General features: G+C 50.9%; 2 protein-coding genes across 4 annotated transcripts; both read left to right on the top strand.

The window, feature by feature from the left end:
• Window positions 1-6,510: 6,510 nt before the first annotated feature.
• Window positions 6,511-33,670, top strand: CSF2RA (colony stimulating factor 2 receptor subunit alpha). 3 transcript variants are annotated; one of them, XM_059156986.1, is made up of 13 exons: window positions 6,511-6,617; window positions 11,334-11,435; window positions 12,623-12,765; window positions 14,009-14,132; window positions 17,180-17,309; window positions 17,397-17,569; window positions 19,320-19,453; window positions 20,353-20,382; window positions 21,123-21,258; window positions 22,859-22,955; window positions 24,632-24,713; window positions 24,877-26,000; window positions 27,058-33,670. In XM_059156986.1, exons 1-12 carry the CDS (start codon window positions 6,554-6,556, stop codon window positions 24,979-24,981), a joined length of 1,320 nt encoding a protein of 439 aa, XP_059012969.1. In that variant the 5' UTR covers window positions 6,511-6,553; the 3' UTR covers window positions 24,982-26,000; window positions 27,058-33,670. The 3 variants fall into 3 exon arrangements, with proteins under 3 accessions (XP_059012969.1, XP_059012970.1, XP_059012971.1); XM_059156987.1 differs by lacking the exons at window positions 24,632-24,713; window positions 24,877-26,000; window positions 27,058-33,670 and adding an exon at window positions 21,390-21,767; XM_059156988.1 differs by lacking the exons at window positions 6,511-6,617; window positions 14,009-14,132 and having other exon boundaries at window positions 27,058-27,858.
• Window positions 33,671-42,692: 9,022 nt separating this feature from the next.
• Window positions 42,693-57,653, top strand: LOC131821160 (granulocyte-macrophage colony-stimulating factor receptor subunit alpha-like). The gene is made up of 10 exons (XM_059156985.1): window positions 42,693-42,813; window positions 46,493-46,619; window positions 46,745-46,874; window positions 47,372-47,556; window positions 49,500-49,633; window positions 51,737-51,760; window positions 53,803-53,938; window positions 55,318-55,408; window positions 55,761-55,827; window positions 57,137-57,653. Exons 1-10 carry the CDS (start codon window positions 42,745-42,747, stop codon window positions 57,587-57,589), a joined length of 1,416 nt encoding a protein of 471 aa, XP_059012968.1. The 5' UTR covers window positions 42,693-42,744; the 3' UTR covers window positions 57,590-57,653.
• Window positions 57,654-59,022: the final 1,369 nt, after the last annotated feature.

Genomic DNA, 59,022 nt, shown 5'->3' on the forward strand with positions numbered 1-59,022 from the left:
TATGTTTTTCTTTTGTGGTGTTGGTCTTCAAATCAATTTATATTATCCTTCCGTGGATACATGCGTGGCTACCCTTTTTTGTATGCTAGGAGAGAACATTTTCCTACTAATTGGCTCTTTCTTTTCAATGGTTGACAGTGTCTTTGCTGAAACGAGTATTTTATATTAAAGTGGAGTCAAATATATTCATCCTTACGTTGTGGCTTCTTTTCCCACACGTCGATAAAGAAATAATTCTCTACAACCGTGAGACACGTCCCTGCATTTTTGTTTATAGTGTTCAATGAGAATTTTAGAATCAACTTGCCAAGATTGAAGAAAAACCTTGTTGGGATTTTGAGATTAAATTGAATGTGTGCCTTTATCGGGAAGAAACCATCAACTTCTCATATGATGGGTTCCTGTCCAGTGACGCGGTATAACGTTCGTAGATCTGTGTCCTGATTCATGCTCTTCAATATATTCTTGTGATTTTCCAAATGAAATCTACGCTTTTTTTTTCTTCTTCTTCTTCAGGGTTTTCCTAGAAGATTGATAGCTTTTGGTGCAATTAGAAATAAATGGTTTTCTTTTTAAATTCCTCTTACTTTGTCAGGTTTTAGCTGAGCCAGAGTGTCGCCATTTTTTTTTTTTTTTGAGTCATTATTAATCCTGTAGCAGAGAGGTTGGCCAACGTACCTTACACTTTGAGATTTTTTTTTTAATTTTCTTCTTTTCTTTAATATTTTAAATAGTCTCCCTGCCCAACATGGGCAACCCTGACATCAACAGTCATGGGCTCTACTGAGCCAACCAGGCACCCCTGTCTGTCTGGGATTTTTCTGCATAAACAATCAATCATACCACCTCTCGATTGCAGGCATTTTCTCCCTTGTCTTTGCTATTTATCTTATTTTGCATGTGTGTGAGCTGACCAAGACCTCAGATACAATGTTGAATGGCTCTGATGACAACAGACACCCTTGACGTGTTCCTGACCAATGTCTCAGTGTTCACCCACCAGCCTTCTCTTGTATGTCATCATTTACTATATCACTATATCACTACAGGTTTTCAAAAGGCCTTTTAAAATGCGTCTTTCTCTGCAATATCTCTGTTCTTTATTTCCCCTTTTTAATCTCTTGGCTTTCTAAGGAAAACGAATGCGTTTCACAAAACTATGAAAAAAACCTCAAATATGAAGACTATTTTAATAACGAAGCTGCTGTCCTCCTAAGGAATTAGAATCTCATTATTATGTGGTCAAACAGTGGCTGGGTGGATCATCTCCAATGAGTCGCCCTATAGTTGGCTTGTAAATTGGTTGCTGAAAAAATCAAGTTCCCAGCACCACTTTGCTTATCGCCTCTTGAAAATGAGAGAAAACAACACAACTTACGGAAGCCCAGATTCTCACCATGCATGACCCAGGCACAGCAGAGAACCCCTTGGATTCCTGTAGGGCAGTCTTGGTCCTACAAGATACTCGGTGGCTGCTTGGTGGTGTATGCTGGCTAGAGAACTAGAGCTGGTTTTCCATCTCTGGGTGGCTGAGCATGAGCTTTTGAAGCTGAGGACAAGGACGGGAGCTACTACTCTATAGGACTACAAAGGAAAGAGGGTCAGCAGACAAAGTCATTAAACCCCTGGCTTCAGGACACCCAGTATGCCAATGACCCACCACATTTCCTATAGTCTTTGCTCATTGATCCTAGACCTTGTGGAATAAGAGCATTTAAACGTAATTTTGGGGACAACATTGATAAAACACAGTTCCCTTAGACCACCTGCAAGTTGTGGGAATAGCTTATGGTGCAGAACCCTCTTGTACAGGCAAGACTAGGTCCCAGCTCCCCCCTGCTTTCCCACCTGGACGTTACCTCTTTTTGGTTGACGCAGAGTATCAACATAAGGAGGTTCTCCATGTGCAGAAGAAGACCTTTTGCTTTAGAAAGTATTCTCTCCATTTCATTCCTCACTCTGTTTAAGGAGATGTTGACAATACATCCATTTTTGTTATGACACAGTGATAGAAGTCATTTCTAGACACCCGTCCTAAGTCAGTGCCTGCATTTATCACTGTGTCCCCTTGTTAAGTGGCTGAATGGTTCACTCTATGACCCTGTCTCTCTCTGGGGTCTTGTACATCCCGATGTCACCTGTGGCATCAAATGGGCTTCTCCTCAACATTAGCTGTGACTTTGGGGGTGTCTTTCTCACTTCTGTCACCGAGCTTCTGGCCCCTTCCCACCCACCCTCTGATGCCTACTCCTGCCTCTAAGAAAAGGAACAGAAGGAGACTCAGGAACCACAGCTGCCATCAGCTCAGAGGAACTATATTTCAGGAGAATGGAAAGCACCCTGCATGCTCATGCCCCACACTGTGAAGGAGGAACCTGGGCTTCCTGGCCTGGAATGGGAGACAAAGGCAGAGAAGACTCACACCACACAGACCATTACTTCTTCCCAACCATGTCTTACGTCAAGAAAATATGTCACCCTCACCATGTCCACAGGCCAGGGCAGATCCCTCTAGGATTGGGAAGCAGATTTGAAGATGCTCGGATTCTGGAGACCAGAGTCTAAGGTCCAGGTAAGGTTGCTGAGATCCAGGTGGGGCAGAGTCTCCAAGGGAGGGGCCTTCTTGCCTCTTCCAGCTTCTGGGGTTCTAGGCATCCCTGTGCCTGGGGCCACGTCCCTCCCATCTCTGCCTTCATTGTCACATGGCTTCTCCTCTGTGTCTGTGTCTCTCTTCCTCTGTCCCTTGTAAGGACACCTGTCACTGGATTTAATACCACCTTAATCAAGAACGACATCATCTTTAACTAATTACAACTGCGAAGACCCTATTTCCAAAGAAGGTCCCACTGCAAGGTTCCCACTGGGTACCATTTTGGGGGAGATACCATTCAACCTTATGCAACATGAAACAATGATTTTGAAGTCATTGGAGTTCATGCAACATAGGACAGTGACCCCCCAGAAATGGGAAGCAGGCAGGCGAGTGCTGTGGCTGCCCTAGCTGAAGACTTGGGAGAATTTCCAGGCATGACTTAGGGACAGGGACCCAAATAGGGACCAGGCAAAGCCCCTGATTTGAGATCATGGGAGAAAGAACTGATGACCTATAAGGAGAAGAGGGTGAGAGACTGAGTCGAGGGAGTGCAGAGTGGGGAGGGGAGAGATAAACAGGAAAGAGAGCCCATAGATCCAAGGAGGGTCCCCTACAGTTTTCAGCAGAAATGACAGGGGGCCAGGAGCCCAGAGGGCCTGAGCATAACAGGGGGAGGCAAGGGTCTGAGGGACAGGAGGAGAATGAGAAGCAAAATGTGTGGGTCTGCCGGAAATGCCCATCGTCTGGAAAACGGAGCTGCCTTTACAAGCAAGCATACACAACACGATGTGTTCAAGTATTTACTTTTAATGTGTATGGTTTATTGGTGCCATCCCAAGTCATAAAATTATCCACACAGTGAAACAGAGTTTCGCCATCTGAACTGAATGGACCCTCACCATGCATTGCAGAAAGGAGGACTAGTCTCCCATTTACCAATGAAGAGACTCAGGGTCAGGGTGGGTCCCTCATTTGTGAAGATCTTCACTGGGGGACTGAGGCTTAATTAACCAAGTGGCCAGAAGCTACATGCTTCATGCTACATGCTCCCACTGTCCTAAACTGTCCTAATCTCTATTCTTTTCATCTTCCCTCCCAGCTGACTTCTCACCACCACCATCATCACCATCTTCACCATGACCATGACCATCATCATCTTCATTTTCACTATCACCATCTTCACCATCACCACCGTCACCACCATCTCCATCCCCACCGCCATCATTATCATTATAGATGGATTCTTTAGCAAGTCTGCTTGATGAACTATCTTATTTTTCTTTTCAGAGAAAGGAGGCCTGGGTCTTCCCCTTAATTTCTTGTCCCACATCCTTCATGCCACAGTTGGAAGAGGAGCCCATGAACAGCAGTAGAGAGTCCAGAAGTGAGTCATTGACTGGCACACTACCAGAGACAAAGACACCTGCCAAGTGTCCACCTACACCTCTAGGCACAAACGAGCTCTTCAGAGTGAATGACAGGCTCTGACTTTCCAGCAATACCACCCTTGGTGACCTGCCACCAGGCCCTTGGGTACATCCCACCGGGGACAACCATCTGGCTGGAGTGACAATGTGGAGGAGGGTTGCAGCTATAGGGAACACTTTAACCTTTTCTTCTCTAGGAGTTCCTAGAAGACCATGGTGTGCAAATCTACTTCCACATTAAATTCTCAGAATGTGACCTACAGCAAAGACTAAACTTAACCTTTAACAAAAGTTAAAACCTGTTGCGTCAGTGAAAAATCCAAGTCCCAAATAAAGAAAGAAGAAGAGAATAGTACATTTTGTTATACTTGCAGAGAGGCGAATTTCCAGCAGTCTAGTATGTGTGTGACCACGGTTGACTTTGGCCTCCAGTTCCCCCGTTTGGTCTCTGTGCTCTCCCCAGGCAGTCCTACAGGACCTTTGTGAGCCACCTCAAGGCAGACATGGTCCCTTTACTCTTTTTCTCCTTCTCCACATCCCGGTGGGAGCTTCAGGCAGATCTAAAAAGGCCAAGGCAAAAGCACTTGAAGCAAAGATGGAACAAAGGGGTCCCAAGAAACATCACGCTGTCATTCCTTCAGACCAGTCAGCACTTGTTAATCTTTTTCTGTGTGTCATGCTCAGCCAGACATGGTGGCCTTCATGACAGTGAAGAGATATCATGTCGGGGTCCTTGAGAATCGACACGGGTACTGTGATTCAGTAGAAGGACTCACAGAATTCTACAAAGCTCTTACTCCCATGGCTCTGGTTTAATAAAACAAACAAACAAAAAAAAATACAGATGAAAATCAGGAAGACCTAGAGATGCATGGGGCACAGTCCAAGAGAGATGGGGTCTGAACTCTTCCAGGTGTCCTCTCCCCATGGACTTGTGGATGTTACTTACGTGTTCCAGTGACCGTGTATGACAACATGGATGAGGCAGTACCAACCACGAATGTTCACCAAGCCTTGAAGTCCAGGCATTTTCTTAGGGTCAGTCACATAGCATGGAGTGTCCACATGACTGAGCTGAGTCTCCATCACCAGCTCCTCCAAAATGCTGGCTATGGCATGACCTCAAGCCCCATCTTAAATCACATCATAGCATAAACCCCATACCGTGGCTCCAGGCAAACAGAGACACTCATCAGACAGGACATTTCATGGGTTCATAGGTGAACTTCTAGGAGCTGATCAAGGGCTAGACCTTACCCTGGAAGGGGCAGGTGTAGACAATCCATGCCTGCTGAGTTAAATCTCTACCATGGAGGTGCGTTGTGAGATTTTTCAAGCTTCAGAGACTCAAATTGTGTAAGAGTCTAGAACATGGCATCTCTTCCCCTGGCTACATGCCCTTTGCCAGCTTCTTCTATTTCTCCAACTCAGATGAGACACCACCATTTCTGCACCTTCTCAGTGCTCAAGGTGTGCTGAGCATGGGTACCTGCAATTCCTTTCTCCAGTTCTGTCCTGGCCATTGTGCGTTTGTCATGCTACTCACAGTGGTCTCCCCTTTGGGTGCTGCTTCTGCTCCTAGGTTTCCAGGACCGCTAACAAGGGAGGGTTCTCTGGTGATCACATTAACGGTGTCACTGGGAGAGATGCACCTGACCAGAGCTGGCGCATCCCACTCAACAAGAGCTGACAGGTGACCTTCCCATCCAGCCCCCATCCCTGCGTCTCTACCCAAGATATGATGTCCCTCACTTCCTGAGATGCTCCATTGACCATGAGTACCATTATCCCAGTGGTCATTAGCATGTCCTCCATGGTTCAGATGAAACACTTCCCACTCTCAAGCCCCCTATGGTTCATCTCCTCATCCCAACGTCCCATGCTGAGAAATCCAGCCCCCATGGCCCATCTACTCAACCTTGTCTTGCAATGAGCTGTAAACTTGCTCCCTACCCACTCCACTAGGTTCTAATCAATAAAGGTGCCCAATAAAGCTCTGATGAATTCAATGGCACAAAAGTAGCCCCATGCCCAAAGCCAGCAAGCTCATAGCATCCTGGGCAAACTCAATGAGCCATTTGGTTAAACCTTGAGAAGATGAGGTTCTCCACATCAATGCTGAAGGGGAGTGGTTCCTTCAGGAAGTGGGAGCCATGGACACATCGCCTGCCTATCTGACTTTCATTGGCTGACATCTTCTCTGTGTTCTTCATAGACAGTGGCAGCCCAAATCTCAACACCTCTCCTCTTGCGCTCGGCTTTGCTCTGCATTCCCAGCCAGCACGAGGGCTGTGTGTGGGGGTGTGCACGAGTGTGTGGGTGTCACCCCCATGATCCACTCTCTTCTGGGAGCTGAGAAGCTGACGGGCTCACTCACCATCCACAGGTTTCTCAAGTGTGTGTAATGAGAAAACATCACAGGAAGGGGTGGGCGCTAAGGAGAAAAGGGAAGTCTAGGGTTGAAATGTCTTGACAAGGCAATCACTGTGCTCACTTTGTGACCAGGCAGAGAGCTGTCCAAGACGACAGCCAGATGTCGGAGCACCGGGAAACTGAGAAAGAAAACAGGTGGCCAGAGCAGAGCCCGGTGCGGTGGGGTAAGGCGGCTCCCTTCATTCTCTGACTCTCAAATGTGCTTTGTCACTCAGGTAGCTATTTCTGCTCCTGTTGCTTCTGCTGGCAGCTCCTGCTGCAGATCAAGGAGCACCTAGGGGTGGGAAGTGGGAATCTCTGAATGAAGGCACCCAACAGGGAGGCAGGCACTGAGCTCGTGGGCACTGCATTGAAAGGTCTGAGTTAGCCCCAGGGATTAGCCACCTTGCCCTGGGAGCAGGCTGAGCCCCTCTCACAAGTCTGTGTATGTGAATATTAGAAGCCACTTTGGAATTACTACAGAGGCTTGGATGCATGTGGTCATCCACAGGGGGAACCAGTGGTCTCTGGATCCTAGGGAGACACTTTGCTAGCAGTCACTTATCTCAGATCCCCTGGCCACCAAGTGCAGAGCCTAGCCAACCTGGGGGACAGGTGTCTTTGGGGACCACAACCTTTCCTTCCCTGTGTTGTCTCAGCAAGACGACTGATTGCATTCCCCCAAAGGGCAGGGATCTCAACATCCAAGCTCATCCAACGGATGCCCATAGATCAGCAGCACCTGCATGGCCCTGGGTCTTTGATCTGACCTAGTGTGACAGATGGAGCCGGTGTTTCTGTAGAACTTTAGGTTTATAGAAAGGGGAAGAAAACCCGGTCTGGGGAAAACTGAAAGGAGAAGGGAAAGTGGGTAGTCTGTGGACAAAAAAATAGCCAAGTGACATCTCAGTTTTCAGTCTTATGAAACAAAACCCCAGGCAAATCCACAGAGCAGGAGGGAAGAATGGGGAGTGCTGGCTTCATGGAGGTGGGGGTCCTCTTTTGGTGGGGAATGAGAATGACCTGACTCAGGAAAAGGTGATGGTTGAGCATTCTGGATCCGTTGCATTTTGAGTTGTACGTTCCAAGGGATGAGCTCTATACTGTGTGAATGTCACCTCCGTTTTTAAAAATCAAGGCAAAAATGAGGTAAACGGACCATGAGAGTTCCCTGAACCTCACTTTCTTACCCACTTGCATGAGGATACTAGGAATGGCCTCCTAGAATGAGTGTGAGGGAGAAACTAGGAGCCAAGTGGAGCGTGCCTACGCATGGTCGGCCCAGGCTGTGGAGAAATCACAACACTGATTACTTCATGCTGCCGCAGAATTATCCACTGTTGGCCAAGAGCCCCACATTGTGAGTAACCATGTAATTGAAACAGCAACCCTTGCTAGATCATCTTGCATGGTGCTGTTGGGTATGTGATAATGTCGCTATTTGGGTTTTATTAGGGGTTGGTTTTTTTTTTTTTTTTTCTTAGATCAAGTTTACTGAAGTTTATGCTTTTGCTCCATCATGATGAGAGGCAAGTGGAGTTCAGTTTAGAGGAAGCGGAATGGGGAACTGTCCAGCTGAGGGTGTATTCCTATGCAGATTCCTTCTGATGGGGGGATGGGTTGTGCATCTGTAGGCACCTACTTTATGTACAGCCCCAAAGCTGATGCTGTGGGAGGCTTGAAAAAGGTGCAGGAAAGCATATTCCAGAAGCTTACCAGGGATGAATGGGATAGGGATGCTCCCTGCCTTGCTGTACTGAACCACCCTCTCCTAATTAAGGGTGGCTCTGTTCAAAGATTGCAGATGTGGAAAGCAGGGCAGAGAAAAGACAGCAACAGCAAAGGGGAAGGGTATTCCCCAGGATCCTCTCAGGTGCATCATAGAGGCCCCCCAACCCCATGCCAAGAACCCTGGACAAGAAGGGCCGGTTGGAGCAGGGTTTAGCTTGCAGATGGAGGAGTCCAGGAACTTACTCCATAGCACTGGAGTATAAGGTGTGTGGGAGGCCACGGACATTCGGGAAGGTCTGCTCCATGGTTTTTATTTCCTCTTTTAGAGCAAGGGTGGTGCCCTAGGAGGGAGTGGGCTTGGGGAGGTTGGGAGGCAGGAACCCAAGGTTGTGTGCCACTCCCCAGGGGCACTGTGGCACAGGTGCGCACACCTGGCTTGGGGAACTGGCTGGACTCTGCATCGTTGGGCTCCAGCCTGGGAAGCTGGTGCAGGGACAGGGGAGAAGGGGCTGGAGATTCTGGACAAGCCAGTTGACCCTCAAGGGCAGGGAATTCACAGCTCCCAGGTCTGTAGGGGCAAGGATCAGTAAGGTAAGGGATCCTATAGGTCCTACAGAGGGCAGACAAGCCCTCTGGGAGGGGCTGCACATCAACGAAGGGAGGTGCCAAAATGTGCTGAACTAGCCACGTGTGGGAGGGAGGCGCTGGGTCCTGGCGGGAGCCGAGCTTCAGGGGAGTCCGGGGGAAGAAGAAGAGAGTCTGTGAAGATGGGTGCCAGCTTGGAGGTGAGGACATGCAGGTCCACAGGGTGGGTGTTGGGGGTGTGATGGCTGGATCTCCAAAAAGGAGACACTGGAAAGAATGAAACAGAGAAGGAATTGGTGATGGAGATGTCTAAGAGGGAGAAGGAGAGGAGGAGAAGGGAGCAGAGAAGGTAGGAAGAAGGAAGGGAAAGAGAAAGCAGGGAAGAGAAACGGGAAGGAAAGAAGGAAAGAGGGAAGAAATTTGTGGCCGTTCGTTCGGTCGGCCCCCAGGGAGGTAATACACCAAGAGCAAAGAGACAGTGTTGAGACCAACTGACTCTATAAACCCAAGGACGTGACAGAGAGAATGACTGTGCATGGTCAAAGAAGAGAGGAAGGAATCTGCAAGAGAAGGGAAGGCTTTGAAAGGATGAAGTCCCGGGGAACACAGAGAGATGAACAGCAGACAGTCAGCGGCTGACGGGGAGAGAAGTTGGAGAGATGGAAGGCCCCATTACAGAGCACAACAACAACAACAACAACCGAAGAGCAAACACCAGCAGAAATCCCACCAGGGCAATGCTGGGCAGAGCCCAAGATGCCATCCCAAACCCACGCAGACCATCAGATGTTCTTTGTCGAGTGCAGCTGTCCTCGAACAGAGCCCTTTGCTTTTGTACTTACGTGTTGAAATGTTTTTAATAGCCTTTTTTTTTTTGCCTTTTTTTTTTTTTTTAAGAGCAGTTTTCGATTTACAGAAAAATTCAAGTGGGAAGTATAGGGGATTCCTACGTACGTGCTTCCCCGTTCACCCCGTCTCCACACTTATTAATATTGGGCATCAGTGGGGCACATCCGACATCACCGATGGGCCAATATTGATCCACTATTATTGATTAAAGCCCACAGTTTACATTAGACTCACTCTTGGTGTGGGACGTTCTATGGGTTTGGGCAGATATAGAGTGACATATACTCATCATCATAGAAATATATGGAGTAGTTTCACTGCCCTAAAAAATCCCCTCTGTCCTGCCTGCTCATCTGTCCCTCCCCCAAACCCTGGTGACGACTAATTTTTTTTTCTGTCTCCATATTTTTTCCTTTTCCAGAATGTCGTAGAATCTGAACCTTCCCAGATGTAGCATTTCAGACTGGCCTCTTTCACTGAGCAAATGTATTTTAACATCCCCTATGCCTCTCGGTGCACTTACCCCTTTTTATTTTCCTCTTTTCTTTTCTTTTTTTTTTTTTTAACATATCGTTTTTGATTCTTGCGAAACTCAAGTTTTAAAAAAAGAGGAAAAAAAATCTCAAAAAAAAAAAGAAAAAAAAAGCTGTTATTACCATCATGGAAACCTGAGCTATCATTCCTTTTTTCTTCCCCCCAAAATCCATTCTAAAAACTTTCAGAGCATGTGTAAACCATACTCACATTAAAATTTCTTAAATAAAAATGTAAAAATTTTAATTATAATTAAATGAGAAAATAATCAAAGTGGGTGTAATATTCCCCAAAAAGCATCTTAAAGTCACTGTTACGTGTCTTCCATGGCTTCAAGGCTCATCTGAACCATGAACCATGAAGACAGACAGGCTGGTTTGTAGGTAGATTTGCAGCGCAGCAGTAGTATATCTCCACGTTGTAGGAGATCTTTTTGCAAGCTGTCCCTCTCAGGACGCTGATCCTGGAGAAAAGAGAAGTCAGCGGTGGGTTCCTGTTTTGGACCTCTTGTGGGCTCTGGCATAGGTGGACAGCCCCAGAGGACCTAGAATCCCAGTCACTTCCCCAGCTTAGACTGGGGAAGGGCCTGGTGAGCTTGTGCTCCACCCCTGTCCCTGGCTAGAGAGGGAGGGACATGTCCAGGAGGCCAGGTATGTGGAGCCACAGCCTGATTCATGGGTCCAGCAGCCTGGGAACAACCCGGCCTGACTATCTCCACTGTTCTTTTGTGGACAATATGTTCATAAAGGGGCTGCCGATCCTAGACTTGGCCATACATCTTAGGGAGTGGATCTTAGTACCTGTGATAGACAGGCTAATGTCCCCAGAGATGTCCATATCCTGATCCCCATGTGGTGGACAGAATCATGGCCCCAGAGACATCCATGTCCTCCCCCAGGTTACAGACAGGAATGAAGCCACAGCTTGTGGGCAATTTGCCCCAGTGGCACAGAGTACGACGGGGTGGATTGGAGCCCCGTGTCCACGCCGAAGGACAGGCCCTTGGTTCTGCCCCACCCTGAAGCTGGTTGTAACCTAGAGACCCTCTGCAGCCAGCAGTGACCCCCGGCTGGCCAGGTCAGTAGGCTGACCATCAGGCTGGGTTTAGTCCTGCACTCCCTAAGGAAACCTCACTGGGGCAGCCTTGCCAAGAATCCCCATGAAAGCTGATTTCCTCAAAGTGTGACTGTTTGTCCCTGCAGGTTTTCCTCATCCTTTGGGCAACCCCATGCGACTCCTGGCCATAACCATCCTGTTCTTCATGCTGCTGGACACAGTGTTCCTCCAGACTCTGGAGCATCAGGGTAAGTGCGTGAACCTGTTTGACCCTTCTCTGCTTGTCTCATTCCTACGTCCCGTGTGTCTTGGGGACACATCCTGAGTCCAATCGCATTTCATCTTCGTACTCATTGGTCAGCCAAGTGGCACAATCCAGGGTCACCAGAAGCTAAAGTATTTTCTTGATCATGCTCTGAAAGCCCCTTCCTGCTCCAGGCTTATGACGAGGTCATCCACCCTAGATGCAAACTGTAGGTCATCAGCCCCAGGTCTGAGCTACGGACATGGAGGGTATCGCCCTGGCAGGGACTAATAAACATCTTGACTTAAACAGGTGGACAGAGGATACAAAGTGAGGCCACACACACTCAAGTCCCACCCCTTGGCAAAGGCAACGTTGACTGACCAGGAGCATAGAGGCCATGTGGCTGAGAGTTTCAGTAGACCAATGGACAATGGGCAGAACATCCTTAAGAAATGAACTCTGGCCCATGACCTGCAGCAACCTGCCCAAGGGACCAGCCCTCATCTATGGGGACCAACCCACAGAGCCAGCCTGCTGTCTGCACGTTAGATGTGGAAAAAGCCAGATGTCCATCCCCATGACAACCCAAGGAGCTAAATGATTCCTTCTGGAACTACGGGCCCCCAGTGCCCAGCACTTGATTCATACCCAACTGCTTCTCTGTGTTTTGACCCCAGTTCCTATACAGGACCAACTAGAGAAAGCCAGATATGGTCCCCTAACCAGTCCCATGGGATGTTCTCCTGTAGTGAGCCACCTGCATTCCCACACCCACAGCCTCTGCTCAGGACACAGCTGAATATTCCCTTTTGCCCACTGTGAAACTTGCCCGCTCCCCTGTCTCCCCTTGGTCTCTGACAAATGCTAGTGGTGGTGGCCAACTTCTTCACCGTGGCACGCTGTGAGTCTACAGCCTCTGGTGCTCTCTCTTGGTAGGCCTTGGCTTACTGGCATGATAAAGCATCTTAACATGGAGAAAGGGCACGGAGGTCCAGGTAGGAAGAAGAGATCCATCAGGGGGAGATTCCATGATGCATGTGTCAATGCCTTGAGGCCATCTATGTGGATAAAGGAAAGGACACCATGTCCCAGTCTTGATCTTGGCTTACAAGACATGGGATGGGTCAGCAGGCAATGCGTAGAGGCGGGAAAAGTGTGATTTCTGAAACTGGTGATCCTTTCTTTCAGATCTTCCAAGTGCGGAAAGGGTCCCCCGTCTGAATATGAAGTTTGATTCTTGGAGAATGAAACTGAGTTGGGACTGCGAAGAAAACACTACCTACCTCGAATGTGTGATGATTCACAAGGAGGATGGACCAATCAGCATAATAGTAAGACAGATTCGTTATGGACTATTGCTTTCCTTTACAAAGCTTCTGTCAAGTTAGAAACAAGGCAGCAACTGGTGGAAACAGAGAGCAGGTGTGTGACCCTGAGACACATCTAGGAGACATGCTTCTGGGTGCACCAGGAAAGTTAAGTTCTGGCCTGTGTCCAAGAGGTGCACCCTGATTCTCCAGGGAACTGAGGAACTCCTTGGAAAATGTCTTATCCCAAAAGGGAAGGGCGTTCAGGGCTCCCGGGTGAGGAGCCCCAGCCCAAAAATTCTATGAGGTTAGCCCTGGTAGAGGCTGCAGGGTGGGACCCTCAGGGATGCTCAACCACCCACGGAAGGAGAAATGAGGTAGGCTTTTGGAATGAGGGCTCCAGTGCAATACAGGTAGGTTGCAATCGGGCACACAAATGGTCCCAGAATTTCCAGCAGTCACTTTCAGGGAGATGAAATAGCCAATGACAGTTCCTCCTTCAGGGGCAAGACAAATGGATTATTCTGGGACTTTCAGTCTTCTGTACCCCTTCAAGGGGTGTTGCTTAGGGGATCTGCCGTCCTACCAACAGAAAACAGCAGCCTTTTGCTCGACGGGTCCATCAAAAGTCATCCATGTGGCCGACTTAATCCTGAGAAAGAAATAGTTGGTCACCCGTGTTCCCTGAAAACAAAGTTAGTGAATAGATATGATGAAAACAAATAGATACATGAAATAGATGATACATGATACAATAGATGATACAAATAGATACATGAAATGAAAACAAATAGATACGTGAAAACAAACTGAATAGATACAATGTAAACATGACGGCTGCGGGAGAAAGGGGTATGAGATAAGACAAGAAAACGGAAAAACATAAAAGAGGGTGCGTTAAGCTCCACGATGCTTAATGTGATGAGAGATCTCGATGCTCAGAGCAGTGGTCCTCGGGTTAGCCTCACCTGAGAGCTTTGTTACAAATGCAGAATCCCCTGCCTACAACGGGCTGAACCAGAATCATTTTGACAAGATCCCCCGGGACTGAGGGCACACTAAAAGGGGACCTCTATTCCGACCTCCTAAACACTGGAGACTAGACCAGCAAGTCGAGGTGCCGCCTTCATGTGAGCAGGCTGACATCCACCCACCGAGAATGTCCATGGGTGGTGGTGGCATCTCGGGGTCCGTGGAAGAGCAAACAACACGGAGAGGAGAAGAAGAAAAGAGTTTCCTAATGTGCTGGCTGGTTGCATCTTTTTAGCCCCAGGAGAAAGAATGTCACTGCGAGTTTTCGGATTATTCTCTCCATGATGGAGTCACGCTTATGGTTAAAGTAAATAGCACCCAAAGACCGATTCCAGAAACACTGGTCTACGCTAACTCAGGTAGGGAAAACATCGCAGTGACCCTTCTGAACATCACTAGCTTCAAGGTAGAGACCTTCCCTTTATTTCTCTTCGGTTTTATTGAGATACACTTGACAATAGGTATTATACATATTTAAGGTATATAACTTAAAGCTTTGATAGACATACATGCTGAGAAATAATTATTGCAATTACGCTATTATCCCTCCCTTCGGCCCCTGGAAAACACCAATTCCTCTCTGTGTCGATGCATCTGCCACGTGTTGGCTATTGTGAATAATACTGCGATGGACATGGGGGTGCATCTATCTTTTTGGGATCCAGATTTCATTTCTTTTGGAAATACACCCAGAAGCAGGATTGCTGGGTCATATAGGAGTTCTGTGGTCAGTATCTAAACAAAGATCCGTGTTTTCCACAGTGGCCACACCAACGTACGTTCCCAATGACACTGCACAGGGTTCTCTTCTATCCACATCCTCACCAGTATTTATCTTTTTTTCCTCTTTAATAGTAATTAAGTGACTATTAAAAGTGTGTGAGGTAGTAGCTCAGTGTGGGTTTTATTGATGAGTGACGTTGAGCATCTTTCTGCATAGCTGTGGGCCATCTGTACGTATTCTCCTGAAAAATGTCTATTCGGGTCCTCTGCCTGTTCAGTTTACGTTTTGTTTTGTTTTGTTTTCTAGTTTTTTTGGTTTTGGGGAGCTTTGGGCTTTTTTTGCTGTTGGATTGTTTGAAGTCCTTATCTGTTTTAGATATTAAGCTTTTATCAGATAGATAGAGATTACAGATATTTTTTGGGTTTGATGCCTGCGCTGTTGGTGTCATATCCAAAAAAATCTTGGCCAAGACCAATGCCAAGAACGTTTTCCCGATGTTTTCTTCCACATGTTGTATGGTTTCAGGTTCTGTGTTTAAGTCTCTAATTGATTTTGACTTGATTTCCATACACAGTGACATAAGGTGACACCGTTTCATTCTTCTGCTTTTAGATGTCTATTTTTCCCATCCCCATCTAGTGAAGAGGGAACGCTTCATCCATTGTCTGTTCTTGGGACTCTCAATGAAGGTCCACCCTGTTGACCATAGATCTGTGGATTTATTTCTGGGCTCTCTGAGGTCCCATTGATCTATGTGTCTATCTTTAGGCCAGTGACATACTGTTTTGAGGACTATAGCTTTGCAATGTATTTTGAGATTAGGAAATGCGATGCTTCTAGCTTTGTCCTTGCTCAAGAGTGCTTTGGATCTTTGGAGGCTTTTGTTGAATTTTAGGGTTCTCTTTCTATTTCTGTAGAGAACGCCATTGGGATTTTGATAGGGATTGAGTTGATCTACAGATCACTTTGGGTAGTATGGACCTTTGGTCACCACTAGTTATCTCAATTCACAACCACGGGATCTCTTTCCATTTATCTGTGTGTTCTTAAATCTCTTAAATCTCTTTCATCTTAAATCTTAAATCTCTTTCATCAATGTTTTATAATATTCATCAACATAATTTTATAATATTCAATTTACTTCCTTGGTTAAGTTTATTCCCAAGTATTTTACCCTTTTGGTTGCTATTATGAATGGGATTATTTCTTTTTTTTATTTTATTTTATTTTTAAGTAATCTATACACTCAACGTGGGGCTTGAAGTCACAACCCCAGGATCAAGAGCTGCCTGTTCTACTGACTGAGCTGGCTGAGCACCTCGGGATTATTTTTTTAATTCCTTTCTCGAATAGGTTGTTATTAGTGTATACCAATGCTACTGCTTTTTGTATGTTGATTTTATATCCTGCAACTTTAATCCATTTATTTATTAGCTATAACAATGTCCTTCATTTGGCCTTTAGTTTTTCCCACACATATGGTCATGCTATCATCAAACGGAGATAAGCTTACTTTTTTAAAAAAATTTGGATACTTTTATTTCTTTTTCTTGTCTAATTGTTCTGGCTAGGACTTCCCATACTATGCTAAATAGAAGTGGTGAGAGTGCCTACCTTGGCCTTGTTTCTTACCTTACAAGGTAAGCTTTCAGTCGTGTTTTTTGTTTTTCTTTTCCCCATTGAGTGTGGTTTTTAGCCATGGGCTGTCCATATTTGTTCTTTATTGGGTTGAGGCAAATTTCATGTATACCTATTTTATGGAGAGTTTGTTTTTTTTTTTTTAAGATTTTATTTATTTAATTTGACAGAGAGAGATCACAAGTAGATGGAGAGGCAGGCAGAGAGAGAGAGAGGGGGAAGCAGGCTCCCCGCTGAGCAGAGAGCCTGATGTGGGACTCGATCCCAGGACCCTGAGACCATGACCTGAGCCGAAGGCAGCGGCTTGACCCACTGAGCCACCCAGGCGCCCCGAGAGTTTTTTTTATCATGAATGGATGCTGAATTTCCTCCTACATTTTGAATTTCCTACATTGTGTGTAGCTACTGAGATGACTCTGTGATGTTTTCTTTCGTTCTATTAAAATGGTGCCACACAGCGATTGATTTCCATACATTGAATCATCTTTGCATGTGGGGATAAGTCTACTCAGTTGCAACGTGCAATCCTTTTAACGTGCCGTTGGATTTGCTTGTTAGTATTTTGTTAACGATTTTTTACATTTACGTTTATTAGGATATTGGGATGTGATTTTCTTTTCTCATCTCTTAGGGTTGTGATATCATGATGATCCTGCCCTCATGAAATGAATTTGGAAGTGCTGCCTCTTCTTCTATTTTTTGGAACAGTTTAAGAAGGATTGGGGGCAGGAGGTGCCTGGGTGGCACAGTCAGTTGAGCATCTGACTCTTGGTTTCTGCTCAGGTCCTGATCTCAGTTCATGAGATTGAGCTCTCCATTGGCCTCCATGCTCAGAGGGAAATCTGTTAGGGATTCTCTCTCCCTCCCCCTCTGCTCCTCCCACTCATGCTCTCTCTCGCTCTCTCTCACAAATAAATCAATTAATCTTAAAAAAAAAGGGGGGGGGGTTGGAATTAATTATTCTTTGGATGTTTGGTAGACATTCCAACCATGAAACCATGTGGTCCATTTCCCACAAATTATTTTGTTTTTGTGTCTTCGCAGGTGGGAATGGCACAGCTGCCCAGAATTTCTCCTGTTTTATCTACAATGCAAATTTCATGAACTGCAGTTGGGCAAAGGGTCAGGCTGCCCCTGATGATGTCCAATATTTTTTGTATATAAGAGACTCGAGGTAAGTGTTGAGCTCAGGTAGACAATCCCAAGACATATGGGCCAGAGGAAGCCCAGATTGTTCTCTGAACAGTTTTGAATTTTATAGGAAAAGAAGGGAAAGAGAGTGTCCTCATTACATAGAAGACTCGGGAACCCACGTGGGATGTCACCTGGAAGACCTTTCGGGACTAACTAACTACAATTACTTCCTGGTGAATGGTACCAGCCAAAGGACGGGGGTCCAGTTCTTTGATTCGGTTCTGTCGTGGAAGAAAATCGGTAAGAGCCACGTCCTGTGGTGTAAACAGATGCTTAACAGGTGAACTAAAGGGAGTTTGTGGGGAAGTTTGGAAGGATGGAAATTTTTTCTTTCATGGTTCTGGAGGCCAGATACAAGGAGGCCAGAATCAAGGTGTTAGCATGGTTGCTTCCTTCTGGAAGGAGGCCAACCCATCCTTTTAGTCTGAATTAAACCGGGTGATAAGAAGTGGTTCCCCCCAGAAGAAGCAAGAGTCTTCCAATACCCTCACAGCCTCCAAGAGCTGGCTGTCCAGACAGGAAGATGTTTTGCCTGAAGTCAGACTGTGAAGCCCCTTGAGGACCAAAGGCAGGATGTTCAAACCGGGAGATGGAGGTTAACTCTGACCCTTTTGCGGCCGTCCCCCATGGGTAGCACGCACAGCCTTCTCTTGCTGTTTTGGGGGACATCATTGGCAAATGGATGCCAACTCTCCAGTTAATCTACTTCACAGGCCATTGCCAACCCCGACTCTCCACCTCCACGTCACCTGTTGGGGGAGCTCCAGGTGTGTGTACCCAGCCAGGTAGCTGCTGTGCTCCCCACCTCTCAGGGTCTGCATTTCCTGCTCCTTGCTGCAAGACAAACGTCCTGTGGCCCAGACTCAGCCACCCACCTCCCGAGGAAATCCCCATTTTTTTCTTTTTCCCTCCCCATGTTTCTAACCTTTTTATTTATCTCAGGAAATCCCAATATTATTTCAAACTTCAATCCTGTGCCATTGTGACTGACAGTAAGAAATTGCATGTTTGGTCTCTGTCCTTTCAAGCACAGAACGACCACAATCCTTAGGAATTTCCCCCGGAGGAGAGCAGTAAGGTGTGCCTTTTGTTATGTTAAGCAGTTGACAGCTGAAAAGCCCCGAAGGACGGGGGGGGGGGGGGGGACGGTTGTCAGGGGAACCAACTAGGTGATTAAAGGATTGGAATGTTCAGTCCCCTCCTGTGACCTCCCGGACCGGGACTGGAAAGGAGCGGGTGGCTGACCTCAGTCCCCAAGGGGCAATGATTTTAATCACCGTGTTTACATAACGAAGCCTCCCTAAAATCCCAAAAGGATGGGGTTTGGACCTGGGTTTGGTGGACATGTGGGGGTTTGGGAAGAGAGATACCCCTGACGAGCCCCTTCCCCACACCTGGCCCCATGCATACTTTTTCTGGCTGTTCCTGAATTACAGCCATTTATAATAAACCCGTGATTAGTGAGTGAGTGGCGTGTTTCCTTGGGCTCTGTGAGTCGCTGTAGCAGATTAATAGAACCCGAGGAGGAGGTCCTGGGAACTTCTATCTGCAGCTGGTGGGTCAGAACCATGGGTAATAACCTGGATTTGTGACGGGCATCTGATCTAGGGGGGGGGAAGGGCAGTCTTGTAGGGCTGAGCCTTGGGAGATCTGACCCCACGTCCAGGTAGATAGGTCAGAATTGAGTTGAATTGTAGGACACCCCACCAGTTGTCTGAGAATAGCTTGATGGTGGGAAGGGGGACCCCACGCATCAGAACTGGGTGCAGAGTCCTACATGCACATCACAAAATGAGCACAGAACTGTCCTCCGTGCACCGCTGAAACGGTACACATCCCAGTGGTCTTCTTCCCCAAGAGGCAATACTCAGACCCACACAGACTCTGGCCTCTGTGTGACTCCAGGGAGCTGCCTGCAGAACTGGGTCTGACCTCCGTGGCCCAGCAGATGCCCGCTGGTTCAGGGGAGTGTCCTGGGATCTCATTACAGAAATATATAGCCCACCCAACAACATCAGCGTGTTCTGCAATGAGTCCCACTGCCTGATCTGTTGGGAAAAGCCCAAGACCCGATACAGGCTATCCAACATGGAGTTCAAATACCAACTGGACATCCAGAGAAAGGTGAGTGGACTCTGCCCCAAGCAGGACATTGTGCCTCAAGGAGAAGAAGGCAGCAGCCCCTGTGACTCACGGTGAGGGCCCAGGTCATGGGAGATGGGCAGGGCTAGGTGATCCATGGGGAGGAACACAGGGGTGGCTGTGTGGACAGGATGCTCTGGGCGTGAAGTTCACCACCACAGCCAGTCCAGGAGGGGTAGCCACACACCCAGCTGGATCCTGCAAGCCTTCAGAGGGCGCTGGAGATCTCCAAGCAGATGCAGAACAGAGAGGACCTTCTGCTACTTGTCCACTCAGACCCCACCTGGAGAAGAGGGATTTTCTCTACCACATCCAACTGGACCCAGTGTAGACAAGAGAGAGCCTCTGCTCCAAGTCCAACTGGACCCAGTGTAGACAGGAAGACTCTCTGCTCCACATCCACTTGGACCCACTGTAGATGAGGGGAACCCTCTGCTCCACACCCACACAGATCCAGTGTAGACAAGGGGGACTCTGCTTCCCACCCACATAGACTCAGTATAGACAAAGGGAACTCTCTGCTCCACATCCACCTGGACCCAGTGTAGACAAGAGGGAGTGTGTACTCCACATCCACATGGACCCAGTGTAGACAGGGGGACGCTCTGCTCCACGTCCTCTTGGACCCTTAGCTGGACCCATCAGTAGCTGGGGTTCCAGGACGAGGCATGATCAGGGCCATCCTCGGTGGCCAAGTCCATACCCGTGTCTGCGCGACTTGAGGAGAAGAATGTACAGAGGGAGCTCAGCCCTTCCCATGGCCCCAACTCTTGGGGTTACCCCGTGACTACAGTCCAAGGAGACAATGAACGGATCCTGTAAAAATCTTCAAAATGGAGAAAAGTAAACCTCGGTCTTTTTCTTTGTTTGTTTTTTTCTAGAGCAATAAGGAAAACAGCGAGAATCAACTGGTAAGTTAAGACTCTGACCCCAAATACCATCCCGTCACGTAACTGTCCAAGGTTACTCAAGTGGACACGTGGCCAGGATGAGGTGGGAGTTGAATGAGAGGGTGGCCGCTCCCGAGAGGGCAGTCCTGTCAGGGACGTAGGGAGGCTCCCAACAGTCCCGCTGTGGGAGGGGGGCTCGTCTGGGCACACCTGCCCTGTCCCATTTGTTGAAATTAGTGTCCTCCCCCCACGTGCATCTATGTTGGTCAAGAAAATACTCCTTTGGGTTTGAAGGAGATTGTTTCTTCCTTCAAAACGCCTCTAGCAGAAGATCATCCAAGCCCTTTATGGTGGCGTGTCCTAAGTCCCAGCACTACGGTGACCTCAGTGTCCTCTGCTGTGCAACTGGGGGCTTTTACTCAGTTAACGTCCTTCCTGGGACGTTACCCATCGGTGGCTCTGCTCCTGTCCCGTGTACCCCCCGAACGTTTTCTGCATCTGGGTTGATGAGCACCCAAGAAGTGTCCCATGGTGAGTGGACCATGGGTGGTCCATGGTGAATGGGGGATTTGCCCTTGATGCTGTTTCTCACGGTGAGGACACGGTTCCCCTTGTCCTCTATCCGCGGTGCATGTTCCACGCCTGGATCAGGAAAGCGTGCTTGGACACTGTCATACATCTCGGTGGTGGGAAAAGACATTCTAGCCCCTCTTTTTGGAAGGTGGGACACCGCGCTCTCACACTTTTTCTTTTGTCCAAAGATTGAGGTGCCCGGTAATTTGGAGAATAGCTACAACTTCCCAAGTCCGGAGCCCAGACCCAAGCATACTGTGAAAATAAGGACCTCGGACGCACGGATCCAGAAGTGGGGCGCCTGGAGCCAGCCCATTGAGTTCGGTACATGTCCTGGGCACGTCCCTCCATCCATCCCTGAGACCTTCCCATTCCTGTCCCCAGCCCAGGCCCTGCCACCACACCATCTCCAGCTCAGTCCCCATTCCCATCCTTGTCCTGGTCACCATCCCCAGAGACTCCCAGACGGAGGAATTCCCGCCCACGGGTCTCCACGGGGCTCTGTTCCTTCAAAGAATGGACAACCCACCCAGCCTTCCGCAGGGGCTGCCTCAGCTAGAAAAGATGAGTCACTCCTGGTCCACACCAACCTTGTTCACGTCATGCTCCCGGCCAGGGGAACGCGGACATCCACGTTGGGCGTGTTTTCTCCTCATCAAGAGGGAGCTATTCATTCCAGGGAACTTGATTACCAACGCCTTCCGCCATTTTCTTCCCTGGAACCTTGAAGGGTTGGCAGGAATTTAATGGTTTGGACCCAAAGCCCATAGAGTCCTCAAGAAATCTGCATTTCCGCACTACCTCTCCCTCCCGAATATTTTCAAAGCGTTTCAGTAAGCATTTGATGCATGCCATTTTGTGGGTTGGTTTTTTTTTTTTCCCCTGACCCAAAAGCAAATGAAAAAAATCCTTATTTTTTCCTCATATAAAATGTATGTGAAATATTCATCCAGAGGTAAAACGTAAGTTCGAAGAGATAAGACAGAGGCTTCTTTACTATGACTCCAAAATGAGGAACAACAAAATTTTAAAAAATAATAATACTAGGTCAATGGGCATTCATCAAAATTAAAAACCTTTGTATCACCTGGAATGGGCACTTTTTAAGTAAAATTGTTATTTTTATTATTTTTATTATTTTGTAAGAGAGCACATTTCGTCTATTAATATGGAAAACTCTCAAAACGCCATTCAATTTGGTTACGGCCATCCTCATAGGATTGGGTTTCCTTTCTTTTCTTTTTTTTTTTTAAAGATGTCACTTAATTTTTTTTTTTTTTGAGAAAGAACCAGAGAGGAAACACAAGCAGGGGGAGTGGGAGAGGGGGAAGCAGGCTTCACGCCAAGCAGGGAGCCCGATGTGGGGCTCAATCCCAGGACCCCGGGATCATGACCTGAGCCGAAGGCGGACGCTTAAGTGACTGAGCCCCCCAGGCACTCCGAAGGGAGTGAGTTTTTCAATTGGATTTCTTTAAAAACAGTAACATAAGATGTGCTCTTTTGGAAAAATAACAAATTATAAAAAGTGCCCATTGCAGACGGTTAGCAACCCACTACTAGTTGTGAGGCAACTTTATTCAAACCTGGAAATGGGTAATTTGGGGGTGGGGTTCATTGTTAATTCATTTAGTTATTTTTACTTTTTTTTTTTTTTTTTTTTTTTTTTTTTTTTTTTACTAATTTATGTTTCGGTCCATTTCTATATCGTGTCGTGGTGCCGCGCGAGCACGTTACCGTTGGGAGGGTCGTGAGGCTGCTTTGCCTCGTGCACGGCTCTGTGGGACGGGTTCGGGGTGGGCTCATGGGGGTCGATTTTTCCCGCTCTGAGCCTTTCTGGGAAGCCACAAGCCGGCGAGGGAAGGAGCCGGCCATGACCTGACCGTCCACCCGAAGGGGTCCATGGTGTGTCCCCCTCTGTCTGCAGGCTCCGAGGAAACCGCGCCCAGCCTCGTGCCCATCTACGCGCTGGTGGTCCTGGGGACCCTCATCACGGTCCTGACCCTCGGCTGCCTTTTGAAAAGGTAAAACCCCGTGGACGGGTTGGTGTCATCCTTGCGAGACGGACAAGGCGTTCGTTGGGAGGGAACTCAGAGAACCCAGTGCTGTGACGGCCCTCCGGGGAGGTGTAGCTGGCAGCCAACGGGGGCCTTGCCCTGACCCTCGAGGGGCAGCACCGGACGCACGTTCTCCGATGCTTCCAGGCCCCTGGGTTGCGCTGAGCCCACCCGTGAGCCCTGTCCCTCCAGCTGGACGTGGACGCGCACCAAGCTCAGCTGTCCTCACGGATCGGGCTGCTTTCAGCCTCATGGGAAGGACCTTCCTCTTTTTGGAACGTCTCCCCACAACCCCTCGTCCAGCCCTTCATGTCCCCCCATAAGTCTTGCAGAGTCCTAGGGGCCTGCCTAAGCCCACTCCTCCTACACCCTGTCGGGACCCAGGAGGTGTCCTCCGGTGCCCACCCCTCGATGACCCCGATCCTAATCTAGCGTCCCCTGTGCACTTCCCTGAGCACTGACAGGCGAGCTAACGGCACAGGAATGTAGCCTAGGGACAAGGACCGGACTCCGCCGGGCCTGCTGGACGGGAGCTGACCCAGCACCAGTCTGTGCTCTAGGGATTCCGGACCCGAGGGCAAAGGGGAACAGAGGCAGCCCCGCAACCCGCTGCCGGAACGGGAGGGAGCGCGTGCTTTGCATGAGAACAGTTATCTTAATGAAAAGCTGTTTGAGTTTCCTGTGGCCGCAGGGGAAAAAATGACCACAACCAGAAGGTTTGAAACAACAGAAATGAATCATCTCCCAGGTCTGGGGACCAGAAGTCTGAGATCCAGGCGGGGCAGGGCTGTGCTCGCTCCTGAGGCTCCAGGGGAGGGTTCTTCCCGCCTCTTCCAGCTTCTGAGGCTCCAGGTGTCCCCGGGCTGGTGGCCGCGTCCCTCTCATCTCTGCCTCTGTCCTCACATGGCTTCTCCTCTGCGTCTGTGCCTCCCCTTCTGTGTCTTGCGAGGACCCCTGTCCTTGGATTTAGGGCCACCCTGATCCAGGATGAACTTATGCTCCCTTGATTACAACGGCAAAGACCTGATCTCCCAACATGGTCCCGTTGCCAGATTCTGGGGTTCAGGACTTGAATATACATTTTGGGGGGACAGTACGGAGCTCAGCAGAAGCACCTTCAGGTGTCACAAAATCGGGGGTGCTGTCCCTTTGGTAAGAGAGAAAGCAACTGCCCATTTGAAAATGAAGCAAGACTGCAAAGACGGCAAAGACGAAGTCCGCTGTTTTAAGTGCAAACACTAGGATTCGGGGCAAACCGTTAACCCAGCACATAGAAACCAGCCACACCGGGAACCGCTGTTCATCATGGTGTGGATTTAGAAGGGACACGCGCCTCATGATCCGCAGGGACCCTGGGCTGCCCCGGCTGCCTGGGTCTGGCCACGTCCCCCACTCTAGTCCCTGTACCCAAGTGAGTCAGCGAAGGTTCTAGAAACATCCTAACCTTATGCGTTCCTATAGCGTGTCTTGTTGGCTCACGGATCTCAAATTTGAGGGGTCCCGCCGTGACTCTTCCGTAGAATTGTTCTCAGCGCGCGGCCCGCAGGCTTCTGCCACCGCGGGCAGGAGGACGCGTCCCTCCTCGCGGCCAGAAGGGCGTGTGTCCCCAGGCTCTGCACCTCACACGCTTCCGGTCTCCCTAGGTTCCTCGCATCACAGACTTTATTCCCACCAATCCCGCACATCAAAGACAAGTGGACGGACAGCCATCGGCCTGACCACCAGGTGGGTGAGGCGGGGACAGAGCGGAGAACCAGGACGGGGAGGACGCCCCAGCGCGTCTGCCCAAGGGGGAGCGCGGTGTCCTCGTGGGGTCTGGCTGGCATCCCGGTCCTGCTCGCCAGCTGACCTGAGACCCCAGCAGCCCCATGCTCCCTTTCCTCCTCAGGTCATCTGGGAGAACTTCACCTTGGACACGGAAAAAGGTGACAACGAGGAGATCCTAACGGTGCAAGAAGTCACAGTGGCCCCGGCGAGCGTGGAGACTGCATAGACGCTTCCAGCCCGGGAACATTCTGGAAGCTGCCCCTTTTTTTTTTTTTTTTAATTATCATTATTGTTGTTTTGAGCGTTTATTTATATAGTATTTTTTCTTTTTTTTACTTGAAAAGAATGTGATTTTTTTGCAAAGATGCCTGTCGTCGGAGGGCTCACTGAACGCGCTGGGACCCGACGCCGTGATGCACCTGCTTCTCTCCCGGGAAACAGAGAACTCTTCCTTGCTTTACGGTGGCTCAGATACTCTCCTGGCAGCAGCCACCAGGGCTGAGATGTGGGTCTCTGGCGTGTCTGTGGTCCCCATGGGAGCACTGCCCTCCCCTGTTTCTCCAATAGCTGCAGCCCAGCCCTGTATGGAGACCATTGGAGGGTCCTGACTAGTTATCTCCTCCGCAAAGTCCCGTTTGCCACCTAATGTGACACGTTCCAAGGCTCTAAGAATCAGGGTGTGGACATCTTTGGGGACATTGTTCCCTCCACCACGTGAGGATCAGGACATGGACATATTTGGGACATGGTTCTGTCTACCACATGGGGATCGGGACGTGGACATCTTTGGGGACATGTTTCCATCCAGCACCTGGGGATAGGAATGTGGACATGTTTGGGACATGGTTCCATCCAGCACATGGAGACCGGAATGTGGACGTCTTTGGGGACATGGTTTCATCCACCACTTGAGCATTGGGACATGGACATCTTTGGGTACATGGTTCTGTCTACCACGTGGGGATCGGAAGGTGGACATCTTTGGGGACATTGTTCTGGGGATCGGGATGTGGACGTCTTTGGGACATGGTTCCATCGACCATGTGGGGATTGGGATATGGACATCTTTGGGGACATGGTTCCGTCCACCAGACATGGATCGGGACGTGGACGCCTTCGTCTGCAGCATGGGCGGGGATGGGAGAGGACTTCTCGCGAGGATCCCGAGACCAGCTCTGCACCTTGACTTCTGAGACACGTGAATATGAAACCCCGCAGGCCGCCCGCCCGCCCAACCACATGAAGGTAAGAAGCAGGGAACGGTCTAGTACAGGTCTTGTTGAGACGAGAAGCAAGTCCCACGCAGGGAGGGAACGTGGCCGTGAAGGGCCACAAGCGCACATGCAGCGGGGACCTGCGGAAAGTCTTAGAAGCCAAGGAGAGAGTCTTGTGAAAACCAGAGCTCACGTGGCGTTGTGTTTGCTGATGAGGACAAAGCTCACAGGGAGAGCAGATGTATCTGGAAATATGGATACATGTAGACACAGAGACAGGTATATCCACTTAGATACATGCAGAAGAGAGGAAACAATGTATGTGGACAGATACACCGAGGGAAAGACAGACACATATTTGGAGAAAAATGGATGCGCATACATGCCAAAAATACACATGAATATGATTGATCGGAAGGAAGTGGTTCATACGATGGTGGGGCTGGTCTGTGTGACACCTGTAGGGCTGGTTCGTGACCTCGAGGTGGCAGGTGACAGTACAGACCTGAGGCAGAATTACTTCTCTGAGAAACCGTCACCTGATTGGACGAGGCCCACCACCCTTGAAGTAGACTGTTTAAGTTAGTGGCTTGTGGATTTTTTTCTTTTTCTTTTTTTTTTTTCTTTTTTTGTCTGAATTTATTTTTTTTCTTGGTCCCACCTGCAAAACAGTACTAGGAGAGTGTGTGATCGCATAACAGGGGGCTTGTCCCCTGTCTGGGTAAACACGTGAACGGATCATCCTGGAACCCTTTAAAATGGGAATGCATTGTGATGGGACTTGCAGTGGGTGCCCTGGCCATGTCCCAGGGGACACCTGCCATGGGGATGGACCCCTGGTCCCATTGCCACCTGTGCCTTCCCATAGGCTCCTGTAGGATCAGGCAGGACCCAGGGTGGGGGCTCCTGACAAAGTTTCAAGGAACAGAATCATATGCCCGGAGGCCTGAAGGGATCCCCCAGCTGCTCAACCTGATTCCAGAGGTGTCGGGGCTCTTCTCAGTCAGCTCCCCAGGAAATGAAAAGCAAAACAAAACAAAACCAAAAAGAAAAGGCTGATTTATAGCATTTGCTGCGTTTTGTTGCAGGTTGTCTGGCCCAGCCTCCTTGGAGTTACCAGTGACTTGACATCAGCACTAAATACTCTCAGATATTCAACGTGGACGCCTCAGGGTGTGCATGAGGTGGCCCCTGCTTGCCCCTGCCTCGAGGATTCCAACAAGCACTTGATGTGAGTCCTGTCCATCTGTCTGTCCGTCTGTAAGATGATGCCCAGGATGCTGGAAACCTGCCACCCCCCCTTCATCTCTAAGAAACACCATCACCCTCTGATGACGACTCCTGACATCTGATATCCACCCATAGATGGGGACCAAGACTTGTCCTTGGAAAGTAAATGCTGCTCAGAGTCCAGAGGGACCAAACTGGCCCCCAGGATGACAGATGCTCGCCCAGTGGAGGCCGTCCACCGAGGACAGGACCTCTGTGTTCCAGGAGTGTGACTGGTCGCCCAAGACGCCCCCACAGCAATGTCAGGAATAAGAGCGTGGACGGCACCAAAAGCATGCCCCTTGCACTTTGAAATTTTGCCCTGGAACAGCCCAGATGGGACTAAAATACTCTATGCACAGAAAAGAACAACCACAAAAAGGTGGTTTCTTTGAACAACTACCTTTGGCAAAATACGGATATAGGAAAATCTAAATCGTGTTGTGAAAGAGAGATATTTTACATGTAGGCTTTCCGCTTGCTGTTCCTGCTTTCCCTCTCCATTCTGCCTCCCGGGACACCCTCTCCACTCACCCGTAACGTCTATAAAAGACCGAGTTCCTGCACGTGTCCATGGAGGTGATATCAGTCATTAACACTTTAGTATGAATTAGCGATTACTCTCCCAGGCTGGTTCCATTTCATTTTCAGGTGTAAGTGTTGATGGTTTGGTGAAGTTTAATGGAATTTAAACTCAGGGGGGCAGGGGAGCTGGAGAGACTTCTTTTGTTCAGTAGACCTATTCAGTGACCCTGGAAGAACCCCGTAGGAAAGATGCCCTGGAGAAGCCCTGCACTACAAGACAAGGACAGTGTGGGGACACGATGAAGCTCCAGGAGAAGCAATTCCAGGTGCAGAGGGACCCCGGGACCCCACGCCACGCTGGGTCCACTGGAAATGCCTCTGCATCTGGATACTGAGGGAGTCTCATCCCAGCTCAGGGACTGACCCCAGAGGGCGCCCAAGAGGACTGGGGTCCGCGGATCCCCCGGGTAGGACTTCTGTCCGCAGGGTTAGGGTTAGGGTTAGGCCACGCCCCACACCTGGCAGGGGCAGCCGGTTGTGAGGACGGGAGGCAACCTGGGGGTCAGATGGAGCCGATGGGGGCAGCGCCCAGGACCCTGACATTGGGGTTTGTCCCTGGAGCTCTTTCTTCTCACAAGGAGGCCGCCTTCTGGGGAAAAAGACTCCCTGAAGCCTGTGTTACTGAGATGAACACTCTGGGGTCCCACTTGGCTTCCTCGTACTCACAATGTGAAGAACATTAGGGGAAGGGACACAACAGGGTGAAGAGGTCACAGTTCGGGGGAACAGAGTCAGGCTGGGCCCCATATTCTTGCAGAAGTACAAGAAGATTCCCCGCGGTGCGAGGAGCTCTCCTCCAGGAAACCAGACAACTAGGCAGGCCCTGGGGTTCCCAGGAGGCCGGGGAGGCGTATGGCTGCTTCCACTGCACAGGCATGGGGAGAGGGGCCAGGAGAGCCGGGGCAGGGCTGGCCACGTGTCGGGGACACGGGGACCCTGTGGAAGATAATGTCAGTCTAGATACGCAGGCAGGGCAGCCGGGGGTCGGGCAGGAGTGTTTGGACGAGTTTCCAGGGTGCTCACCACAAAGCAACACCATCCACAGGGTATCAGGACTCCACCCTTCCCACATAAACCGTCCCCAGCGGTGGAGAGCAGATCCGTGTGGATACGCCATCCGTATTTCTGGGATTTATAACCCAGCAGGTGGGCCGAGGGGTCCAGAGCCCCATGTTTGCTGCCTCACGTAGTTCCCGACGGCCCGTTCAGCTCTGTGGCCGCCGGCGTGGGGGTCTTGCTTCCCCGCCAGCCGGAGTTGCGCCGAAGATGGTGCCATATTGAATCCAGCCCCGCGGCGCGTCCCCTTCCAAATCAAAGCAAAGAGACAGCCTTCCCGCCAGCACTCCTACTGTTCTAGAAACTTCCCACTGGCTTCTGGGTTTGGGAGGCGGAGAGTCACTGGCTCCTGAAATAAACAGCAGGAGCCTAACTACTGCCTCATGCCTGGGAGACGTGTCCCCCATCAAACGGTAGCCCATTCTCTACCCAGGGCATAGTTGGGAGTTTGGAGACCCACGGGGGCAAGGAGTTCTCTAGAGGATACGCATCCCAAGAGCTGTATTTCCACGCGTGCACGCCCTTCATGGGGCGCCTGGGATCCCTCTTGTCTACATGGCGGGATAGAATAGTCTTTGAGAAGAGCAAACCGGGGGATACGGTCCATCTCATGAGAAGAGCCTTCCAAGGACACCATTTCTGTGGGAGGAGACAGGCCGGGAATGGTCGTCCGCATTCTGGAGAGTGCTGGGCACGTAATTACCCCGCTGGGACACGGAAGCGAGCGCTTTCCGAGCTCCCCCACCGGATCCGTCCATCCAGGCGTCATGGAGTGGGGTTCCTGTGGGAGAGGGAAGACACAGGCTCCCATAGAGATGAGGATCCGTCCCATCGTGGGGAAGCGTTGGGGAAACAGAGAAGCCTCGGGGACATAAACAGGATGGGAATCCTGCGCATCTCGGAGAGCTGAGTTTGAGGAAGCATGACACAGAGCCCCGAAACCCCGATGCACCCCAGAGGGACCAGGTGGGCGACTGGCCAGAGGGATTCTGCTGCAGGAAAAAAAAAAAAAAAAAAAAAGAGGAACTCGGAGATGCTGATAAAAGCAAGGGGCCGGCTTTGAGCTTGAGACAGACGCGGGCTGGGCTGGAAAGCTTCCTGTCTGGCGGGGAAATAACGGGGACCCAGCCGCCCGCCGAGAAGGAGGACCCCGTGGAGAGCACACAGGGCGTTTCTACAGACGCTGACCTGAGCGTGAATCGCGGGCCGCTGTCTGCACAGAAGGCTGTTGACCCGACTTTCTGCTCGGGCCCTCGGGCTGATCTCCGTCACCCCGCGGACCACGGCCTCACGGGCGGCCCATCAACCGGGCAGGACAACGCTTTCCAAACGGGCGGAGAACATTCCGGAAAGCTCGTGGACGAGTAAGTCTGAGGCTTCTCGCATCTGTGGGGCAGTGGCTTTGGTGTGATGCCACGGCAGGGCAGGCTGGGAATGGGAGGGAAACACGGTGCCAGCTCCGTGTGTCCCTCTCGGGACGGCTGGGGGGTGGACCGGTGGGCTGAGCACCCCCACGGCACCGAGACCAGAACCACCGTCTCGGGGAAGCCGCCGCGGGAGCGTGCCTTTCCCAGACGGGGTGCGTGAACGGTCGCGGCATCCGGCCAGTGCGCACAAGGCCTGGATGTCCCTCTTTGGGGCGTTTTTAAGGATCAAAGTCACCGAGGGTCGGGCTTCGCATGTTGATCGCTCAGGCCTTTCCACGGGGAAGCAGAAACCACTGAACCCGAGAGCAACGTTGAGACTCAGGCAAAGTTGGGGGGGGGGTGTCTGCAGCCTGAGGCAAAGCAGCGTCTCCGGGAAGAAGCTGGGTACGCTTAGTAACCCCCTGCCGGGGGTTGGGCGATCTCACCAGAATGCCGGAAAGAAAGCAGACAGGTGCCCAGTTCAGGACTAAACGCGTCGAACCCCTTTGAATTACGTTTGCCTATTTTCAGTGTCATAAGGACCCCGGGGTTCATTTTGGAAACACCCTGGTGCTAGGGACACATGGGCTTAACGGGCACCTCGTTGGGTTGACGCCATGAGAAGGCAAAGGGAGACTCTGTGAAAAATGCAGAAGTCCCAGGCCTGGCGCTCAGCGTCTCATCACTCCCGCGTGGGCGTCCCCGGCCTGGACACCGCCATGTCCCTCCGCCGGTCCCCGAGCCCCGTGCGAAATGCAGAAACACCCACGTTTTGTTTCCGTGCGCCTCGGGGACACAGCCTGTAGGTCGTGGCTCCTGTCGGTCTCCTGCAAGAAGAGGTTGAAGAGAATCGATGCGGCAGTTTCAGGACCCATCGGGAGTTTGCGGAGGGGACAGCTCATTCCCAGCAGGTGCCTGGGGTCCTGGATTCTGATTCTGTCCACACGGCGGGATGCCCCGAGATGACAGGACTGCATGTCGGCAGGCTGACCTGTTCTGAGGAGGGTTGGTACCCACAGAGACTCACACCCAGCCCCCAGCTCCCACCTCCGGAGTCATCAGGAATCCGTGCCTGTCTGGACCCCACTCTTGGGCCCTGAATGTGACACACACGGACCCCAATCCTCTGGCCCTAAGACTCAGAATACAGACACCACGGATGGTGGGGACAGCCTTAAACACTCAGCATCACCACGCCTTGTTTTCCTGGCGACTCTGCCGTAGGATCTTTTCCCTCTAACCTCTTAGATTCTGTTCCCGACACCCGCAAATTAAGCAGATAAAGGATTAACAGAAAAACCTGCCTTAACTTCATATATAGGCACTGGGATTCACAGAGAAAAATGCGGCTCGGGGAGACAGCCGGATGACCAGGGTGGCTGTTACAAATAGCCCAGATACGCCGATTTCAACAACTGATATTTATTGATCCCAGACCTGGAGGCTGAGAATCTGAGATCCAGGCAGGGCTGAGGCTGGTTCCTCTTAAGGCCCCTCTCCTTGGTGTGTTGACCCCGTGCCCTCCCTGTGTCCTTCCGTGGTCATCTCTGTGCATGTCTGTGTCCTCATCATCTCCTCCTATAAGGACCCCCGTCCTATGGGATCAGGGTCCATTCAATGGCCTCATTTTACCTTAATCTCTTTAAAGACTCCATCTCCAAATACTGCCTCATTCTAAGGTCCTGGGAGCAAGGGCTTCTACATGTGAATTTTAGGGGGTCGCGACTCAGCCCCCAGGACTCCCCTTTCGTGGAGAAGGGACACGTCCACCTCACTGCTCACAAGCCCCCTTAGGCCAGCACCACAGCTCCTGATCCTGAAAATGACTCTTTTCCCTCAAAGCATTTTCTCCTCTATGGGCTTCACAGGTCGCTCCGGAACTTTATCGCTGGGGCCTGGCTCTGTCCCCTCTGAGTTTCTCCAGCAGCCGACCCTGAGGTTCTGTGTGGCCCTTCTGTGGTCTGTGTTCACACGGCTCCTGACCCAGCACAGGCCCTTCCCCAAAGGGTTCACTTCCCCTGGCCCGGCCACGTCGGTCCTTCCTGTCCTGAATGTGCACCTCCAAACAGACCTCGGACTTCCCTTTGTGGCCCGTGTATGTCACTGTGTTTCCTTCCTTGTGGGGAACATGTCAGCAATGATCCCAGAGTGGCCGATGGACATCAGTGGCGTGGCGGGGCCACAGGGGAAGGTGAGAAGCTGTGAGCTGGAAGGTGCCTGAGACCTGCCACCAGCAGGCACAGGCAGGTCAGCCCCTGCCTCAGAGCTGACCCACAACAGGTGCATTGAGAACGCCTTCTAGTTGGGCTGGTCTTTGATGGGCCGGTCCAGAGCACCTACCTCTCACCCACTGCTCTGGTATATGGAGCCCTGCACCCCAAGCCGAGGGGCCAAGGTCAGTCTTGAAGGGCACCACACCACACTGCCCTCCAATGTACCTCTTACGGATATGGAGGATTTTGTGCAACAGGCCACGGAGAACCAGCAGAAGCAGGAAAAGCTCTCTATGTCTCCGTAACTACCAGAAGACAGAGGACATAAAGTTCCCCGTCATGAAGGAAAATTACATTCATAAATAAAATTTCTAACGGCATAAACGTTTCTATACCAGGAAGATGACTACACCCAGAGATTTCTTATCATCTGAGAGATTCTTAAGAACAAGAGCCTGTATTTATCACTCATTTCCTGCTTTCCCTTTCCCCATAAGGCCTTTCCCCGTTCGAAACCCAGAAACCCCCTTTCCAATGTTGAATTGAAGATGGTGCATAAGCCGTGATCATCTGACTGTCTCCCTGAGCTGCATTTTCCTTCAAGAACCCCCATGCATATATAGTGTAGTTAAGGCTGGTTTTCCTGTTAATTGTTTATCTGCTTAATTTGCGGGTGTCGTGAACAGAATCTAAGAGGTTAGAGGGAATCGATTTTTCCTCCCCTACAACCTCTACTCTCTGAACCTCTCATTTCCTCGCCTCCGTCCTAGGTCTGTCCTATGTAGGAAGACTTCTCGCTCACTAATGAGACACAGAGCAGAAAGGAGTAGACCTGCCCCCCCCCCCCCCCCCCCGCCAGGGAGATAAACATCTCTCATCCCTGGAGGTTGGAAAGAGGCTAAAACACTCTGATGGCCTGAGGGGTTTGTGTACTCTGAGTCTCTGGTGGCCTCCAGGCTCATATCGGTTTTTTCTACAAAGACACTTCATCCTTGGAGCACGTGGGCAGCTCAGCTGATGAAACGTCCTGCTCCTGATTTCAGCTCAGGTCGTGATCTCAGGGCATTGGGCTCTGTGCTCAGCAGAGAGTCTGCTTGCAATTCTCTCTCTCTGCTTCTCCCCCCACCCCACCCTTCTCTCTAAATAGTAATAATGATAATGATGATTTTTTTTTTTTTAAAGATTTTCCATCCCAGCCAGGTGACCTGTGGCCTCACTCCTGGTGATGTCCATTCAGCCACTGAGGCCATGCCCTGTCTTTGTGTCCAGCCCTTGTTGATCTGCACCGATGAAGAACTATTAGAAAAAAATCACTCAGGGGCGCCTGGGTGGCTCAGTGGGTTAAGCCTCGGCCTTCGGTTCAGGTCATGATCCCAGGGTCCTGGGATCGAGTCCCACATGGGGCTCTCTGCTCGGCAGGGAGCCTGCTTCTTCCTCTCTCTCTCTTTCAGCCTGCCTCTCTGCCTACTTGTGATCTCTCTCTGTCAAATAAATAAATAAACTCTTTTTAAAAAAAAAAAATCACTCAAAGATACCAAACCCTGCCCAGGCAATCACCAGACACAGAAAGACCTTCCATCATAAAATTCCATCGCTTTTTTTGGCCTCTGCAACACAACCAGCTCCCCAACTCGCTGCCCGCTTCCAGATGGCTTTTAAACTCAGGACTCATCACATGGACTCCAAGGCATATGAGCTCCTTGTGAACCCTGGTCAGTCCCTAACAATGCTGCCAGGAACGTTCCTGCCTGCTGGGACCTTTGTTGTATAGGGAAATGGTAGCCCCGGGGGCTTGGCTCAGGGCCAGACAGAGTTGCCTCATACCCCAAAGTGGCTGCTGGGGACCAGTATCCTCACCACTCATTCCTTCTTCTTTACTGCAGGCCATTGCTGCCCTCAGCCACCGTGCACAAGAGAAGCAGCCTAAAATAATCCCTACGGTAGCTCAGGGGTTTGGAATGGTTCCCCACACAAGCATCTCAGCAGCAGGAATGTGGGCTGGACCAGCAATGGGCAGGGACAGTGGGGTGAGGAAAATCACGCCCGGTGGGGAAAGTTGGTTCAATTCCAGCTTGCAGAAAGTGGTCATCAAGGAAGCATGTTGAACGTACTGATGCTTTGGGGGGATTCCAGCAGAATTTCAGAGGTGCCGTGATTTTGCAGGGAACCAGGGGTGTGGGAATAGGACGGTGGCCCCACACAGTACTGGGATGGGGCACTGCTGGCCAAATAAGGTCACAGGATGCACCCCAAGAGCTCCTGCATGTTCTGTAAAGGCTCATTATCGCTGACACCCCTGAGGGTGATAAGGGGGGGGGTGGTTCCAGCTTGGAATCTGACCTCTGACCTGGGTTCTCCTCCTGTGTAGGTGCAGTGTTGGGGCTGGTGCATGGCGACCATGCTGGGTCTTGTGAGCTTTCTGGTGCTCCTGAACTCGGCGTGCTGCGGACGAGCACAGCTGGGTAGGTACAGGCAGGGGCTCCAACGCCAGGGTCTGGGTGGGGTGAAACTACCATACACCCACGCCAGAAGGGGACAAACATCCCTCCACCAGACCTGAGGTATCTCCCCTCCAACCCTCCACCCTGGTAGGGGAAGAGGTCCTTTTGCAAATCAACCTATAAGTGGTTGTTTGGTTTAACCTCTGGCAGAATCAGGGACTGAAAGGTCAGTCAAACCCAGCTCAGTTGTCAGACCTTCTGCCTGTCCTGGGGGGGAAAAGCTTATTAAAATGCAACAATTTTGGACGCATGGGTGACTCGGTCAGTGAAGTGTCCAACTTTTGATTTTGGCTCAGATCATGATCCCAGGGTCGTGGGATGGAGTCCCCCATGGGGCTCCTTGCTCAGCGGGGAGCCTGTTTCTCCGTCTGCCTCTGCCTCTGCTGGTCCCCCTGCTTGTGCTCTGTCTCTCTTTCTCTCTGACAAATAAATAAAATAGTAAAAAGAAAAGAAAGAAAGAAAAAATCTTTTAAAAGTATATGTTTTAAAAACAAAAAAAATCTGCCAATCCACAAACCCTGTCCCCAAAGGTGCAAGAAAACGTAGAAATCGTAGGCAGGTGGCCCAGGAAAGATGGCTCAGACACAGGGAGAAAAATATCCCCTGGTTGGGTGCTCGGGTCCTGGGGACGTTGGACATCTCTCCTCCCCCGAGGCTGAGGACGGGCGTTCACCCCTCGGACGACCACATTTCACAGATGCTCCAGATCCGAGCCCAGACATTCTGGAATTTTGATGCTTGCAAAGCCCCTCTGGGAAGGGCCATGTTCTACTTTGTACGTTTGTGGCCTTTGCTTTTGGGGTCAAGTCAAAAAAAAAAAAAAAAATCATGGCTTAGACCGTAGTCAAGGAAGTTTCCAACTTGGCTTTACGTTTTTTTTTTTTTTTCTTGCCTAGGAGTTTTGTGGTTTCAGGTTGCACTTTCAAGGCTTGAATCCAGTTTGAGCTCATTTTTTTGGTGAACCTGGTTAGTGGTGTGGTTTCACTCTTTGGCAAGTGACTGACGGCTTTTCCCACCATTTTTTGGAGAGACACTGCATTCCCCCCATTCTGTATTCTTGGCTCTGATGTTGCAAATTGGTTCTTCGTGCTTTTTTTTTTTTTTTTTCCCAACAGGGAGAATTAAAGTCCTCATGGTTAGTTTCTACTTGTCCTCCCCTGTGACGGGTTCCTTCCTGGTCCAGGTGATGCATCAGGTCCCCCACTCCCTGCCCTACCCCAAGAGTTAAAGCCCACCCAGAAGGCATGGGACAGAAGCTCCTTAATTAGATTGACCCAGGAAGGCCCCAGTTTGCATTCCCTCCCAGAAGGTTTACAGGGTCCTAATGTCTCTACAACCTACCTGTCTGTATAACTAACCTGTCTGTATTTTTCAAATTATTTTCTGTAATTTTAATTTTTTAAATACTTTCTGTAATTTTTTCTGTATTAAAAGTTTTTTTCCTGTATTTAAACCTTTTTCTGTATTTAAGATATTTTAATTTTTATTTCTTTATGTTTTAAGAATCAGTTTCTGTATTTTTCCAATTATTATTCCTATAGCTAACGTGTCTGTATTTTTCAAATTATTTTCTGTACTTTTCAAATTATCGCTACTGTAGCTACATTGTCTGTATTTTTTCTTTTTTCTTTTTTTTTAAGATTTTATTTATTTATTTGACACAGAGAGATCACAAGTAGGCAGAGAGGCAGACAGAGAGAGAGAGGGGGAAGCAGGCCCCTCGCTGAGCAGAGAGCCCGATGCGGGGCTCGATCCCAGGACCCTGAGATCATGACCTGAGCTGAAGGCAGAGGCTCAACCCACTGAGCCACCCAGGCGCCCCATGGCTGTATTTTTTCAAATTATTATTGCTATACCTAACTTGTCTATATTGTTCAAGTTGTTTTCTGTATTTTTCAGATTTTACTACTATAGCTAAGTTGTCTGTATTTTTCAAATTATTATTGCTATAACTAACCTGTCTGTATTTTTCAAATTATTTTCTGTATTTTTCAAGCTATTTTCTTTTTCACATTGTTACTTAGCTAACTTGTTCTTTTGGAATTATTTTCTGTATTTTTCAAATTACTGTTGCTATAGCTAACTTGTCCATATTTTTCAAATTATTTTCTGTATCATCTGTGTTTTTCAAAATATTATTACTACAGTTAACTTTTGTGTAGTTTTCAAATCATTTTTGTTTTTCAAATTATTGTTGCTACAGCTAACTTCTCCATACTTTTCAAATTATTTTCTTTATTTTTCATATTATTGTTATAGTGAACTTGTACTTTTCAAATTATTTTGCATATTTTTCTCATCATTACTATACTTAACTTGTGTATTTCTCAAATTGTTTTCTTTATTTTTCAAATTATGACAATAGCTGGCTTGTATTTTCCTTTGTTTTTTAAAAATATTTTATTTATTATATTGTATTTATTTTAATCATATTTTATTTTATTTATTATATTATATACTATATATTATATATAAATATATTATATATAATGTATATTATATTATATATATTATATTTATTTGTTTATTTATTTATTTTAGAGAGGGAGCAAGAGAGAGAGAGAGAAAGAGAACGCACAGGCCACTGGGGAGAGGCAGAGGGAGAGGAAGACTCCCCGTTGAACAAGGAGCCCGATGTGGGACTCCATCCCTGGACCCTGGGATCATGACCTGAGGCGAAGGCAGACGCTTAACCACTGAGCCACCCAGGCAAACTACCTCGTATTTTTCAAATTATTTTCTGTATTTTTCAAATTATTATTACGAAAGCTAAGTTGACGGGAATGAAGCGACTTCTCTTTAGGGTTTTGTTACCCTTCCCCTGATACCTAATGGTTCTGAGCGTCTTTTCATGGGCTCATAAATGTCCCTGAATTGTTCACTTTGAAATGGTTTATTTTGGGCGTGATTTTCAGCCTCAGTAAACAAACAAACGTAACAATCCAGGCCTGGTGTTTGCAGATTATCTCCCCTGACCTGTAACTATGACATCACCTGGGGAGGGGGTTCTAATTCCTACTAAGTGGTTTGTTTGTTTGTTTCTAAGTACAGCAGGGGACAATAGATCTCCTATTACCAACTTGCAGCTAGATTCAAGGAAAAGAATGTTAACCTGGAATTACATAAGGAATGTGAGTCAGCAGGAATGCATGATATCTACCCCTCCCAACTCTCCCACCATGCCCAGCTTCTCCACCACGCAAGCGCCAAAGGTGAGTGCTCATGGCTCATGCCTTACGGCTTTGCTCCTTGGAAATCTTGAATTTTCTTGTGAAATGACTCTTGAGTCCCCTGCCTGCTCTTGGTTTCCACTCTTATTGCTCTTGTCAGGGAAGGAAAACGTTTGCTCCATCCTCTTAGGTTCTGTGATAGAGACATGCAAATTAAAGTGACCAATGCCAGATTTTTCAGGGAAAAAGACGTACAGATTTGTTCTCAGTTCAACTTTTTACATACATGAAGAGTCACAGAAGCAACGTAAACACCCCAAGAAGTGGTCAGACTAAGAAGATTTCCTGCCATTTTTTTAAAGGAGTGAGAAATGGAGGAGATTTCATGATGAAGGAATGGGGATTTTGGCTTCTGGGGCCACTAAATTGTGGGAACGTGACTAAGGAATCAGTAGGTGAACTAATAGCCAGTACAGGTTATTTTAGTAAGGTCTGTCTGTGCAGTGTCCTCTCTGTGCTGGTGGTCCCTCTCCAGTAATAAGGGTCACTCTCATCTTCCTGGCACAGGAGAAGGTGGGAAAACCCTTTGTGAAAAGGTCTTTTGTGTTCTGCTTTTATGTAGATAAGGAGGCAGAGAAGCCCTCTTGTATCTCTCTATTTGTCAGGTGCCCCCTCCTCAAAATGATTCATATGCCCAAGTGGTCTATTTGGGACTGGGGCAAATCCCATATATAGGATGACCTCTTTTACTCTGCTTCTGTATGGTGGGAATAAAACTTACACACTACGTCTCACATATGAGGGAGAATGGAATAGCTGTCTTTTTGGCGTATGCCTTCATTTGATTTCTCCCCGTAGTGAGGCAGGAGGGGGAAAGATGTGAATTTGCCCATTAAATGGGCTCCATTCCCTTCATGTTAAAACAGCTCCCCTGGATTCAGTTTGCGTTTCGGGGCTATGTTTATTCATTCATCGCCTAGTTCACACACTCCCTTAGTTTCATTCTAAGGATGTCAGGAAGGAAAAACCTCGTCATCCACCCTCTTAGGTTCTGTCCCCAGAGGCCTGTGAATTAACATGTTGAGAGACAGATAAAGAGGAGGGAGAAAAATATATTCCCCTGCATATGGAGCTTATAAAAAACAGCTCAATGAATAGCTAAAAAGGGTTTCTGTACCTAACCAATACGAAAAAGGAAGGAGACAATAAAGCTCTCTACGGTTAGAACAAGGAGTTTTCCAGAAAAAAAAAAAAAAAACAACAACAAGAGATAAAGTTTGGAATCATGCTTGTTCATGTAAGTTTGAGAAGTTTTTCTGACTTTTTAGTGGCCCTAAATCTTTGCCCAAAGAGGGCATTCATGGTAGGTTTACCCTCGATGTCCTTCCTGGACGTTAAGTTCACTCCAAAGAGGGAATTTATGGTAGCCTCATTTTCCAGAACTTTGTGCTTTTAGTCAGATTAAAAAAAAAAACCTCTCCTCAAAAATGTTTCTTTCTGCATCTCTTGAATCCAAACGTCTTCAGCTTAAAGTTATCTTTATAATAATTTGGGATTCCTGGGGATGGAGTGGGGGTTCCCCACAACGGGTGTGGATGTGCTCCAGACAAGAGGCTGCAAGGGATCCATGTCCTCTGCCCCAAACCCTGCCCCTGGGGCGGTTCCAGCCCCGACATTCCATCCCTCCGGGAGGACAGTACCTTGAGACACCCGCTGGCATCCCCCCATAAACCGATTCTAGAATGAAAAGGGAATCCAGGCTTCCCCGGGGAAAAGCCAAAACCCAGAATGAGCAGGTGGGCTGTGCTCCCAAACCCCTGACTGCGGGGAAGGGGACCCCTGTATCATTATGGCTGTTTCTAGCAGGAATTTTAAAAAAAAAAAAAAAAAAAAAAAAAAAACGATTTATGGATTTATTTGGGGGGCGGGGAGGCCCAGAGAGAGGGGCAGAGAATCCCAAGCAGATTCCATGCTGACCGTGGGGCCCAAAGCAGGGCTGTATCTGCTGACCCTGAGATCAGGACCTGAGCTGAGAGCAAGGTCAGCTCACTGTCCACCAGGCTCCCCATGAGGATTTTATATATGGGTTCCTCTGGCGCCATCTGCAGGCTGAGGGGGGGGTCTTGCATTGTCTCCGGAGATTCCAGTCCTGCACCAGGCGTGTCTTCTATCTGGTCTTTGCAGTTGCCTTCGGCTCAAAATAATCCTTGTGCCGAGGTGGTTTATTGGGAGGTGATATAGTCTGCTACGGTCACCCCTTAGGAGCAGGGATTTATGGCCCCCGGGGTCGGGGCAGGAAGATGAAGGAAGTTTCCCCATAGGGGGTCGCAGCGACCCAGCTGTGGGCGTCGTCCTGTACCTGTGCTTTTTAAAAACTAATGAAATCAAATTTTAACATAGTGCAACAGAAAGAAATGGGTCGCTGACCTTCCTTGATGAGGGGGTCATTTCTAAGCATTGTATCGCGTTCTGTGGCTTGCCTGAATTTTTTTTTTTCCCCGATTTTAAGTGTTGGCTGTTGGTGCACGGAAGGCATTAATTTAATGGCTTTCCTGTCCAGGGTTATTTGTTTTGTTTTATAATTATTATTATTATCATTTTTTACAAATTCAGTATGTTTGGCGGAAGCATCTGGTTTTCTGAATGTCGTCCTGTGATTGAGGAACAATGCGAGTGTGCCCCTCCCCTCTGTAAGGGTCTTGGCTTTCTGTTTCATCTCATTTTTCCTTGCAAATTCAAGAAAACGTTCCTACATTTAGTGTTTCCGTATGAATTACAACACGGCCTTTTGGTGAAAAACAGCGGACATCAACAATCACAAAACCCCAAAGCCAAAACCGTCTTTGTCCTCTTGAAGAGATTCATTTAAGTGCCTGCTGTGCTCCATGTTGTTTTTCTCTAGCACAGATTTGGGAAAGTCTTGAAAATGTGTGTTTGGACCTCTGCCGAGATTATCCCTTTGGTTCGCCTCCTGCATGGACCTCATGAAAATGCATCGAGCACAATCTTGATGGGGTTAAAAAAAATAATAATAATAATGCTGAATTTACTGCATGAGCATGACATTTTGGGTTTTTTTTTTTTATAGCTTTACATTTCTTTAAAAAAAAAAAAAGGATTTTATTTTTAAATAAGTCTGCACATAGTGTGGGACTCGAACTCATGACCCCATGATCTAAGAGTTGCACAGTCCACTGACTGAGCCAGATTGCTGCCTTGTTTTTTTTTTAAATTTTTATTTTTAAATGAAACTGGTTCTTTCTTTCTTTCTTTCTCTTTTAAATATCCTGTGAGGGACACCTGGGGGGCTCACTCAGTTAAGCAAGTGCCTTCGACTCAGGTCATGGTCTCAGGGTCCTGGGATCGAGTCCTGCATCAGGCTCTCTGCTCAGTGGGGAATCTGCATCTCCCTCTGCCTCTCCCCCTGCTTGTGTGCATTCACACACTCTCTCTGTCAAATAAATAAATAAAATCTTTAAAAAAATAAAATAAAATATCCTCCAGATGGTCTTAGATCCCAGCTCTGCCGGCAACATAAAACCGAGTCCCTCTACATGTTCTTCAAGGCCGTCCGTTTTTTGCCTATGTGTGTTTTCCGTGTTACTAATCTCTGGTTCATTTCCTTCCGCCTGCTCTGAGCAGATTTGTTTTGAGGGTTTTCTGCAGGAAAGGGAAAAAAAATGCTAGCTCTTTTGCAGAGAGGGGTTCTAATGTCTTAGATTAACGGAGGGGCAGGCCAACTCCTTCCTGCTGGTTGGAAAGTGAAGGTGCTGGAACCGGTGTCCTTGAGGGCTGCCTTCTAGGGTCACTTTTGTTTAAAACGGCCTGCGTGGTGCTTCTAATTCCCGACTGCCTCAAGACGTCCTTTGGGAAAACATAATTCTTTTTTTTTTTTTTTAAATAGGAGGGGTCTTTCTTTCTTCTCCTCCTCTTCCTCTTCCTCCTTCTTCAGTTGGGAGTTAGTTGACTGGATTTTGGTTTTTTTGCAGACTCAGAAAACATGACTGCAGACTTGGTCACTGGGATTTCTGTGAGGCTGCCCAGAGATGCTTGCAGGGAAGATGGAATAGATGTGGGTTTAGTCAACCCCTGAAGGCATCTCTGGACTGTGGGTTTTATTCCCTCCTTAGCAGGCCCCGCTGAGGGAGACCCAGCTCCGGGTCAGGATGGGGGTCTCTCTGCAGCGTGAAGACCTCCCAGGAGCCCCCGGGGGTCTGCCTCTGCCTTTCAGCACGAGATGGGGCACAGACAAACAGATGTCAGTGATGCTCTGAGTCTGTGTTCCTACGTTTTGAAGTTGAGGAAATCGGAGTGTATATAAGGACCTTCCTGGTCAGACCCCACCTGACCGGCCCCGTGGGCAGTGAATGCCCACGATTCCTTGTTGGCCGGGCCACCCTGCACCCACGGAATCCGGGATTTCACAAACAGGATGCCGCTGTACTCACTTTTTTTTTTCTTTTTTTCCACGTGCTCTGTTTTTCCTTTCAAGTTCTTTTTAAATCTCGTGACCTCATGGGTCCATAGTTAGCACGAGACGCCGTGTGGGGCTGCTTGCCGTCACAGCCCCGGCGGATGCTGCTTTGCCCAATTTTTCCAGTTCCTCATTTTGGCCCCATAGGAGTGTTCAGTGGTGATGCCACGGTAAGGGGAAAAGGATTAAAAATACATACTCCCAGGCAGTTGTGAAAGGGAAGCAGCTCGACCCTTGCTACAATGTATATGGCTCTTGCTACAAAGTATACAAACCTTGCTACAATGTATACAGCCCTTGCTACAATGTATATGGCCCTTGCTACAAAGTATACAAACCTTGCTACAATGTATACAACGCTTGCTACAATGTGTGTGGCCCTTGCTACGATGTATACAAACCTTGCTACAATGTATATGAACCTTGCTACAATGTGTGCAGACCTTGCTAGAATGTGTGCAGACCTTGCTACAATGTATATGAACTTTGCTACAATGTATATGAACCTCCCAACTGTGTCTGGGAATGCAGACCCAAAAGGCTCCATCAGCCCAGCTCTGTGAAGCTGCCCAAATAGACAAATCGTGGTAAAACAAAGTATGTTAGTGTTTGCCAGGGGCTGGGGGAAGGGGGTGAATGAGGCCTAGTTAGGGGGCACCGGGAGGGGGTATGTGTGTGATGATATTCTGGAACAAGACGTAAGGTTTCCACCACATAGCAGAGGTGCCCCACACCACTGATGTGCACGCCTAAGAGGGAAGGACACGGTCCATTTCGTGGTTACGCCTACTTGTCCACGATAAAAAATTAAAATTAAAAAAATGGTCAAAAGCTAAAGTGCAGAGCAAAACAGAAATACATGTATGAATATGTAAATGAGTCAGACAAAATCCCCTGCCCGACCAGAAGGCCAGCACGGGTTGAGGAGCAAACATGCTGTCTATGGTTGAAATCAGCAGGAAACCGGGATGCAAGGGGCTCCCGGGCCTCCTGCTCCGTCATGGCAGAGACAGGAGGGACCTTGCCTTTTCTGTCTTTTCTGCCTTTTCTGCCTTTTCTGCCAGACACAACCTGTGACACACCTGTTCTCTGTCTTGATGTGAAGGAAGCATCCAAGTCCCACCTTTTATTTCTATTTTTTTTTATTATTGCTATGATTTTCATTGTATTAAAAGTCCCATCTTTTCAACAAGTGGGAAATTGTATGTTGGAGCAAATTTCCTGCAGAGACAGGAGGCAGGAGCCCCTTATGGGACGCTTCAGATGCAGAGGCTTCCGGGCCCCTGACAGACCCCGCTGGGACCCAGAACCCCAGAACCCAGCTGCATCCTCTTCAGCTGTAAAAGAGACTCACACACGTGTCCGGGAGACCCGTGCTATTGCCCGTTTTCTAATGGATGCTAATAAAGAGGCAGGAGGTGTATTTTATCCTTTTTGGAACTAGGAAAAAAAAATATATATATATATATATATATATATATATATATATATATATATTTTAAGATTTGTATTTGGCCTCAGGATGGGTGATGATTGGGACACTTTTGTGAGCCCTTGTGATTGAAGAAGGTGCTTTTCTCCTATCTGGCTCACAAACCAGTCCTGAAGTATTAAAACTTCTTTTCAACCATTTTCCCCCAAAAAAACCTCGGAATGGGTCCCCTGCTGGTGGCCTCCCGGTTGGCGTTTTAAGGCCGTCAATCACCCGATTTTTATGTAAATCTGAGATTTTCCTGCCTGGCTGTTTTAAAGGGGCTCTTTGTTCTCTGTTGTAATTCCTAGGCTGTTCCCCTTACGAGGAGCTTGGGGGGACCCCTTCCTCTCTCCCCAGCCCTAGGTCTTTGCTTATCATCCTTTTTCAAAATACGTGTGTGTTTTAGGGTTCCCGAGCAACCGTTTCTGTTTGTTTGTTTGTTTCATGCAGGAAAACCTTTTCGCGATAAAGGGTTTCTGTAGGCAGAAAGGGCACGTGTCCTACTGTCATATCTAGGGAAAAAAAATAAATCGTCCTGTTATTTCCTATGGCAGAATCATTTCACGATTTGGGTCCTCACTGATTTTCTCTGAGGGCAACCTCAAAGGGCAACCCTCTCCCTGTCCCAGGCCTGGTGGGCCTGGTAAGTACCAGGTCACCCGAGTGTCTCCAGAACCCCCTCCCCCATTGTCACCCGGCCTTGCTTCCAGAATCCTGGATGCTTCCGGAATCCCCTTCCAGAAGCTGTGCTGGAGGGCAGGCCTGACTGGATTCTCAGGGATATTCACGCCCCTGACCTCCCCCCACGGCCCCTTCCCGACCCCCAGGGTACTGTGGCCACTCACCTCCCCCTGCATCCCCAGTAACACTTCTTGGGGAAACTTAATCAAACACAAAATCCAACCCGCAAACCCGGAAAGCCTCCCCCACAAAGACAAAACAGCCGTGTTACTACAGGAGCATTAATAAAATGCGTTCACAATTGATCACATCAACCAACACCCCCCCCCCCCCAAATGAGGACAAAGGAGGCTCCAGCCAGGGTGTCGGCCACCAGCTCTGACCTTTGGCAGAGCCTCGGAGTCACGCAGAGGACTGGGAAAACTGTATCGTGGTGCAGGCGCGCAACACCACTTTTGTCCACCCTCTTAAGTTCGGTCCGCGAGGCTCTGCAAATTAAAATGACAGACGACAGCCGAACTGAGAAAAGGCACGCACATTCTGTGGTTAAAAATTTTAGGTGGCGCGACGTGGGTGTCTTGATAGAAAGAAGAAAATGCCCCCAAAGGAGTGGTTAGACCTGAGAGTTTGTATATGGTTTTTCACGAAGAGCAGATACATGGTGCAGAAGTGACAAGCGGCAGGAAGAGCGTTGGACGCTGCTAAGGGCAGCAAATTGCGGGGGAAGATAGATATTTGAAGGACACTCTTGGAAGACATGGTTCATGTCAGTAGGGTGGTTTGTATGGCTCTGTCTTGGTGCTGACTTTCTGCCTTCTTCATGGTCCTAAAACTTCCCCCAGAGAGAGAGCGGGGATCCGTGTCATGTGTGTTTCTACAGGTTTGTGCTGTTAGTCCGATCAGGGAAGCTCCAGGAAGGTTTCTTTCTGTAGCTGCTGGTTCTCGGTTGCTTCTGGGTCAGAATAATCCTTACGCAGCACTGGACGCAAGGACAGAATCAGGGACACCATTGGTGTGACTCAGATCCTGGCCATTCTGGGCCAGCTGTGAGCTCGTTGCATTACTGCAGGGCGAGCGGTTTCCCGGGCGTCTCACTCAGCAGGTCCCGTGGGCTGCTTATTATCGGGAAGCGGTAGGTTTCTGCAGGTCTTGGGGCAGGAGATCGTTTGGAGGAACCAGTGGAAGGGTTCGGCAAAGTTTGTCCTGCAGACTGGGATCTATTTCCAGGTTGTTGGGTGTCTGCAATGGTCTCTGCCAGTGGGATTCACTCTGCCCTTCTTGGTTACACCCACGGTGGCGGGGGGGGGGGGGGGGGCCTTCCGAAAAGGAAACGTGTGCCCGGGTTTTAGGCACAGAGGAGGGCAATGAGTTTTCGTGTGTGTGTGTGTGCCCTTTGCTTTCAGCTCAAAATCGTTGCACCCAAGTGGCCTCTTTGGGGTGACCTGTTCCCAGCATCAGAGGACCAGGGGCGGGGGAGGGATTCTCAATAATCATTTGAGCAGGATTCGTTGCTGAAACCGGGCTCGGTAGGTCAGGCACGAGACCTAGCGTGCAACAGGCTTGAAAAGGGGTTCGAGGGGTACCTGATCCAGGATGGGGATGCCCGGCTGTGGACCCCTCCCAGGGCCGAGTCGGGTCCGAGGGAGCCCAGAATGCGTGTGTGACGTGTGGGTTCTCGATGGTTCGCTTTCCAGATCAGAGAGGACAGCACGTACTTCTGCATCTTCCGTAACCGCGTGCTGCATCGGGGAGCCAACCTGACCGTGAGGGTCACCTGTGACGGGGCCAAATTCCAGGAAGTCTTGCTTTTCGCAAACCCAGGTGAGGTCCCTAGAGCTGGTGGGCCCCCGACTCCCGCCCAGCGCCGTGGGCATCCACTCGTGTCACCCCTCGGGGGCTGCTGGTGGCGGTGCCACCGCTGAGAGCGTCGCTGGGTGTCGCCCCAGGCAGGGAAGGTTCCGGCGCCGTGAACTTCTCCTGCTTCATCTACAACGTCCGTCTCATGAACTGCAGCTGGGCGCCCGGCCCCCGAGCCCCCGCCGACGTCTGCTACCGGCTCTTCTGGTGGGCCTCCCTGTAAGCCGGACGCCGCCCTGCACCGCCGGGGATCTATGCGGGGATCATAGCGGGAGAGGCCCAGAGAGCCGGGGGACCCCAGGGGGCTCTGCCCGGAAATGCCACAAAATCACAAAACCCTGGGAAGGGAGACACGGCGCCTTGGCGGCCGCCTAGCTCTGGGTTGCAAACCCTCCTCCTGTCCTAAAGAGAGGACGAAAGCCACAATTTCGTGATGTTTATCATGCACGGATGGTTGCAATGGCTTCGCCCTGCAAAGGGCAGGATCCGTCCCCGTCTGTGCAGGGTCTTGGCCGATTCCCTAGGACGCATATCCCGTTCTGGTTTTGTACTTATTTGGGGACGAATTTGTATCAGTTTGCGGTGTTTTTGTTTGCTTGTTTTGGTTTGGGGTTTTTTGGAGGCTTTTCTGGGTTTGGGGAGATCTTCTTGCTGATAATGTCTGCCCAGAAGGATACACAGTCAGGCTTTTCCCGCATCCCTTTTGCAAATGACAGGCACGAGGATGAGGCGGAGTGCGTGCATTACGTCACAGACCCCACGGGGACCCGCGTGGGCTGCCATTTCGATGAACTCGGTGAACCCCAGGGTATGGATAATTACTTCTTCCTACTGAATGGGACCAGCAGTGAGACCGCAATCCCGTTTTTGGACTTTGTTCCGTTTGAAGCCCGTAAGATCGGTAAGACGCTCCCGCGACCTGTGTTCTCCCCTACACGCCCCCGAGCCAGGAGAGCGGGCTTCCCGCATCTGGGCTCACACCCTCGCCGTGTGGGACGCGGCCCTGGGTTCAGGACCAGCCTGAGCAAGGTCCAAGGTCGGCACTCGAGGTCTGGGAAACAGAGAGACACAGACAGGCACGGTGGCCCTGACTGTCCCCTTGCGGTGGGTTGCAGGAAAGGCATGTGTTCATGTCACGTACCCATTTTTGCTAATTTATGTAAATTCCCTGCAAATCCTGAATTTGCAAAACTCAACTTATCACAGCTGAAGGGGTGGAAATACAGGGTCTGTCGTGTTATAACTGTGTTTCTGTTTAAAGACATCTTACATAATGTACATTACTGATGAACTGATGGTGCACCCGATGCCCACAGCCCTATACCTTAAGACTGAACAATGCTTATCGCATGTGTGTAGTTTCTCCAACAGTCACATCGTGACCTTCTTGTGTGTAGGGATGCAAAAGAAGAAAAAAAGTTTTCCTCGACCCTCTTAGATTCTGTGGGCAGGGCTTGCAAATTAAACTGACAGATGCTCTATTAATGGGAGAAAAGCTCACAAATATTAATTTGTTTGATAATTTTAAGTTTTTTTTATTTCAATTTTAATTTTAAGTTTTAAGTTTACTTAATTTTAATTTTAATTTTTAAGTTTGATATGCATGGGGAAGGGCTTCACAGAAAATACAGGAAAATGTCCCAAGGAAGTGGTTAGATTCAGGGACTTAGACATATTTTTTAAAATATTTTACTTATATACCATTTTAATAAAAATCTATTAACTATGGATTTAAACGAAAATGGGCTTGTGCTTTTAGAAGTGGTAAATATATACGGAAAGTAATGGGAGACAGGGTTGTATTAGTGAGGTTTTTTGGTGCAGATACGATTTGGTGCTGACTTTCACGGACAGAAAACTTCCCCAGAGACGGGATTTGTGGCAATCTTACTTTCTCAGAAGTTTCTGGTTTTAGTGCGATAACGAAAGCTCCAGAAAGTCTTCTTTCTGGATCCATGACTCTCGGTTGCCTGCAGTTCCAAATAACCCTTGTGCCAAAGTGTCCTGTTTTGGAGATGACGTGCCAGTTCCCTTTGTGCAAATCAGACAACACCCCAACTGCACGCTTGGGGGCCGTTTCAAACGGTGACATCGCCAACCCAAAGCACAAAAGCGGGAACGACACCGCACTCCACAGGCCACAGAACAGGCGCTGGTTTGCAATCCGGGAGCAGAAGCCAGAACACAGAGCTTGCCGTGCTCGGCATCATATAGGTGTATGCCCGTGTGCACGCAGACCCTGGGTGACTGAGGTCCCCAAAGTTGTAGAGTGTCCCAGAGTTGAGGCACAGAGAAGCAGGACATGGTTGTCTGCTGGCGTCCTTACCTGCGGTCCCGGAAATCTGCAGCAGGGACACGGAGGGTGGGTACTCAACCAGGAGGGGTGGCCGGCACCACGGAGGGGACAGTCCCCTTCATGCACCATCAGCTGGCTTGAGCCCTCCCTTTCCAAGCCCAGTTCACCTTCTGTTTTGGTTTGTTTTGTTTTTAATTAAAGGTCTTATTTATTTATTTGACAGACAGAGATCACAAGCAGGCAGAGAGGCAGGCAGGGAGAGAGGAGGAATCAGGCTCCCCACTGAGCAGAGAGCCCGACGCGGGGCTCGATCCCAGGACCCTGAGATCATGACCTGAGCTGAAGGCAGAGGCTTAATCCACTGAGTCACCCAGGCACCCCCACCTTCTGTTTTTTTTTTGTGTTTTTTTTGTTTTGTTTTTTTCCTGCAGAAAAAGAAATATAGCACAATTTCCTACAGAGGTGCAATCCGCCGGAAGCCCCCTCCACAACCGACCCCTGGGTGTTTGCAAGGATTTTTGTTGTTGTTTCTGTTTTATTTTCCGTAGAAAAGTACAACCCCCCAACAAACATCATGATCGCCCACAACACATCGCATCACATTATCCGGTGGGAGAACCCCGAGATGAGATACGAGCTTTCGACTCAAGTCTTGTATTATGAGCTGGACATCCAGAGACCGGTAAGAGCCCCCGACCTCGGCGAGGGAACTACAAACCGTGCTCGGTCCCGTCTGCTCATGCAGAGCTCAATCCCGGCTCACAGACCAGAGACTCTGGGACCTCCTGTGCCCTATACCCTACACCGGTGGTTCATTCCTTTTTTTTCCCCCCATGGAATCCGCTTATTTTTATTTTTTTTTAAACTAATCTCTATGCAAAATGTGGGACTTGAAGTTGGGATCCCAAGACCGAGGGTTGCACAGTCCTCTGCCTGAGCTAGCCTGGGAGCCCTGAAATAGCTTTTTTTCCTTTTTTTTTTTTTTTTTTTTTTTTTTTTGAGTTACTTTAGGTTTGTAACAGAATTGAGGGGAAGGTCAAAGGGCATCCCCCACACCCCTCCTGTCCACACATGCACACTCTGCCCATCACCGTTCCCATTAGCTGCCTTTTCTAGAATATCAGAGTTGAGACCCTAACAGGATGCAGCCCCTTTCTCAGCCTTTTTGGAAACAAAACGTGAAAATGGGTTGGGAATGGGTGTCTCACGACAGGTGCATTGGGAGCTCCCCTGAATCTTCAACTTGCCCACCTTCTCCCGGACCCCTCAGCACAGCTGTGCCAAGGGAGATTCTGCAGCCTGAGACCTGGACATGTCCCCAAATCCTGGAAATTGGGGACTTCCCAGAGGACACCCAGCATCTCTGTTTCCCTGTGGCCTGGGGCCTCAACATGCACCCCCAGCCCAGAGCCAGGGGCAGAAGGCGACTCCGGGATTCAGTCCCAAGCACCTCAGACCTCAGGGCCTTTGCACATAACTCACAGAGGCAGGTTCCGTGAGCACGAGGATGCTGTCATTATGTGTACAGCAATGGCACAGCTGGGTGTTCTGGGCACACAGTAGGTGCTCAATAAATGTTGCCGGCCCCGCCCCACACCCTCATGGTTCTTGACATCACAGTTTCCACATACTTCAGGGCTCTGCAGGTGACCCCCAGGCCCTGCCCAGATGTGAGCCACTCAGTGGTGGGCTTCTTTTAAACCGGAAATGAGGTCGTGTCCCTTCTGTCCTTACAACCCTTGCGAGGTTGGGTGTGGGTCTTAGGTTGGAGTCGGAGTCCTGGAGGCAACCGGCCAGGAGTCTGTGGCTTCTGGTCCTGCCTGCCCACATCTTCCTCCCCGGGGCTCCTGTGAGTGACGTCCCATGAGGGACCTCCCGTAAGTGACCTCTCACAGATGACCTTACACAGGGTACTATGCCCAGCTGACCTCACACTGGTTCCAGGTAGGTGATCTCCGGCAGGTGGTAACACAGGTGACCTCACACAGCTGCGCAGGCCAGAGCGTCCTGTGCATGTGAGACCCCAGGTGGGCAGCGACCTCCCCTCTGGCTTTCTGCCCAGAGCCTGGCAGGTGCATTCAGTCAGTGCTGGACGAGGCAGAGGGTCTCTGAGAGGGTCAGTCCTTACTAGACATTTGAACATCCAGTGATGCAGAAAAAGGTACTGTAGACTTTGTCTTCTCCTTCCCTGTTAATACCCTGGAGCAAACTCACCAGCCAGAGACAAATTCATAGTAAGGAAGTGTTGAGGAGGAAAAGCTGTTCCTCCACCCTCTTAGGTCCTGAACCTGAGGGCAGTAAATTAAATAAAGTGGGGAGGGCAGCAAAGGCATTCATATGCATATAAGAGCTCACAAAAGACGTGGCTCTTGAATAGTGCAAGTAAGGAGCTTACGACCTACCAAACCAGGGGACAGGGAGAGGGAAAAAAAAAAAAAAAAACTTCCAGAAGAGGAACAAATAGGTTTCTAGAAGAAAGAGGGTTTAAGAACAATAGTGATGATGCTTGTTGAAGCAGGTACCAGTGGTCTTGTTTGTCTTCTTCTGGGCGTGAAAGTCCCCTGGAGATGGAATTTAGGACACATTCCCCGTTCATCCTGGAGGGGGGGACGTCTCCCCAAAGGGGGAACTGATGGCATGCCTCATTCCCGGTTGTCTGCTCTTTGGCAGATAAGGGAAGCTCTGAGAAGGGTTCTTCATACCAGTTCTGGGGGTCCAGGTGGGTTCCCACATTTGCATCTAATGCTGAAACCCCAGAGGCTAACAATCCTCCCTTTTGTTACAGGGCAGCGCTTCCAAGACAAACCCCGTAAGTGTCTCTTTTTTCTCTATGCCTCCTTTGCTTGAGTCCAAGCATCATCAAGCATCAGTGTTCACAAATCACCTCGGCGGTGGGGTCCCCATTAGCCCCTTCGTGGCCATCAGGCTGTTAGTCTCAGACTGAGAAGCTGTGTTTTCTGGAAAGCCTCTGACTCAGCTCAAGTCACGGGTCATCGTCTACCCCGTGGACAGAGCAACGGTCTTCTTCCAGACGCAACGCCTCAAGCCTTTTCAGTTGAAAGTTCGTCGTGCATTGAACACCGTCCTGCAAAAACTCATGTCCGCCCAAATGCTCAGAACAGGGTCTGGTTTAGAAACAACGTCTTTGCAAATAAAAGGGAAGGATCTTAGATGAGGGTGGCCCTAAATCCAAGACAAGTGTCCTTGTAAGAGACAGAAGAGGAGACACAGACACAGAGGAGGAGCCACGGGAAGACAGAGGCAGAGATGGGCGGGATATGGCCACCAGCCCAGGGACGCCGGGAGCCCCAGAAGCTGGAAGAGACAGGAAGGAGCCTCCCCTGGAGCCTCAGGAGGGAGCAAGGCCCTGTCCCACCTGGATCTCCGTGGGGCTTCTGGACTCCAGAGCTGGGGGAGGATAGTTGTCTGTGGTTTTGAGCTGTGGCGGATGTAGCCGTTGGTCCCTGACACCCCAGGGCACTCACACAGAGATGAGCATCCCCGTGTACGCTCTCAAGGGCAGCAGGAACCCCCCACGTTTCAGAATCTGTCTCATCCTTCACCTGGGTTCCTGCAGGCATCACCTGCTCCCACGCGATGCCGGTGCCGCCGGCGGGATGCTGCCCGTGGACCACAGCGGCAGCAGCCGGGACAAGTGCAAAGAGGGTTGGGTGCCGTCCAAAGGTGTCCCCGAAGGCCGGCCTTGGGGAGACAGGTGTCCTGTCTGGGCCCCACCGGCGACTTGGATGACATAGGAGACCTGGTGCACCATGGACATTGGACAAGCAACATGTACAGCTTCTCGCTGCCTTGGGGGCTCTCGTTGGGGACTGGGGGATCCCTGCTGTTGCCCTCAGCTTTTGTCTGCATGGGCTGTCCTGGAAGCTCCCTGAGTCCATGCTGGGGCCCGTCCAGTACCTGCCCCAGGGCTGTTGTGGCTGAGGGGGCGAGGAGCATGGGATCCTCAGGGTCCAAAAGGAGCCGCACAGCTGATGAAGGCAAGATAGTTCATTCATCATGGACGCGTGAGAAGAAACTGGGTTCTTCCAGGCAACAGAAACAGCGAAGAACATGTCCTGGGGTTTCCGGGGTGTGCAAACTTGGGTCACTGTCCATCTTCTAATCTACGCTACAAAGAAACACCAGGGCCCCTGGAGCAAGCAGCAGGCGAAGACTCTGTGCCTTCCACTCCACTCCAGCCCCAGGACGGAGCTGGACGACACAGGGATTTGCCGGGGGTCATGGCGGGTGAGGAAACGCATCCCTGCCCCGTGGACCTGCAGGCTGGGCCTCCTTCTCCCCAACGACCGCCTAGTGTTCCGGTCAGTCTTACTCTGCTGGTCTCTCCAGACCGGCACATGCTCTGTGCAGTGGAAGCAGAGGTGGTCGTCATGCAGAGGGACACGTGAGCCCTATCTCAGAACTGGCGGGAGGGCATGGCACACCCCTGGAGCCCGGCCAGCGCTGTCGCATTGAGTCCAGCTGTGCCCCCCAGAAAGCAGGAGCCAGGTGGAGTCGCATTGAGTCCAGCTGTGCCCCCAGAAAGCAGGAACCAGGTGGGGGCCCTGTCCACGCACCCACCCTTGGCTGTCAGTGTGTAGATTTGCAGTAACCGCAGGTCAGGCCCTGAGGGCGTGGGGACTCTGCGCGAGCGGTGGGCGTAGCTCAGGGAGTCGTGCGTCACAGGCGTGGAGTCCACCTTCCCACGGGAGAGCCCCTTAGGGTCCCTGCTTGGGGCTAGAGAGATGCGCGGATGTCCTGGGCCTCAGGCACGGACCCCAACGCTCAGACTCCAGGGGACCCTCCCGCGTCACCAACGCTGGTCCCAAACGGTGCCCTCTTCTCTTCAAGGTTTTGCAGAGGGGGCAAGATTCGAATGTGTACGTGGTGCCGCGTTCTGCCGTCAGGCCGGACACCACGCTCCGGCTGAGGGTGCGCTATGTGCATAACGAGCTGTGGAGCGAGTGGAGCCCGACGCTGCGTCTCGGTGAGCGCCCGACTCCCCGTGCGCCGCAGACGGATATTGGTCGGGGTCCCCCTGCGCAGCTCCTCTTCGGGGTCTTACCAGGACACCTGCGGTTGCGTCCAGGGCGAGCTCATCTGGGACCCCGCACTTCACCACTCCTGAGATGGTCCTGTTCCCATAAGGTCCCGTTGCCACGTTTTGGGGTTAGGGCGCACGCATCTTTTCAGGGATGCTTTGAGCGCACAGGCGCCCCTCCCAGCGGAGGGGGCTCGGGGCAGGCCCTACTAGCTCTCTGCCGAAACACACCACCTTTAGTGTGTCCTGCTGCTGTGCGCCCCCTCCCGAGCTCCTGCGGTCACCCTAGGAGGGCGACCCCAAGAATGAACCACAGGGCACTAGCCCCTGTGAGCTACTGTTCCCTTAGCCCCGCTCAGGTTCTGGAAAGCCCCAGATGCCGGCCATGCCCCAACCCAGCAGTGTCCCCTTCCCCAGAAGGGTCAGCCAGGGCCCGGGGGGGCTCTGCCCGTCCCGCTGGGTGCCCCATCACCCCCCTCCTTTATGGGGTCAGTGAGGAGTATCCCAGAGCTTGTGGTTTGCACCGTGACTGCTCTCATCATGCGGTAGCGCTGGCGGCAGGAAACGGAAATGCAGCTCTGGCGGTGCTCTGGGGGCCTGGCAGGAGGGTGCGGGGCTGTCCCTCACCCGGCCTCTCAGCGTACTTCCTTGTAGGGGTGGCGGAAACCCCATTATACAGGAGTCTGTGGGGACATCCTTCGAGGAGTCCCACACATCCGTTCTGGGGAGCGCCAGGGCAGGAGCTCAAAGTATGCTCCAGCTGGATGCCGTCTCCCAGAGGACCCCCGGACGCAAGTGTGGGGCTCCTTCTTTCCAGAGAACAGGTTCACAGCTCCCCAGAAGCTGCACAGACCGCCCAGGTCACGTCAGGGTTCCCCAAGGAGAGCCTCCAGGGCAATAGAGAATACACCTGTGCCATCCTGGAGTTTCACAGTTACGCATTCATTCCTTTGGCTAGGTAGCACCGTGTTGAAAGTGAACGTCCATCAGAAGGAATGCGTTGCGTGGTACTGGTTGTGTCCTTGCGCAAATGTCTATGGTGGACGGTCTCTCAGGAGTAGGGCGTGGAAGAGACGGGTGGGGACCGCCGGGGTCGGGGGCGGCATGGGCACAGGACAGGAGGGAGGGTGCATACTCCCGCGCCGGCCTTCCACCGCCTCTAGAAGCCCTGCCTTCCTCGGCTGTCGCCCCGCCTCCCCCAGCAACCCCCATCCTTAGTCCTCCCGTAACGGGGTCGAGGGTATGGGGCACGCGTGCGCGCAAAGCTGACCACCCACTCCCGCGCGCGCGCGCCCTCCTAACCCTCTCCCTCTGTCCCCCACCAGGCCTCCCGGAGGACTTCCCCGGTGCCCTGGTCGGGGTGCTGGTAGCGGCCTCGGCAGTGCCCGCGCTGGTCCTCGTGTGCTTCTGCAAATGGTGAGCCCCAGCCCTGGACCCAGGACCCTCGCCCCCGCCCTTCCCACCCCAATGCAGGACCCCGGAGCGCACGGGATGGCCAGGGGAGGGCGAATGCAGAGTCCAAGCTCGGATGGCAGGTTGCTGAGGGCTGGCGAGGAAGGCGGAGTCACTGTCCATGGGGCGTCTCCCGCTGCGCCAGCCACGCTGTCCGGGGCCACATGGCCACAGCGCGAGGTCGGTCCGGTCCGTACAAACCGGGTCTGGCCGCTGCCGTGCGCGCGGGATTTCTGTAGGAGGGGCTAGGGGGCCGGGGCTGCAGGGTGCACGCCGGGCTCGCTGGTTCCTTCACGGTATCCCCCTCCTCGGGCAGGTACAGTCTGTTCCCCCGCATCCCGCAGGTGAAGAAGGAACTCACCGGGACCCTGTTCTCCCCGGAGGTAGGTTCCCGGTTCCCAGTCTGGAGGCCGGGGCTGCTCCGAGGGGTGCCGCGGGGTTGGGCACGAGTCTCCTGCGCTCCCCAACGCGCTGGTGTGCAATTCCGAGGGAGGCGAGAGGCATGAGGGTCCAGCTGCCTTCAGCACAAAGTCCATCCTCTTGGGAAGGGAACCTCAACCACAAAAGCCACAACTTGGGGCTTAAGACAGAAGCCGCCCCTGGAGCAGGGGACGTGGGGTGACCCTGTTTCCCTGCGGGAAATGCCAGGCCGGTGCTCAGGCACGGGGAGTGCTGGTCTCTCTCTCCACAGTCAGACAGCCTCATCAGGAGACCCCGAACCTATTACATGGGTACAGATCCTATTTGCACATACAGCTATCTCTCGCCATTCTGGATGGATGTGGGATCTGGGGGGCCACCACTCAACCCCTGACCATGGTTCCCTGGGGTTGCCGCTGGCTCTCAGGTGAGGGACCTTCCCCAGGATGGCACCGCTGCCCCTTCTGACCCTCCTTGAGCGTCAGCCCCACATGCTGCCGGATGATGAGCCGAGGGACGCCCCCAGCACAGGTGCTCTAGTTCGGGCTGGAGGCTGTTTCGTTGGGAAGCCCACCCCTTGGGGCTCCCCCTGGGGCTTCCACGAGGCCTGGGTGCCTTCCCGGCGGGGTTGAGGGTTCATGGAAAAAATTGGGGTGAGGTCGTGGCTTTTGCAGGGGGCTTTGCCGTGGGTCTCAACGTTCCAGTGGGAAGGCCTAGTTGAGTTAGGGGACCAGCCCAACTTCTCGGGGTCCTGTCCACAGCCCACACTATGGCTGGCACAGGTGGTCCTCAGACCCTTTGCAGGACCCCGTCCTTTAACACATGGTCCAGGAAATGGTGCTCTTCTGAGAGCCCAGAGCGGCTGGCAGGTGGCTGTCAGGATTCCTATTTCATAGTCGGCACAAAGGCCCCCCCCATAAGGTCTGGGCTAGAAACAGGCTCAGGCTCAGGCTGGCTGGGATCACCCCCTCTTATACTGGGGGGGCCTCCCTGAGTTCTGAAGCAGTCATTCAACGGCCACCACCGTCCAGGCTGGAAGGAGCTGCGTCCTCCAAGGGGGACTCTGACGCCCCCTCTGTTGGTCCCCTGAGCCTTTGCACCTCCCAGAGGAGACCCCGTCCACGTGATGGGTCCCCTCCCCAGTCCCAGAGAGCACGCGTCCACGTTCTGCCTGTGGATTTGCCTGTCCTGGACATTTTGGACCTGGGGGTCCCATGATACGGGTTCTGGCCTGTCTGTCCTCACCCAGAGCATCGTCCATTGTTCTTTCAGGGTCCGTCCATGGCGCAGCAGGTGGCAGAGCTCTGCTCCGTTCGTGGCTTAGTGACCTTCCCCCACATGCACTGGAGGGAGAAGGTGTCCACCCTTCGGCCACGGGGAACCATGCAGCTCTGCACGGGCACTTTCTGGGCGGCACCACGAGGGTCTTGCACGTGGGTGCCCTCAACGCTGCCCGACTTCTGTCTCCCAGGTGTCTTGGGACGAGGGCCACCGGCCGCCGAACTCCCGGGAGCCCGAGGACATCCTCATCGTGGAGGACATGTCGTGACCTGCGTGGCTTCAGCCTCTCCCCGCGTCCCCCGCCTCCCCGGAAAATGTCGCGCAGGAGCGCTGCACGCTTACGTCGGGGGACGATGTCTCCCCCGACCCCCCCCACCGCCACCCAAAACCCAGGCTTTCTGGCTTCATGCTGGCGTCCACACCGGGGCTGCTGTAGGCATCTGACGGGCGTTTCCTTCCTGGTTTCTGTATTTCTGACTCCGGGGGAAATAAAATAGTTCTACGGTGAGACACGAGTGGGCACATTTGGGGGGATAAAGTCGTGTGTCCGAAATAGGTTTTGAGGGAAGAAGTCGGTGTCCTGGCCAGGCTGCTCCGATTCTGCAAACGGCCGGGAACGAGCAGGTATTTCTCCCTACACTGTGGGGTTTGGTATGAATCCCGGCGCTGGTGAATAAAGGTTCATCCCAAGGCTCCCCCTGCTTAAACAGGCTCTGCACAGCCCGGCCGTCTACACAGGTCGCCTGGGTCGAGGGTACGAGGTCGTTTGGGGAAGCGGGAAGTGAAACCGAAAGTGAGGCAGGTGGGCGTCCTCGGAATACAGGACTCCTGCCGGGCGGGCTCCAGGGCACGGACCGGCTGTGGTTCTCCGTGGGACAGATGCCCACGGCACCACGTTGCATGTAGGGGGGGTCCGTCTCCAGACGGGGTCTCTGTCCTCGAGTCACGGATGGACACCTGAGGTTCTGCCCTATCGGGGGGCTTTGCTCAGGTCTTGCGAGGGGCACGTGGCCGGGCCGGGGGGGAGAGTGGCTGATGCCGGACATGCCTCCTCGGGCCCGTCTCTGTTAGGGGTCGGGCTCAGGAGGAGCTGCACCTGTAGGGGAGGGTTCAGCGTCCTGTGGACACTCGGGTCTCCCAGCAGCTGCCTGGAAGCCTCCCATCGAGCTTCCTCACACCCCTCCTGGCGGCTACACTGGCTGCCTGCACGGTCGAGCCCCGCTGCCCCAAGGGATCCAGCCTCCGACCCCCAGGCCGCCTCGGACCCAGGGGGGCACTTGCAGAGGACTTGACTGTCTAGACAGGGACCCCGACCGCCACACAGCCTCCGCGACATGTTGCGACAACCCCAGGAACATGGACTCGGCTGCTAAACAATTAAAATAAAATAAAAAACCAAGCAGGCTGGGGGGCCAGTGTTCGCATGATGGCGGCCGGACTGGGATTCCAGCAGTGGCCGCGGACGGACCCCGGAGCTCCCAGGGCCGGTTTCTGGGGCGGCAGCTGCCTCGGGACGGCCCCGCAGCATCTCAGCCGTTAACAGAACATCTCCAGCGATGCCTTCCGGGCGCTGGACAGACGCGTTGCCCGTTTGGGAACTCTGCGGAGTGGGGACGTGGAAACGCGTGTCCGCAGTTATGGGAACGCAGTAGGCGGGGAAGGAATGGAGAAACACGGCCGCCGGATGGCCCCCTCGAGGGACAGACGCCAGGCAGCCAGGACTCGGGATGAGGGACCTGGAGGTGGCTCTTCCCGTCACCTTTGAGCTCGGGGCTCACGGGCGCAGAGGAGGGGGAAGGCGCTTGGTGAGCTTAGCCCAGCGTCTCTCTGTCGCCGTTCTGCATGACCATATACCAAACATCGGGCTTCGGCGGTGA

This window comes from Mustela lutreola, chromosome X (assembly GCF_030435805.1).
Source record: "Mustela lutreola isolate mMusLut2 chromosome X, mMusLut2.pri, whole genome shotgun sequence".
Lineage (NCBI taxonomy): Eukaryota > Metazoa > Chordata > Mammalia > Carnivora > Mustelidae > Mustela > Mustela lutreola.

What these genes read in the sequence shown, in the direction of transcription:
- CSF2RA (XM_059156986.1), top strand. Translation starts at nt 6,554, where the DNA reads ATGTCGGAGCACCGGGAAACTGAGAAAGAAAACAGGTGGCCAGAGCAG. An exon ending in ATGGACCAATCAGCATAATA is followed by an intron (nt 12,766 to 14,008) that starts GTAAGACAGATT and finishes GCATCTTTTTAG; the next exon opens with CCCCAGGAGAAAGAATGTCA. An exon ending in CTCGGCTGCCTTTTGAAAAG is followed by an intron (nt 22,956 to 24,631) that starts GTAAAACCCCGT and finishes CGGTCTCCCTAG; the next exon opens with GTTCCTCGCATCACAGACTT.
- LOC131821160 (XM_059156985.1), top strand. Translation starts at nt 42,745, where the DNA reads ATGCTGCTTTGCCCAATTTTTCCAGTTCCTCATTTTGGCCCCATAGGA. An exon ending in AGCTGGACATCCAGAGACCG is followed by an intron (nt 49,634 to 51,736) that starts GTAAGAGCCCCC and finishes CTTTTGTTACAG; the next exon opens with GGCAGCGCTTCCAAGACAAA. An exon ending in CTCGTGTGCTTCTGCAAATG is followed by an intron (nt 55,409 to 55,760) that starts GTGAGCCCCAGC and finishes CTCCTCGGGCAG; the next exon opens with GTACAGTCTGTTCCCCCGCA.